Source organism: Callospermophilus lateralis, chromosome 14 (assembly GCF_048772815.1).
Source record: "Callospermophilus lateralis isolate mCalLat2 chromosome 14, mCalLat2.hap1, whole genome shotgun sequence".
Lineage (NCBI taxonomy): Eukaryota > Metazoa > Chordata > Mammalia > Rodentia > Sciuridae > Callospermophilus > Callospermophilus lateralis.
The window spans coordinates 104311607-104383695 of record NC_135318.1 but is presented as its reverse complement, the minus strand read 5'-3'; positions in this window follow the sequence as shown (position 1 = coordinate 104383695).

Below are 72089 nucleotides of genomic sequence, written 5' to 3'. Positions count from 1 at the left end.
ATCCATCTCTCGTTACCTTGCTCCCCAGCCAACCATTCTTCAGCAAATTCGAAGGAGCAACTCATGCAAGCACACAGACAGAGATATTCAATACACAAATCAATGTGTGAAAAAGACAACTGGTATTTCTTGTTTGGGCTATTTCAAATGAACTCCCTTCTGCATGACCTCCACAAACCAAAGGAAAATATTTGTGAAATTCCCAAGTACAAGACAAGATACACTTGCCAAGGAGACAGCGCCATGAATTTTGACACTGCAAATGTAGTGTGTGTGTTTAGGAGGCAGTCACAGTTCCCATGAGAGAGTCCCATGAAATCAATTAGGAAGATCCATGCTCTAGCCCGATTATACAAGTGATGTGACCTTGAAAGAGTCACTTGGTCTTAGCAACCATCATCACTAACCACTACGTCAATGAATAAAGGTCCTCAGGTGTCAAGCCAGACGATGCAGGATGAGCATGGATGAGGATGGGTGGGAGAAGTCTCCCCCTCTAACACAATTGGGGAAGGCTGTGCCTGCCCTCAGGTGGTGGGGGGCCTGGGATCCTGCCACAGAGGGGGATTCCAAACGTCACATCCCCTGACCCAGGCCAGAAGACCAAGTAGAGTCCCAGGACACTGGGGAGGCCGAATGGCAAAAAAGGTCCAAAGGAACTAAGGATCTGCCTGGACCCTCAATCCCCTACTCTGAGCAGGGCTGCATGACAAGGCCAGAGGCCATCCACAGCAATCTGCCTTTACAGGAAAACGAAGGCACTGCAGGCTGCCTCTGGCTCCCTGAATCAGGGTGGTGTTTTCACAAAGCAAGACCACTTCCTCACATTTGAGCAGCAGCTCATGCGCTGACAGCATCATGGCTGGCTTGACTCAGGCCCTGAGAAATGACATAGAAAATTCATAGCAAACCCATCTTTAGCTCTTCCACATCATCAGGGGCTCTGATTCATTTCCGTCAACAAAGATGTCTCAAATGGTGTCTACAGATGCTGGGGACTCACCTATGTGTGGAACTTTTCAGGAAAAAGGGGATCAAATCTCATGAAGCAACTCTTCTTCTTCTAGCCCAAGAGCAATGCAAGGAACCTGCAGAATACCAGAGGCTCACTTCTCATGTCTTCTGGAAATGAATCATTAATGCTTTCTTCAAGGTGAAGCAGAAGCCTGGATTCCCAGCTGCACAGAAGTGTTTGAGGGCACTGTCTCCCTTAAAACCCAAGAAGAAAAAACAGGTCATTAAAGAGGCATATGGATTAGAGTACATGATCAATGATCCGTCCTCCCTGGAGCCTTCCACATGACCATCTTCCACATTCACAGTGCAATGCTTAGCCATTCTCAAAGACCAGGAGACCATGATGCTCATCACCAGGAAGTCAATAAGGAACATGAACAGAGCAGCATGGATTGCAGAAGGTGGCACACCAAGGATCTGCAGCACAGCTGCTAGAACACAAGAGCTTAACTTCAGTATTGACTTTCTGCCACCTACCAAGTACGATATTAGTGTCAAGCACAACATGCAGACATGCGAGTAGCAGGTGACACCCCACATCCATTCACAGAAGTAGGCAACTTCTGCATCGGAACAAGGAAGTATCTTACCCTTACTCATAAAAAATCATCAGAAAGAAAGAATAAAATGAATGTAAGATTTCTCATTTCACTGTTACGTAGCTGTTGGAATTCCCTATTAAATAATACCTCCAAAATAAAAAGCACCTCAGACTTGTGTCAACTATTCAATGGATGACATTTTAAAAACTACGGCCTTTATTTAATATTTATGCATGCTATATCCCTGCCTAATAATCTTTTGGAAAGGAGCACATAAAACTGAATTTTGGAAAATCTCACAATTGCTGATAAATGTTACTATGTCAGGCATGGCGAAGTGAAAAGTGGGACTTTGGATACTCAAAGAACACAATGTGTGGGATTGGTGTCCCTGATTCATACATAGCATATGGTTTCTATGAAAGCCAGTGAGGGAGCAGGAGTAACAAAGCTGAACAGGTGACCTGAGGGGATACTGGCAGATAGACCAAACTGAAGAACATGTTCCAGCTAACATTGGTATTTGGGCTCCTGAGCCCAGACCTGTGTTTTAAAAAGGTGCAGACAGGCAGTGTTCATGTACTGTCTACCATTTAAGAGTGGGTAATTTCAATGGCATGTAGTTACACATCTGATAGAATGAAATTCATAAACTGGCAGACCATTTTAACAAAAAAAACAGATGATACATATAAAGATAAAACCTTGTCTTTACCAGGAAGCCTAGAAATGTGTTTTATTTGGCTTAGATGCAAATATCTTTCAATAGAATTTCTGATATCTGAATGACTTTATTCAATATTATACTGCACAGATCACAAGGCTTTCTTTGTAGAATATTCTCTTCTTCTTAAAGTCTCACAGAGAAAATGTCTCAAAGGACATATAAGGGAAATGACTCAAAGGATGAGAGAATGGCTGGAACCATTCTCAAATGAGCACATATAGCCTGAAGTTTGAAGGTATCTAAAATACAATTATGAACCTATTTGATCCATTAATTAATAAAAATCACCACTTTACCACTTGAACCAAATCACAGAAAATTGGAAACAGATGATCATTGGCTTTGATACCTTTACTTCCATTTCATAACCCAGAGATGATCAACTCTATACTTCAAGTGATGTAGATTTATTACAGAATGCCCAAGATCCTGAGGATCTATTTTGGCTCAGACCATGGTACTCCTTCAATATTTTACTATTTTCTAAGTAATAAAATGTAACTTCATGTTGGATGATATATTCAAGGCATGAAATTATCATCCAACATTGTTCTTGCCAAAACATTAGCCCAATTTACTCTTTAGGAATTTTACTAATTGTTTGAATGTTCTAGAGGACCTGTTAGACTTGTAATTGGCAAACGATCCAACATACTCCAGAGAACATATGAGTGCCATAAGAACAAAATAAGGTCAGCCTATAGCAATGGGCAGCTGGGAGAAGCACTGGGAGAAGTGCTGGGAGAAGCACTGGCCATGGCACCAGGGCTGCTGGGCAGCAGAAGCCTCCACAGCCCTGCAGGGAGCCTGGAGCACAGCTCTGCATAACCATGCTCAGCCCTGGACAGATGCACATGAGTTCCCATCACAGGCTACAGTGTGACAGTCCAGGGGCATGCCTGTCATGCCAACCACCAGGGAGGTTGGAACGTTTGAGGCAAGAGGAATGTCTGAGGTCAGCCTTGGCAACTTAGACCCCATGGCCAAGGGGATAAACGTTTACAGGGGTCTCTGAGGGTGTAGCACAGGTAGGTCACTTGCCTAACAGGCTCAGGGCCCTAGGATCAATCTCCAGAACCACACATACACCAAAAAGTGACCTTGGAACATGGTTTAAAATGATGGGTCAGGTACACAGAAGGAAAGAGGAAAGGGTTTTTAAAGCAAGAACTTAAAAAACAACAACAACAACAACAAAAAAAAAAAAAAAACCTCACAGGTGCAGCAGGAAAACCAGGCACAGAGTGAGAAGTGAAATACCTGGGCGGGTCTGTCTTTTAAACCGGCCTCCTGCTCCCCAGGTCACACTGGGCTCCTCTGTCGTCCTCCCCTCTCCAGGGGCCTGCGGGTCAGGCCGCCTCTTCTCCTCTGAGGTCCGCGGCCCAGGCCACACTGCTGAGGCCACCGCATCCTGAACAGGACCCTGCAAATCAAAACCCACCAGCTGTGACCAGCAGCTCCGCTGAGGAGAGCCCTCAGGTGAGGACCCGGACAGCGGGGTCGGGGGTGGGCGCTGTGGGGACAGGCAGCCGGGACTGAGGCTCCAAGACGACGGCAGAGACCTCCCGGGTCGCACCCTCGTGTGGGCGCCTAGACGGGGCCGCTCAGGCCAGCTCACCTTCTCCCGTCATGGACCCGGGAGCCAGACCCCACAACCGGGATGCGCAGCCCCGCTGCCCCGCCGCCCTGTGCTACTTCCGGGCTCCGGGGCTCTGAGCTCCAGGGGACCAGGCTCAAAGTTCCCGCCCTGGCTTAGGCCCCGCCCCCGTCTCCCTGGCCACGGCCCCACCCCTCTTCCGCGACCCACTCAGCGTGCTGTGGGCGGTGCTGTGGGCGGGGCTCTGGGCGCCCAGCCTGCTGCTGTCAGCTCACCTGGTGACCTAGGGTGGAACAGCAACTAACTAGCCTCCTCACCTGTCCCCAACTTCCTGGGTGTGAGGCCTGCAGCTACCCCTCGTGGCCGTGGGACCCTGTGGACGCGGCCCTGGATGCTGGGCTTTTCCATGGGAAATGGCTCCTCAGCCAGGGACAGGGGACAACTGCCTAGGAGGACAGGGCCCCTGAAAAGGCGCCTGCCACTCTCCTTGCTTGCAAGGGGACACTGTGACATAAGGCCAGGCAGGGAGAGTGGTGGCCAAGAGCAAGGCCCAGACAGAGCGCTGGATGGACATTGCTTGTAAAATGACTGCTGTGGGTCAGGACACCAACAACCAATTGCCATCTGCCTTAATAGTCATTAGGAAAAAGTCGCTCAACCTATTTGATCCATTAATTGATAAATATCACCACTTTACCACTTGAACCAAATCACAGAAAATTGGAAACAGATGATCATTGGCTTTGATATCTTTACTTCCATTTCATTACCCAGAGATGATCAACGCTATACTTCAAGTGATGCAGATTTATTACAGAATGCCCAAGATCCTGAGGATCTATTTTGGCTCAGACCATGGTACTGCTTCAATATTTTACTATTTTCTAAGTAATAAAATGTAACTTCATGTTGGATGATATATTCAAGGCATGAAATTATCATCCAACATTGTTCTTGCCAAAACATTAGCCCAATTTACTCTTTAGGAATTTTACTAATTGTTTGAATGTTCTAGAGGACCTGTTAGACTTGTAATTGGCAAACGATCCAACATACTCCAGAGAACATATGAGTGCCATAAGAACAAAATAAGGTCAGCCTATAGCAATGGGCAGCTGGGAGAAGCACTGGGAGAAGTGCTGGGAGAAGCACTGGCCATGGCACCAGGGCTGCTGGGCAGCAGAAGCCTCCACAGCCCTGCAGAGAGCCTGGAGCACAGCTCTGCATAACCATGCTCAGCCCTGGACAGATGCACATGAGTTCCCATCACAGGCTACAGTGTGACAGTCCCAGGTGCATGCCTGTCATGCCAACCACCAGGGAGGTTGGAACGTTTGAGGCAAGAGGAATGTCTGAGGTCAGCCTTGGCAACTTAGACCCCATGGCCAAGGGGATAAACGTTTACAGGGGTCTCTGAGGGTGTAGCACAGGTAGGTCACTTGCCTAACATGCCCGACAGATGGTGGATTCTATTGTGGACAGGCTGGGATGGTGGAGGCTAGGAGTGTCTGGCTCACAAGAAAGGAAAGAGCACTTTCATTGTGGACAGCTCGGCATTGTGGCCTATGTTCTTCAGATGCCCTTCTTTATTGCTGGAAGGAATCATAACCTGGCCATTCTGGTGTCTTCAGGAGATGGGCACCCAGGCACAGAGGACTTGGAATTATTCCAAAAAGAACCCAAACAGGCTGTCCCCTGGCCTTGACTTCCTCTTCACTGAGTCCTGTTCCCAGCTGCCGCCATCCTGACATTCTTGTGAGTAGGCAGGACTTCTCATATCCTGGCCATGGATTGGGACCTGTGCTGCTTCCGTCCATAGCAATGCTGATCCAATCAGGACCGATGTTCTCCTCCTCTTCATTTGAAGTCATCCTTATCAGTGAGCCATAAACCAAACTGACGATTGATTAAGCCTCTCTCTTCCTTGCCCCTCATCCATATTAGCTTTGCATTGCCTGACCAGGTCCAGGGGAGAACACATTTAGGGAGGTCCAGCAGCCCCCTGGGGCCTCATTGAGCACCTCCAAATTGGACACGCCCATCACTGCAGTTGGTTTCCTGCACCAGGCCCACCACACTCTGGTTTTTTTAGGGCCAAGGCCCACTTTCTCTAGTGAGTTATCCTGAGCCCACTGTGGATCATTTCTCCCTACTGTCTGATTGTCCTACTTACTCTCCTGCAGAGACATCATTCGCAGCAGCTCATAGTTGTCCACATCCTCATGCTGCAACCTATTTTGGTCCAAGGCCCTGCGGATGAGGCTAGTCACCCTCTCCTGGCAGGTCACCTGGATCAGGGTGGGACAAATGTCATCAGGGAATGGCTTTTAGAGGAGCTACCCAGAAGACTGTGGTCAAACATTCAGGACAAATCTCAGCTACATAGACAAGGGCACAATCTTGTTATCCTGCTACCTGAGTGTGGCCTCCATATACCCCCTGGGTTCTTGCAATGTGCTACTAGAACAATCCTGATACAAATGTCTGGCTGTACCTGCCATCCCCCCTCCCCCTGGGGAGCCACATTCCACTCAGCTCAAAGGACCAAACTGCCTATGCACAGACACACTCTCAACTCACTGAGATGAGAGCAATGGACCAGGGACCTACGTGCCAAGTGTGCTCTGGGATGCAGGCTGCCTTTGTGGGTGGAAGAGGCAGATACACTAAAAATTTTGGTCCTGACTGCCACTACACAAAACAGACTCAGATACAAGAGTGTGCACTTGAGTGCTTCATGATAGCCTCGAGAGGCCCTGGCCTCTGGAAGCTCGGTGCGGGTCTGGTTGTAATGAGGTACTTGACTCAGCACTGGCAGGCACTGGACATGTCTCCTCTGCAGCTGGACACCTGCAGCATTAGCGTGTCTACTGCACATCCATAGAAATTCTGCCAAGAACCCCTTTAGCTCCCTATTCACATGCATGCAAAGGCTGACATTCCGAAGCTTTGGCATGACCCCCCAGGTGATCCCGACCCCAAATTCCCACACCTAGTCATGCTAAGGAGGTTCTCTTCGCAGCCACCAGCAACACATCCCCTCCTACCCATGTGACAAGTCACTGTCACCTCCTCTGCTCCAACCTCACTCATTGAGAATACCAAGTTCTAGGCACTGCAGCCTGCACCCTGGACATTTCTCTGACCTCATCTGCCCACAGCACTTCCGTCTGCACTTCTGGCCTGCAAAACCCACAATACACAGGCCCACTCACCACTGGAGCTGGGCATGCTGAGGCTCTCCCTCCTCAGGGCAAGTCCTTAAGATGGACCTCTCTCTTCTTTATTTCCCACCACAGCCCCGGGGTTGGCTGTGTCTCCTGCCTTCTACTGTGTGGACACCAGGAGGCAGCCCTGCTGTCAGGCTTACCAGGATGCGCTTTGTCTCCCTCTGGCTCTGTCCCTCTAGGAGGATGTGAACAAAGCGGCTGTCTTCCACCTGCTCGCTGGAGTGAAGCAGTGAGGAGCTGCTACTGGTGACTTTTCTCTTGCACCACTCATTGCTTTGGGTGGCCTGGGGCGATGGTCCTGCAGCCACTGCAGAGCTGCTGCTCCCAGCTGCTGGGATCCTGGATGCCACTGCCACGGAAGGCTCCGAGAACTGTGGGGGATGACAACATCAGCAAAGCCCAGCACCTGCACCCCACCCAGCCTGGCAGTTGGCTCCGTGGGCATTCTACAACATCCATTCAGAACCTGAGGTTCTTGTCCCCTTGGAGGATGTGGAGTGGCCCCAGGAGTAAAGACTGAAGAAGGTGGCTGATTACCTCCTTTGGCTTGACCTTGAACCACTTTCTGGCAGCTGTTTCCCGAAGAACGAAGTTATAATCCACTCTGCCATCCAGGGCGTAATATACGTTCCCATCAGCAGGGAACCTCAGCTCTGGAGAGGAAGGGGCAGAGGCGTGGTAGGTGACACTCAAGGAATACACTACCCAACATCCCCCACAACTGAGAGCCTCTGCCAGCGCTATTCTCACATACAGACCTGAGAGCCCGCAAATCCAGCTACTGTTCCACCAAAGACTCCCCACTGATTCCTCCCTGAGGACCCTCTATGCACAGGAGGTCCACTACAGGATCACTTTCAAGGAAATAGCCCCTTGCACCCCAGAACCTCTCAGTTCATGTTGAACCCGCCAAAGAGAAACACCTAGACTTTGCATCTGGATTGTCCCCCAAAGACTCATGTGTTGAAGGTTTCCACCCCACTGCAGCAATGATCACAGGTGGGTTTGGGGAAAAACACTTGATGGTGGGTGCCTCCACCTTGCCAGTGCATTCATCCACTCAGACGGGGCTACGCTAACTTGAGGGGTATGGTTTGGAGGTGTGTTGAGCGTGGGTGGAGGATGTCCACAGCAGGGCTGTGCCATTCAGAGCAATATATTTCTCTTGAGTTCCCCACTTCTGCATTTCCTCCTCATGAGTATAATTCTCATTCACATTTTTAATCAATTTATTGTTATACTTCTTGTTCTGCTTGTGTTTCTCCTTCTTGTTCTTGTCCTTCTTTATCTTCTCCTCATGCTTCTTCTTATAGTCATCTTGACCTTCTAATTCATTGTCCTCTCCTTCAACTCATTTTCACTTTTCTCCTCCTCCTCCTCCTCCTCCTACTCCTCCTCCTCCTCCTCCTCCTCCTTCTTTCTCCTCTCTCTCTCTCTTTCTCTCTCTCTCTCTCACTCCAACAAGAGTTTACAAGCTGTGAAGGGTTCTATTCTACCACACACTTCTCTCTAGAAATGGCCTCTGGTCCTAAGTGAACTCAGTTTGCAATGAATAGAAAGATTGGAAGCCAGAAATGATTCTTCATTGAACTGCTTTTCTCATGTACTTGTCTCAGTCAGGAAAGGCTGCCAAAGTAGGCACCCTGTGGTTGTCTGTCTTCTTTGACACAAGACAAAGAAGCCTCTCTTCTTGGTCCCTCATGGATAATAGCTTTGCAATGCCTCCTCAGGCCAAGGAAAGAATACATGGTAGGCAGGTCCACAGTCCCTGGGGAATATGAAGAACCTACAGATTTATGCCCCATCACTACACTTTGTCTTGTGCACAAGTGCCACCATACTCTTCCTGGGCATTTGGTGGACACACACTGTGTTTTGGCTCCCAGTTTTCTTGAGCCCACTGTGACTCACTGCTCCCTACGCTCTGATGGTTTCACTTACTCTGATGGTTCGAGACAATTTGCAGAAGCTCAAAGTTTTCTGGATCCTCCTGCTGGAGCAAGTGTGCATCTAAGGCCCTGCGGATGATGACTGGAGCCCTGTCCTGGCAGGTCACCTGAGCAGGGTTGGAGAAAGCTCATCAGAGAGGGAATTTGGGAGTAGCTACCCAGAGGACAGTGCTCAAGGACAATCAGAGACAACTGAGCTCTCAACACAAGGGCACCATCTTGTTACCCTGCTACCTGAGGCCTTCATGTGATCATGTGGGGTCTTCCTATGTGCTTCTAGCCCAATCCCAATCTTGGTACAAGAGTTTGCTTCAACCTGCTATGCCCTGCAGGGAGAAGGGAATAAGGACCAAAAGGCTTTGCACAGACACACTCTAGTCCCATCAAGATGGAAGGTATGGTCCAGTGGACTTCCATATCCCTGCTCTGGTCTGAGATGCAGCTGCATTTTTGTGTGGACCAGGCACAAACCCTAGGTGCTTTGGTCCTGACAGCCAGGGCACAACACACACTTAGGACTCTTTAATGATAGGCATGGAAGCTGCTGGGCTCGAGAGTGTCAGTGCTTGCTGGGGTGTCAGGAGGTACAGACCCAGCAGCTGTGGTGGTTCAGCATGGCTCCCCTGCAGCTGGACACCAGAGTGTCATGATGGATACTCCACACCCAGGAAAATTCTGCAGAGAGAGCCGCTCACTCTCTATTCACATACATGCAAACTAGGACACTAATGGGCTCCTCCAAGGCCCCCAGTTGTCTGTGACCCACACCTACCCACCTTAATCATCCCACAATGGCTCCCTTTCCTTCAACCAGCAACATGTCCCCTCCCACACATAAGAAAATGATGCCAACTCCTCTGCTTCAAACTCCATGGTTCAATATGCTCCTCCTCAATACCAAGGTCAGTAGAGGATGGCCTGTACCCTCGATATTTCTCTGACCTCCTCTGAACCCAGCACTCACTCCTGCACTTCTGACCTGCGCACCCCAAAACACACAGGCCCACTTTCACCCAGACCTGGCATGCTGCTGCTCCCCGCCTCTCAGGTCAAGCTCTTAACACCAAAGTCTCTCTTCCTCATTTTCTGCTCTCCTTCCTGACCTTCCAGAAGCTCCAATTCAAGAAGACAGGCCTAGTCCAAGGTGTTTGCTGTGGACTTGGTCTTCCCCAGTGTGGGCTCCCAGGAGACTCCCCCGCTCGAAGACTCACCAGGATGCTCTTATACTTTGTCCTTTCATTTTCCATGTACACGTGAATGAGGCATCTGCCTCCCACCCGCTTGCTGAATTGGGGCCGTGAAGAGTTCCTAGTGGAGACCCCTGATGTCCTGGACTCCGGCTCTGCCCCTTCCCAGGGAGAAGGCTCTGGCTCTGGGGTTGGCTTAGGAGCCGTGACAGGAACTGAGCTGGTAGCTAGAGGAGAAAAGATGCCAACATGACTGCCTTGCCCTGACCTTGGCACAGACAGACAATGCCCCTGCTCCCAAGAAGACCTCAGGCCCTTAGCCCACACAGGACCTCTTTGCACACTGGGGTCACTTCCTGAGTGGACAAAGGCTTATCCTAATTTCCAGCCCAACACCGGACATACAGACATCCCGCAGTGGGACAACACTCGGACCTTTCCTCATGTACCCTTAGGTACTCACCCCAGTCCGCCTGGCTCTCAGGCTCTGCCTGGCTTGATTTGCCATCTTCAATTGCGGCCAGGAGGTGGTGTGCCTGGTGCTCCAGGTTCAAGCCACCCAGCAGGAGCCACATGGATCGCAGCAGCAGCTGCAGACTCAGCGAGCCTGGAGGCTGATGGGAAGCCTCAGTGTGGAAGTTCACCCAGGTCCCCGGGAAGAAAGGTAAGGCACTGTGGGGAGGCAGGTATGGAGTCAGCAAAATCCTGGCCTCGCCTTCGCCACGGCCTCCAGAGCAAAACTCGGACCCTATACTCCTGAACCTTCCCTGGCTCTGAACACACCAGTCCACCCCAGACAAGACACAGTGACTGTACAGGCAGGGACAGGACAGGTCGCTAGGCAAAGAACCTTCAACAAAGGAGCGTTAGATCCATGGCATGACCAGCTCTCCCCTCCTCTGGGCAGGCCTGACACTCTTCTTCCTCTTGGCTACGTGCTCTCCAACCTGGAATGCACCTTCCAGGAGTGTCTGTCCTCCTGCCCACTCTTCTCAGGGCTCAAGAGACACCTCCTCCCCTGGCGTGGGCTGCAATGCTACCTCATTCTCTGTGAGCTCTCACTGAGTCCCCCTGAGTAGCAGTGGACCTTTCTTTTCCCATGAGTGCAGGCCACATCTCTGTGGCCCTGGGGGAGGACAGGGAGGTGTAGTGTGGGGGGATCCATTGTCCCAGGGGCTTCCCCAGAGGACCATGACTCCACCTACAACTCCCTGCCTTACCCGTCCTACTGTTGAAGCCCCACACCTTACACTGCAGGCAGAAAACAGAATTGGGGAGAGCAGTCTTTCCTCAGCCTTCCCAAGTCAAATCACCCTGCAGGTCCCTATTCTGGAAACAGGAGCCCACCCTCTTGACCCCAAGCCCATTCCATGTTGAAGTTGGTCCAGGGGTCTACCATGTTCACTGAAGAGGACAACGTGCAGTTATGCCTCATGGAGTCAGGGATGCTGTCACATGTAGGATATGTACTCATGGAACCTGCGGTTTCGGGCTGACCCTCATGACAAGGGACACAGTGGCAGTCATTTGTACCCCATTTTTCACTGAATTATGAAACGTGACTGAAAACGTGTCTTCACACAGTGGGTGCTTTCTCCATGTTCATCAGTGAATGAGCCCAAACTGCTGATTCCCACATATCTCTCTGGGTGTGGGAGCTGCCATCTCCAAAGCCCCTGTCCAGCTATATCCCAGCTAGGAAGCTCTGTCCCACTATGTAAACTCACATGTCTTTTATGAACCCAAAAGTGCTTTGCCCAAGGCCTGAGTTATGAGACGCCTCTGGCACAGAACTATTTCTTCACGAAGCCAACATCACACCAGAATGGCCACCTAGCCTCACTGAGTCCACCTGGGAATGAGCTCAGCGAACACCATTGAGCTGTGGTGCCCAGTGTGTGGGGGCTGCTCCACGGACCTCTGTGGACCACCTGGAGTCAGGATGGTTCTCTGCCTGAGAGGGGGAGTTCATTCCCCTTGCAAGGCTGTGGCAGGCACCTCCAGGATTCATCCCACTCGGGACTGACATTCCACTATGAGCGTGGTCCTCTATCTCACTAGGTATCACAAAACTTTGGGTCCCTGAGAGGTACATGGCAGCCCCAAGACCCAGGCATGTGGGGGCTACACACTTGGGCTTGGTGGTCTGGTGCTTACCTTGGGAACAGCAGGTCCAGCACCTGCTGGGTGGGGATGAAATCCCAGTAGATGAACCCCATGTTGCTGCTGAAATCTAGGTTCCTCCCACAAATGACAGGCAGGAGCCGATTCCTAAGCTGGTCTTGCCTGTAAGGTACAAGGCTCTGTACCCTGCAGGGCTCATCCGTGTTCTGATCATTTTCACCCTGGGTTGGGACCAAGAATGGTGGGTTCAAAATGGAAAAGGTGACAAACAGAAAAATGACTTCAGTCAAAGCACAATGGGACAGTTCCCATCAGTACAAACACACACACACACACACACACACACACACACACACACACAGTCAGAATAGGAGTCCTGGGCCATTCATCAGGGATCAGACTAGAAGGCCTGCTGGGCTCACCTGCCCTGTGCTACACAGGGTTACTCTTGAGCTCCTCTGCGACATTCGCCAGAGGCTCTGGCATCTAAGATGAAGCCTCCAATGTTTCCCCAAAAGGGCTACTTGGCCCCCCTGAGATTCCTGGGGGCCTGAGGCTCGGCATTGTTTGCAACCACAGGAGAACATCCTTCTCACTCCAGTGACTCCAACCAAATGAGCTCGGATGGCTTGGTCAGTGAAGTGGGTGCCTGGATACCAGGGTTCCATGTTCTGTTTGATCCATTGTCAAGACAATGATGTCATTTCCTGTGCTCCCCATACCTGAGACTCTTTTCACATAAGTCTACTTTGAAAAGCTCTATGGGCTGCTGATTTCTCCCCCGTGCCTACCAACATCAACTGCACATGAGTTCACCAACAAATACCCAAATACCCCCACCAGTGCCTGCCCAGCTTGGTTTCAATAGAATTCCAGCTTGGAGCCTTCACAAATGCATTCACAACAAGTCCATCCCTCTCACCAGCTTTGGGACTCTGATCTCATCATTGTGCCACTCATGGAGTGCCCAGTCTTTTCTGGAAAGTAGGGTAGCATCTAATTTCTAGGAATTATTGTGTCTATTGGCCCATAAAACCCTGTATTCTCTCGGAGACCAGAGATGGGACTCATAGGTGGCTAAAGCACAAACGTAGAGATGGGACAATCACAAGAAGGGGAGAGACAGAGAATGCACCCTAACTCAATCAGGCCTGTGTCCCACACAGGGACGTGGCCAATGTCCGTCCCATCGTGGCTGCAGTTCCCACTCTACACCATGGCAAGTTGGAGGTGACTGAGATGCAGAGGCTGCTCCCCTCTGCCATACAACTTCCCAAGGCTTCTCCTAAGATTTCAAAAGGGCCAAGTGTGTCTAGTGTTGGGGTCCCACAGAGACTCCGAGGTACCACAGCATCCTGCTGCCCAGAACCAGTTCACCCCTCACCTCAAGGGGGCTCAGACTCTGTCTCTGGATTCATGGGAACAGAACAAATCCATTTAGCAAGTGTGTCCTGGGATAAAGACATGACAATCACCTATCCTCTCATCACAAAAGCCCTGAGGCTAGCCAACATGGATCCCACCAGGAACACAGGCATGAACTCAGACTCTGATCCTCCCAGCCGAGCATCGGTAGGGCCTGGACTCCCAGCCTCCTGAGACAAGGAAATAGAGGTGCCTACCCGAACCATCTTAAATGAGCTGCACACAAACTGAACTTATCAATGCCTCTTGCTCTCAGTTGTGAATAAGAGGGGAGGTGGACTTTCACAACCCTGGACATCAAGTGCAGTCTCTAGGCTTTGGGGTGTGCCCTGGCCTCTCTCTATCTGCCCAGGCCCTCCAACCCACACTGGCCTTTTATCCAGCCTCCTTCTAAGGCCAAACTCAATCCTGCCTCTCAATTTCTGCTGCCTTCCCCAACACACTGGTCCCAAAATAGAGCAGGGCTGGCTCTCTGTTTTCATGCTGGTGCCAGCAGCAATGCCACCCAACTGACATAATTCTGAGTCCCAACCTAGGCACTCAGGCTGTCCTTGCCACAACTGGCCTGTTTGGGCGCTGGCTCTTGCTCTTTTCTTTCAAGTGCATATGTTTTGAGATTTTGTGTCTCTACAGCCACAGATCTGTAGCTACAGCAGGGTAGAGCTCATGAGGTTCCATTCTGAGCCATGTTCAAGCCTGTCAGGACTGTTAACTGGGGTGACTGTTGGAACACGGTGATGAGTGAACACATGAGACGTGGTTGGACCCACCTTGCCTCTCAGGGGCTTCCTTTCAGGACAGGAGTGCTAGGGATGGGAGCCCCTGGTGTGGGATGCTTTAGACAAGGCGTGACCATGGGCTCTCTTCCCTGGAAACACTGGCTCCACTGAGCATGGAGAGCACTGTCATTCCTGGTGACTAACAACAGCCCTGGACCCCAGTAAGGACCCCAAACTCAAGACCTACCCCTGAGTGTGGGTGTCCTTGAGGAAATGAGGTCTCCTGATCCCAGGTGCAAAGGGGTAAGTCCTCTCAAGTCCAGGGACAATGAAGGGACATCTGAGTTTCCCTTGTCCTTCTTTCCCTCTGCTGAACCCAGGGTGTCCTCACACTAACCACAGGTAGGACCCTGGCCTCAACCTCAATGAGGATCATTAGGCTCCATAAAGGACAGTCTCTAAGGTGTTCAGTGGACAAACACCCTCTGCACAACCCATAACCCTATTCACCCATGCAAAAGAATTTCTATTCAGGAAAACCAGGAAAGGGAGAGCATTTCTCAAGGACACAAGGACATTAGTGGGTGAGGGAGTATTTAATTGATGGAGAACTATGGCCACCACCAACCTCCAGGAGCATATGGCCCTTTGGGCACAGGTCCATACCCTTTTTTTCCCATCAATTTTTTCAGAGAAGTGAGGCTGTCTCTTAGATGGCACCTCCACACTAGGAGGGTCTCCTACTTCTTCCACAAGAAAATAGTGGGCAACAGGCTTCCTACTATGTGCATCTGAATCATTCAGGGGGCATCTACCAGACAGAATCCTCTTACTGATCCCTGACTGAGTCATAGGAACTGGCTAGAAAAGCCTTCACATCCTAAATACATTCTTCACCTCAGAATACTGGACAAGCTTTGATATCCATCTCTCGTTACCTTGCTCCCCAGCCAACCATTCTTCAACAAATTCGAAGGAGCAACTCATGCAAGCACACAGACAGAGATATTCAATACACAAATCAATGTGTGAAAAAGACAACTGGTATTTCTTGTTTGGGCTATTTCAAATGAACTCCCTTCTGCATGACCTCCACAAACCAAAGGAAAATATTTGTGAAATTCCCAAGTACAAGACAAGATACACTTGCCAAGGAGACAGCGCCATGAATTTTGACACTGCAAATGTAGTGTGTGTGTTTAGGAGGCAGTCACAGTTCCCATGAGAGAGTCCCATGAAATCAATTAGGAAGATCCATGCTCTAGCCCGATTATACAAGTGATGTGACCTTGAAAGAGTCACTTGGTCTTAGCAACCATCATCACTAACCACTAAGTCAATGAATAAAGGTCCTCAGGTGTCAAGCCAGACGATGCAGGATGAGCATGGATGAGGATGGGTGGGAGAAGTCTCCCCCTCTAACACAATTGGGGAAGGCTGTGCCTGCCCTCAGGTGGTGGGGAGGCCTGGGATCCTGCAACAGAGGGGGATTCCAAACCTCACATCCCCTGACCCAGGCCAGAAGACCAAGTAGAGTCCCAGGACACTGGGGAGGCCGAAAGGCAAAAAAGGTCCAAAGGAACTAAGGATCTGCCTGGACCCTCAATCCCCTACTCTGAGCAGGGCTGCATGACAAGGCCAGAGGCCATCCACAGCAATCTGCCTTTACAGGAAAACGAAGGCACTGCAGGCTGCCTCTGGCTCCCTGAATCAGGGTGGTGTTTTCACAAAGCAAGACCACTTCCTCACATTTGAGCAGCAGCTCATGCGCTGACAGCATCATGGCTGGCTTGACTCAGGCCCTGAGAAATGACATAGAAAATTCATAGCAAACCCATCTTTAGCTCTTCCACATCATCAGGGGCTCTGATTCATTTCCGTCAACAAAGATGTCTCAAATGGTGTCTACAGATGCTGGGGACTCACCTATGTGTGGAACTTTTCAGGAAAAAGGGGATCAAATCTCATGAAGCAACTCTTCTTCTTCTAGCCCAAGAGCAATGCAAGGAACCTGCAGAATACCAGAGGCTCACTTCTCATGTCTTCTGGAAATGAATCATTAATGCTTTCTTCAAGGTGAAGCAGAAGCCTGGATTCCCAGCTGCACAGAAGTGTTTGAGGGCACTGTCTCCCTTAAATCCCAAGAAGAAAAAACAGGTCATTAAAGAGGCATATGGATTAGAGTACATGATCAATGATCCGTCCTCCCTGGAGCCTTCCACATGACCATCTTCCACATTCACAGTGCAATGCTTAGCCATTCTCAAAGACTAGGAGACCATGATGCTCATCACCAGGAAGTCAATAAGGAACATGAACAGAGCAGCATGGATTGCAGAAGGTGGCACACCAAGGATCTGCAGCACAGCTGGTAGAACACAAGAGCTTAACTTCAGTATTGACTTTCTGCCACCTACCAAGTACGATATTAGTGTCAAGCACAACATGCAGACATGCGAGTAGCAGGTGACACCCCGCATCCATTCACAGAAGTAGGCAACTTCTGCATCGCAACAAGGAAGTATCTTACCCTTACTCATAAAAAATCATCAGAAAGAAAGAATAAAATGAATGTAAGATTTCTCATTTCACTATTACGTAGCTGTTGGAATTCCCTATTAAATAATACCTCCAAAATAAAAAGCACCTCAGACTTGTGTCAACTATTCAATGGATGACATTTTAAAAACTACGGCCTTTATTTAATATTTATGCATGCTATATCCCTGCCTAATGCTCTTTGGGAAAGGAGCACATAAAACTGAATTTTGGAAAATCTCACAATTGCTGATAAATGTTACTATGTCAGGCATGGCGAAGTGAAAAGTGGGACTTTGGATACTCAAAGAACACAATGTGTGGGATTGGTGTCCCTGATTCATACATAGCATATGGTTTCTATGAAAGCCAGTGAGGGAGCAGGAGTAACAAAGCTGAACAGGTGACCTGAGGGGATACTGGCAGATAGACCAAACTGAAGAACATGTTCCAGCTAACATTGGTATTTGGGCTCCTGAGCCCAGACCTGTGTATTAAAAAGGTGCAGACAGGCAGTGTTCATGTACTGTCTACCATTTAAGAGTGGGTAATTCAATGGCATCTAGTTACACATCTGATAGAATGAAATTCATAAACTGGCAGACCATTTTAACAAAAAAAAACAGATGATACATATAAAGATAAAACCTTGTCTTTACCAGGAAGCCTAGAAATGTGTTTTATTTGGCTTAGATGCAAATATCTTTCAATAGAATTTCTGATATCTGAATGACTTTATTCAATATTATACTGCACAGATCACAAGGCTTTCTTTGTAGAATATTCTCTTCTTCTTAAAGTCTCACATAGAAAATGTCTCACAGGACATATAAGGGAAATGACTCAAAGGATGAGAGAATGGCTGGAACCATTCTCAAATGAGCACATATAGCCTGAAGTTTGAAGGCATCTAATTGTAGTCTAAAATATAAATATGAACCTATTTGATCCATTAATTGATAAATATCACCACTTTACCACTTGAACCAAATCACAGAAAATTGGAAACAGATGATCATTGGCTTTGATATCTTTACTTCCATTTCATTACCCAGAGATGATCAACGCTATACTTCAAGTGATGCAGATTTGTTACAGAATGCCCAAGATTCTGAGGATCTATTTTGGCTCAGACCATGGTACTCCTTCAATATTTTATTATTTTCTAAGTAATAAAATGTAACTTCATGTTGGATGATATATTCAAGGCATGAAATTATCATCCAACATTGTTCTTGCCAAAACATTAGCCCAATTTACTCTTTAGGAATTTTACTAATTGTTTGAATGTTCTAGAGGACCTGTTAGACTTGTAATTGGCAAACGATCCAACATACTCCAGAGAACATATGAGTGCCATAAGAACAAAATAAGGTCAGCCTATAGCAATGGGCAGCTGGGAGAAGCACTGGGAGAAGTGCTGGGAGAAGCACTGGCCATGGCACCAGGGCTGCTGGGCAGCAGAAGCCTCCACAGCCCTGCAGGGAGCCTGGAGCACAGCTCTGCATAACCATGCTCAGCCCTGGACAGATGCACATGAGTTCCCATCACAGGCTACAGTGTGACAGTCCCAGGTGCATGCCTGTCATGCCAACCACCAGGGAGGTTGGAACGTTTGAGGCAAGAGGAATGTCTGAGGTCAGCCTTGGCAACTTAGACCCCATGGCCAAGGGGATAAACGTTTACAGGGGTCTCTGAGGGTGTAGCACAGGTAGGTCACTTGCCTAACAGGCTCAGGGCCCTAGGATCAATCTCCAGAACCACACATACACCAAAAAGTGACCTTGGAACATGGTTTAAAATGATGGGTCAGGTACACAGAAGGAAAGAGGAAAGGGTTTTTAAAGCAAGAACTTAAAAAACAACAACAACAACAACAACAAAAAAAAAAAAACCTCACAGGTGCAGCAGGAAAACCAGGCACAGAGTGAGAAGTGAAATACCTGGGCGGGTCTGTCTTTTAAACCGGCCTCCTGCTCCCCAGGTCACACTGGGCTCCTCTGTCGTCCTCCCCTCTCCAGGGGCCTGCGGGTCAGGCCGCCTCTTCTCCTCTGAGGTCCGCGGCCCAGGCCACACTGCTGAGGCCACCGCATCCTGAACAGGACCCTGCAAATCAAAACCCACCAGCTGTGACCAGCAGCTCCGCTGAGGAGAGCCCTCAGGTGAGGACCCGGACAGCGGGGTCGGGGGTGGGCGCTGTGGGGACAGGCAGCCGGGACCGAGGCTCCAAGACGACGGCAGAGACCTCCCGGGTCGCACCCTCGTGTGGGCGCCTAGACCGGGGCCGCTCAGGCCAGCTCACCTTCTCCCGTCATGGACCCGGGAGCCAGACCCCACAACCGGGACGCGCAGCCCCGCTGCCCCGCCGCCCTGTGCTACTTCCGGGCTCCGGGGCTCTGAGCTCCAGGGGACCAGGCTCAAAGTTCCCGCCCTGGCTTAGGCCCCGCCCCCGTCTCCCTGGCGACGGCCCCACCCCTCTTCCGCGACCCACTCAGCGTGCTGTGGGCGGTGCTGTGGGCGGGGCTCTGGGCGCCCAGCCTGCTGCTGTCAGCTCACCTGGTGACCTAGGGTGGAACAGCAACTAACTAGCCTCCTCACCTGTCCCCAACTTCCTGGGTGTGAGGCCTGCAGCTACCCCTCGTGGCCGTGGGACCCTGTGGACGCGGCCCTGGATGCTGGGCTTTCCCATGGGAAATGGCTCCTCAGCCAGGGACAGGGGACTACTGCCTAGGAGGACAGGGCCCCTGAAAAGGCGCCTGCCACTCTCCTTGCTTGCAAGGGGACACTGTGACATAAGGCCAGGCAGGGAGAGTGGTGGCCCAGAGCAAGGCCCAGACAGAGCGCTGGATGGACATTGCTTGTAAAATGACTGCTGTGGGTCAGGACACCAACAACCAATTGCCATCTGCCTTAATAGTCATTAGGAAAAAGTCGCTCAACCTATTTGATCCATTAATTGATAAATATCACCACTTTACCACTTGAACCAAATCACAGAAAATTGGAAACAGATGATCATTGGCTTTGATATCTTTACTTCCATTTCATTACCCAGAGATGATCAACGCTATACTTCAAGTGATGCAGATTTATTACAGAATGCCCAAGATCCTGAGGATCTATTTTGGCTCAGACCATGGTACTGCTTCAATATTTTACTATTTTCTAAGTAATAAAATGTAACTTCATGTTGGATGATATATTCAAGGCATGAAATTATCATCCAACATTGTTCTTCCCAAAACATTAGCCCAATTTACTCTTTAGGAATTTTACTAATTGTTTGAATGTTCTAGAGGACCTGTTAGACTTGTAATTGGCAAACGATCCAACATACTCCAGAGAACATATGAGTGCCATAAGAACAAAATAAGGTCAGCCTATAGCAATGGGCAGCTGGGAGAAGCACTGGGAGAAGTGCTGGGAGAAGCACTGGCCATGGCACCAGGGCTGCTGGGCAGCAGAAGCCTCCACAGCCCTGCAGAGAGCCTGGAGCACAGCTCTGCATAACCATGCTCAGCCCTGGACAGATGCACATGAGTTCCCATCACAGGCTACAGTGTGACAGTCCCAGGGGCATGCCTGTCATGCCAACCACCAGGGAGGTTGGAACGTTTGAGGCAAGAGGAATGTCTGAGGTCAGCCTTGGCAACTTAGACCCCATGGCCAAGGGGATAAACGTTTACAGGGGTCTCTGAGGGTGTAGCACAGGTAGGTCACTTGCCTAACAGGCTCAGGGCCCTAGGATCAATCTCCAGAACCACACATACACCAAAAAGTGACCTTGGAACATGGTTTAAAATGATGGGTCAGGTACACAGAAGGAAAGAGGAACGGATTTTTAAAGCAAGAACTTAAAAAACAACAACAACAACAACAACAAAAAAAAAAAAAAAAAAAAAAAAAAAAAAAACCTCACAGGTGCAGCAGGAAAACCAGGCACAGAGTGAGAAGTGAAATACCTGGGCGGGTCTGTCTTTTAAACCGGCCTCCTGCTCCCCAGGTCACACTGGGCTCCTCTGTCGTCCTCCCCTCTCCAGGGGCCTGCGGGTCAGGCCGCCTCTTCTCCTCTGAGGTCCGCGGCCCAGGCCACACTGCTGAGGCCACCGCATCCGGAACAGGACCCTGCAAATCAAAACCCACCAGCTGTGACCAGCAGCTCCGCTGAGGAGAGCCCTCAGGTGAGGACCCGGACAGCGGGGTCGGGGGTGGGCGCTGTGGGGACAGGCAGCCGGGACCGAGGCTCCAAGACGACGGCAGAGACCTCCCGGGTCGCACCCTCGTGTGGGCGCCTAGACCGGGGCCGCTCAGGCCAGCTCACCTTCTCCCGTCATGGACCCGGGAGCCAGACCCCACAACCGGGACGCGCAGCCCCGCTGCCCCGCCGCCCTGTGCTACTTCCGGGCTCCGGGGCTCTGAACTCCAGGGGACCAGGCTCAAAGTTCCCGCCCTGGCTTAGGCCCCGCCCCCGTCTCCCTGGCGACGGCCCCACCCCTCTTCCGCGACCCACTCAGCGTGCTGTGGGCGGTGCTGTGGGCGGGGCTCTGGGCGCCCAGCCTGCTGCTGTCAGCTCACCTGGTGACCTAGGGTGGAACAGCAACTAACTAGCCTCCTCACCTGTCCCCAACTTCCTGGGTGTGAGGCCTGCAGCTACCCCTCGTGGCCGTGGGACCCTGTGGACGGGGCCCTGGATGCTGGGCTTTTCCATGGGAAATGGCTCCTCAGCCAGGGACAGGGGACAACTGCCTAGGAGGACAGGGCCCCTGAAAAGGCGCCTGCCACTCTCCTTGCTTGCAAGGGGACACTGTGACATAAGGCCAGGCAGGGAGAGTGGTGGCCCAGAGCAAGGCCCAGACAGAGCGCTGGATGGACATTGCTTGTAAAATGACTGCTGTGGGTCAGGACACCAACAACCAATTGCCATCTGCCTTAATAGTCATTAGGAAAATATCGCTCACAACTATTTTTCTACCTCTAATATGTGACTGTATTCCATTCCCCATGACTAAGGTCACCGGCATGTGTTGTTCTGTTTTCCTTCTGTCTCTTATCCCAGAGGCCCCTGGTACTCTTTGTGCCCCAGGACTGAAACTCTGTTACCATAGGGGTTTTTTGTTAATTGATTTTTTAAAATTCAGTGTATGTGACACCAGAATGTATTTGGATTCATTGTACACTACTGCAACACAACTTTTCATTTACCTAATTGGACACGAGGTAGCATTGCACCCTAGGTTACTCATCCATGTACCTGGGGGAATAATGTCCATCTCATTCCACCATCTATCCTACCCCATACGTCCTCCCCTCCCCTCCCTCCCATTTGGTCAAAATTTCTCCATTTCTCACACTCCCCCCATTTGGGATCAGCATTCAGTTCTTAGAGAGAACATTCATCTTCTGGGTTTATGAGATTGGTTTACTTCACTTAGCATGATAGTCTCCAATTCCAACCATTTACCTGCAAATGCCATCATTATATTTTCTTTTAATGCTGAGTAGTAGTCCATTGTGTTTATATAGGACAATTTTTTTTGTATCCACAGCAGAACATCTAGGTGCTTCCACAGTTTACCTATTGTGAATTGAGTTGCTATAAACATTGGTGTGGCTGCTTACTACAGTATGCTGATATTAAGTCCTTTGGGTATAGACCGAGGAGTGGGGTAGCTGGGCCAAATGGTGGTTCCATTCCAAGTTTTCTAAGGAACAATAAAGTTTTGAACTGGCTGTTGGTCACCTGATGGTACTCCATGGGTTTGTCCAAGCCTGACTTTCATCTGCCTCCCTCCATCCTCTGGGATGAGCTAGATGCTCAGTTGTGTCATCTGCAGTAAAGATGGCTTTCCTATGTCCTCTCCCTCATCAGATTGCAGAGCTGGGTCTGCCCCCAAGATGGAACTGAGCAGTGCATGCACAGGCATTGCTCCAAAGTCCTGCTACCTCCTGACATGAAAGGAACATCTCTGAAGTTTGTTGTATATCCACCCCCACCCCTGCTTTTGTTGTCTCTCCTTGAAGTCTTAAGAGACCTCATTCCACTCATTCTAACAAGAACTTAAGATATTCCCCTTCTCCAAAACAATGGCTTTTCTCCTCTGATCCATACCCCTCATTCAACACCCACATTTGCAAGTTGCTGCAAAATAAAAAAAAATTAGGTGCTATACTAAAATTCTCAGAACAGATGCTCTAGCATTGAAAATGCTGCAGAGACACTTGGCTACATCACAAACAAGCTCTGCCATTGACTTCAGGTCCTTCCCTGCTAAGAAAGGAGGCCAAGTGCTATCCAGATGCACCTAATAGAATTATCTCTGTTCTCTGGCTTTGATTCTTCAGAATTAAACACACACACACACACACACACACACACACACACACACACTCTCTCTCTCAATGAAATAAAATTTGGACCATGGCACACGTTTCAATATGTTAAATAATAATTATTTACAGAAGAAAGTTCTAGACCATGTGTTTGCTTGATGTTATTGTTTTTATTATTTTCTCAAGAGGCTAGGAGCAAAGGGGATCCTGTAGCTGTTCTCATTAAAGTCTTCCATGGCTCTTCCTTTCTGGCAAATATCATGGGTTGTACAGCCAGGAAGGGGAAAGAATTTGGAGGCCAGAGCTAAGGACACCCCAGCCTGTGAAATCAGATTTGGGGTTTTCTGGCACAGTTTGGAACACTGACCACCTGAGCCCAAAGATCTGTCCAGAGAGTCAACTTTGAAAACACTTGTCTTTACACATGGAAGGCACATCTTCAGGAAAAGATTAAAGGAAGGAAATGTGCCTTGTAATTACTGTGAAGCATGTGTTAGTAGTTCTATATACTAACATGGCCCATGAAGAATGCCAGATTTATGCCCTGTTTCCAAACCACACACACACACACAGACACACACACACAAATTCTAACAATTAAAACATCCATGACATCCTATCAAATAGTTGTCAAAAATGGGTAAAATTATCTGTATAGCAAAGGAATTTCAGAATAAGCTTCTGAATTTGTAAAATGAGTCAATTTTTAAAACCCATCAATATGATGTCTCGGGGTAAGCTACATCAAATATATGTTTATTCAGTGCAAAGTGTTGGTTTCCTTCAAGAAAATGTTTCATGATACAAATAGGCCAGGAGCCAAAACCTGGAGAATTTCTCAGTTGAGGGAAGCCAGGAACTTTGTGTTTCATTGGACAGTTTCTGCCTAAATCTCAGAAGCTGGACGTCAATCACATGAACTGATAGTGGGTTTATTGGAGAATGTCCCCCATTCCTACCATGATAGTATGGACCATAGCGCGCTAGGCCAGGGGTAGTTTTGGCTTCTGCCTTCTATTTGATGCCATTTTCCCCTCTCTGCTGGCCCCCAGCTCACTCTTGAAAGGCCTTCTGTTCTGCCAGCCATAGTGACATCTGCTGGCGGACATAGGAAGTCACAAATTGGTGGGGACCTTCTCAACCAAACCTTGTTAATGCTGCCATTTATCACAGGGGCAGGGGTGCGGGCTCTGGAGGGCTGGGCATCATGTCATTTCTCCCATACCCTCTCCCAAGAGAGCAACCATGTCTCAAGCAGCAGTTCCCACCTTCCATTCCCAGAACTGAAAGGCAGGCAGATGCAAACCCCAATGTTAGTGAGGGCCCTGGAAAAGAAGCCACCATTACAGGTGACAATAGACTTGACTGGATGCTTGGGGACTGAAGCAAGGTAGTTCTTACCCACCTCTGCGCCCTCCTCATTTTCAGCAGGCCTCTGCCTGCAGCTAGCAGAGGAGTGGAGCTTTCTCCCCCACCAGGCCCCGCTGTCTCAGCGCTGCTTTAGGGGCAAACTTGCAACTAGGTGATTCGAAAGGGGATTATTCCAACTCAGAGTTTCTTATCTTCTGAACTAACACAGGAGATGTCTACTTTGCGATTCTGAGAAGTTCATGGTGTCCTAAGAACTCCACGTCACTTTGGCTACTCAAAATGGAGTCGCTTGGTCAGCAGCACCAGCATCCCTGCTCAGAGATTGTTAGAAACTCTGCCACTGAGAGGTGCTACAGTTTTGCACTGACAGAAGCCACGTTTGAAACAAGCCCCAAGGCCATACCTGCACACACTCAAGTTCATGTGCTTGTACTCCACACTGGGTTCCTCACCTTGGCGCCCCTGGCCCATCAGCCCAGATCCTTCTTGGTCTGCAGAGGTCTTCCCGTGCAGTGTAGGCATTCAGCAGCACCCATGGCCTCTACCTGAGTTGTGCACCAGCACCCCTGACTTGTGATAAGTCAAAAGGTCTCCAGGCACTGTCAAATGACCCCAGGGGAGGGGGAAAGTCAGTCACCTGTGTGACCCATCACCTTTAGGGTCACCTGAGACCTTGTTACAAACACACATTCTCAGACCCCACCCCAGATTGGCAAAACCAGGAGCTCCAGTGGGGCCCGGGAAACTGGGTAACTCTCTGCGAGACACAGGCACTCTGAGGTGGAAGAGGACTCGGGAAAGGCCCTGCAGTGAATCACTATTTGGTGACAAAGAAGTCACAGGGGCCCAGCATGACCAAGAGGTTGCAGGCCATGGGTGATAAAGAGCCCAAATCTGGAGCCACATGGGAGGGTTTGCAGCCACACTTCGCCCTGTGCTATCTCCATGACCTTGCCTATGTGACCTGAACTGTCAGTGCCTCAGTTGCCACCTGTGGATAACAAAAGCACTGTTTCTCCTGCAACTATCAAGGGATGAGGAAGCCTTTATGGTAAGTTGCTTAGAAGAGTGCTTCGCACCAAGAGCTTCGGACACGTCACTACTGGTCTCATCTTCACCATCACTTGCCTGTCTTGCCCCCGATCGTTGAGTCCCCTACAAGTCAGCCAGGCAGGTGCTTCATTCTCTGCCACATCCTCAGCAGGGAGCCCTGGCCTGGCCTGCATCAGGCTCTCAATGAACATCGGTGGAGAAAGGCATTGCAGTGCCCACGAGGACATGAGGACACCAGCAGAAGCCCTCTGCCTCAGGGGCTTGAACTTTGCTGTGGATCCTGTATGTTCTGAAAAGGGACCCCAGCTTCCTAGATCCAATTCTATTACAAAGTGTCCTTGCAAATGTGGCAACTGGGCAAAAGTGAGCTTCTCTATCTGTGTGGATTAGACGGGACCTCAGGTAGATCTACAGGCATGCTGTAACCAACAGTCAATCAACACACGCTTAGAAAATCATGGAAAGTCTAATGATGGGGGCGGGGTACTTCATAGATGCCAGGTGTTTTCTTCCTCTACTTCTAGGAGTCTTTCTACCCAACTCCTGAAGTCAGTCGTACAACTATCCCCATTTCAAATATGCAAACACTGAGGCCCCAAGAGGTTACAGAACATGCCCAAGGTCATTGTCCAGTAAGCAGTGAAAGTGTTCTTCTCATGCTGGTCTCTGATTCCAAACCCACACCTGCCTTTCTTCCCAGGGCACTTCCTGGTCTGCACACAGGGATTACATGCCTTAAGATTGGGAGGGCAATCCAAATTTCAAACCTTCTACCTCACCTTATGCTGAAGACAATCCTAAGCAGCAGAGCACGTGTCTTATTTGGTTTAAAAACTCCATCTCTGGCAGTAATGAGATCTCTATGCCACAGCCCCGCCAGATAGCCACCTGGGAAGAAGGCAGAGTGACCACACGAGTGTGGAGAGAGAGGACAAAATTGGGAAGCAAGAGCTGAATACACTAGAACAGACAGGACCAGCAGAGAGATCGCAGCTGAGAGGCCTGGAGCAGGGCTGGGGCGAGCCAGCACATTCCACGGGGATTGATGAAGGTCTGCTGTGTGCCTGGCACTATGCTGAGAAGTAGACGCTGCATTGGGCACAGTCTCTGTCCTTGCCCTGCTCAAGATCCCAGTCTGGGAATTCAAAGCTAGATGACATTGTCCAGCACTATGCCATTTCTTCACACCCCAGCTGACCTCCAGCCCCCAGCACCATGGCCCATTTGCCTACAGTGAAGGCCAGCAGCAGCTTCCTGCCATGGCTGGCAGGAGTGGGTGGAGAACACCTCAGCTCTCTCACCCTGTAAGAGGGCTTCTATTCGTAGCATGATCTACATGGAACCCCAGCACTCCTTAGCAGGCCTGTGCTTGGTCGCTCAGTGACTAATCACTTCCTGTTCCCACCTGGAGTTTTCTAGTATTGCCTCCCAAGAAAACTACTTGCTAACAAATCTGGATCACAGGTCCCCACATTTTAACCTCAGGGAAGCCAGAGCATGAAAGAAGGTTCTAGAAAGGTGTGCAGTGATCCCAGTCTATTTGGCCATTTTACACTTGTATTTAGTTCTCCTTGGCTGCTCTGACTGCCCTGATACGTTTAGGAGAAAAGACAAGCCATATTTTGGCATGGAAAAGGCATTCAGGCCAAGTCTCTTTAAAAACACAACCTACCAAGTAGGTGTAGAATCTCATGAAATTTTAAGGACAATAGAATGCCAAATGTCTACTCATTCCAGTGAAGACATGCTGCCAATAAGACTTAGAAGATGTGCGGCAAACAAGACTTAGAAATGGGTCCTCAGAGCAGATTCTATCATTCTGCATTTGCTTCTGAAAGTAGAGGACACCTGTTGGTACACAGTTCTAATAAGCCCAGGAAGACAAGGTTGATACACAGTTGAGTTGGCATATGATGTACCAGAGCTCAGGACTTCAAGGCAGCTGTCAGGTGGTTCCCGGGCTCTTCTGGTCCTCACCTTCACTCAATGTCTTTTTGTTGGGGATGTAGTTCAGCAATGGATTACTGGGCCAGAGACTTGTTCAGTATTGCTCAGCAATAGCAAAACACGGTCACCAGTTGTAGGTAGCCAACTCCAGGTGAGAAACACGATAGATGTTAATGCTCATGGCTCCACACCCCCAACCTTCCCTTCAGTGAAAATGCTCTCTAAAATGTACATCATGCTTAATTGTGTGGAAGAATTCTACATCTAGCCAAACCCCATGAGCTTTCAAAAGCCAGTCCAATAACATTGAGAAGATTCACTCTCCAAAGCAAGCTTGCCAATGCCTGAGTGCCCACAGGCACCTCCTTGTAGAATGGAATGCACACAAGATATCACTGCCTGTGTTGGTTGAGCTGGCCTTTGCAATGGACGAGGTGGATGTGATGTAACATGTGAATGAATTAGCATTTACCAACAACAGGAAGAAAAAAATTCACTCTAAGATATGATGATGGAGCAGCTCTATGATCTAGACCATCCCCGTCTCCTGCGTCCTCTCTGTGTTCCTCTGCCTGGCTGGACCTCCAACTCAGCCCACAAGGATGTGTCCTTTCTAGTCAGAAGCCCTGTCATTGCTTCCAATTCCAGGCCCTGATTCCTGGTTAATGCAGCCAGATCTCGCTTTCAAGGTAGTCTCTTCAATCCCTTCCCTACCCTAACCACAGTGTGGGCTCTGGCCCCACCCTTACTCTCTACACCACCATTCCACATTATGATCTTCCTGTCCCTCTCTGTGACCCAGGACTGCCCGTGACCGACCCCACCCAACAACAAGCTGTTGAACCAGATGCCATCAGAGGGTAGAAATGACCAGAGATTGCTAACTTGAAAATTTCACAGAATAGTTAATAAGACAAAGAATATCCTGAACCAGTCAAATGACATAAGAGGATGTCAATGAATTCTAACCTCAAGGGCAATCCTACGGAACACTGGCTCGCAAATTCAGCTGCACACGGGAACCACCTGGGAACTGTACATAGTACTGACCGCTGGACCACCCACTGGCCCTGGGCTGATGGAATGGCTCTGGGCTAAGATGGGACACTGGGGTTTGTAAATTACCAGTTGAGTATAATATAAAGCAAACTTTGAGAACATTGCTTTTTTTCCCCCCACATGAAGAACTAGGTGCATACAGATGCAGAAGTACACCATTATGCAGCATAAGGCTCCTTCAGGTCCATAGATTAAATGCACTGCAGTGACCAGCACCCTGGCTAGGAACACCACAGCCCCCTGGAAGCCTCCTATTTCCACCTTCCCAGGTGATCACAGCCCTGCCATCCAAGCATGGAGGAGTCCTCCCTGCTGAGAGACATCAATGTGGAGAATGGAGAGCTCCTCTCTCCTGGGAGTCCCTGCTTTGACAACAAGTGCACTGGAGAAGTTTGAATCAAGTGAGAGGCACATGGGCAGGCTTCCTGGATGAGGCCCTATTGAAGGGAGGATGGGATCTGAGGAGTGGACCAGAGAGAGGAAAGATGGGAAAGGGAGGGAAGCTGGCGAGGGCAGGGCAGCAGATCACTGGAAAAGAGGCCCCAGGAGGAAATTCTACAGACTCACAGCTGAAGACACCCGAGCGGGCCTGAGGAGTTTTCAAGCACAGCCTTCCTTGCCAACGTGTGAGCTTCGTGTGCAATAGACATTTCAGATTTTTTTTTTTTTATGACAACCACTACCATGCTGGACTTGGGTGAGTTTAGTGGTAAATGACATTCAGGGATCTGCATGCAACAAACAAGTTTCCTGATGGCACAAAGGCTTCAAAGTGAAAAGGTGTCTGCCAGTTATTATATGTCATTCTGCGGCACTCTAGTTCAAACAAGGACAGCCACAAATTGCTCACTGGGAATCCACTTTGTTCCCGGAAGTGAAAGCTGCTTGGATGAAGGGCTTCACTTCTGACCTTCTGAACTCTCCTGACCAAGCACATTCAGACCCCCCTTCTCGACCAATAGGAAAAGTGTACCTGTAAGAGAGCCCTTGTAGCTCCAATCACCAACTTTAAAGAGGAAAGCTGCCCTTTGAAGAAAATACATTTGCCAATGTTTCATTGAAGTCAACGGTTCCCACTCACTCAGAAAACAAACTGGAATTGCAGGAGCCTTCATGCAGGGAACCTGCATTTCCAATAGAACAGATGCTTCAGAGAGAAACCGAGAGTGCCAGCTCTGAGAAGCAGTTCTGCTTCATGCAGCTTCAACCAGACACAAAACCCAATGTGCTTACAGAGAACAAGACTGTTCCTTCAACTGGAAGCTGCCTGCACAAAATGCTTCCATTCTGCACTTTCAATCTTTTCTCAGCCAGCACTTTCAGACAACACTTTACATCCAAAGTGCAAATTGTGCTACCCAGAGAGCCCTTGGACCTAACATCACCAATATTCACATGGAAAGTTGGGCAGTTGACAAGATCAATGACCCAGAGTTTCATTGAAATCCTTTTCCTCAAAATTTTTGAAAAGTCACTGGAAATGAAGGTGCCCACGAGCAACAAACTGTGCTTTATACAAGACACAGAAACTTCTAAGTAAAGCCCGTGACTGCTGGCTCTAAGAAGGGGTTCCAATTCCTACTAGTTCAACCAAGCCCAAATCCCAATGTGCTCTCCAGAAACACTTTTACATCCTGCAGTTGAAGCTGTTTGCACACCCTGCTTCTCTTCTGCACTTCACACGCTTCTCATTGAGCACATTCAGAGAACAGTTCAGGCTCAATATCCAAAGTGTGCTAGCAGGAGAGCCCTTGTACCTCCGAGCACTTGCTCAGATAGGAAGCGATAGGTCTGATGGATGGTTCAATTCCTCGATGATTCTGTGGAATCCATTCCTCAAACGGATTCTGAAAACTATCGTGAAATTGCATGAGCCTGTCTGCAATGACCTGTGCTTTATTGAGTGCATAGATGGTTCCAAGTGAAATGGTGCCATCAGCTCTGACAACAGGTTCTGCTTCCTGCATGTTCAACCAGGGAAAAACCGCCACTGAGAACAAAGCTACTTTGTGCACAAACTTTTTCTGTTTGCCCCCTTCAAATGCATCTCAGGATGCACATTCAGAACACGTTTCCTGCAAAAAACATGAGAAAGTATCATTGCAAAAGTCCACTCTGGTGTAGCATCACAAAGTTTATTAGGAAATGAATTGCACAAGGTTTCGTTGTATTCCCATGGTCTCCTTCTTCTAAAAACTCATTGAAACTTTCATGACTGACAGCAACCAACTTACCATTGACCAAGAGCTCAGTTGTTTCCAATGGAAACTGTGCCTGCTAGCTCTCAGAAGCCATTGGATTGAAGGCTACTTCAGCCAGGTACAAAGCTCAATGGGCACGATGAGAAAAAAGTCATTTCCTAATATGAAAGCTGTTTGCCAAAATTCTTCTGTGCTGCACTTCCAAAATATTTTCAGGAAGCACACTCAGAGCACAGTTTCAGCCCATATGCAAAGAGTGCTAGCAAGAGAGCCCTTGGACCTAGGTTCAGCAACTTGGAGGAGAACTGTGGGCCCACTGGGAAGAGCAATTCCCCAAGGTTGATTGAAATCCATTGCTCAATTGTTGGTCACAGAATTCACTTGAAATGCAAATGCCTGCCTGCATTGAACTCCCACTGACCAATTGTACCAATGCTTCAAAGGGAAAGTGCCACCTCTGAGAAGCAGTGGTTCTTCAGGCTAGTTTAAGTAGTGACAAACCCCAATGTGCTCACTGAGAACAGAATGAGCTCCTGAATGTTGAAGCTGCTGAGAGACTGCTTTACTTTTGCACTCCCAAACTACTCTCAGCAAGCACATTCAGAGCCGAGGTCAGGCCCAAAATACAATGTTGGCTGACAAGAGAGTCCTTGCACCCAGGATCACCAATTTTGAGAAGGCCACAGAGACTGCTGAAAAGATCAATTCCACAAAATTCCATGGAAACCCACTCATCAGACCTTTCTGAGAACACTTGAAATGCAGGTTTCTGCATGCAAGGAACTCTGGGTGACAGATGGCAACATTTGCCAAATGCAAACATTCCTACCAGCTCTGAGAAACCGTTCTCATTCACACTGCTTCAACCAGGGAAAAATTCCCATATGCTCACTGAGAACAAGTTAGCTTCTGCTACTTGAAGCGGCTTCCACAAACAGCTTCACTTCTGCACTTCTAAGCTGTTCTCCTCAAGCACATTCAGAGCACAGTTCAGGCATGAAACACAAAGGGTGCCAGAAAGACATCTCTTGAATCTAGCATCACCCACTTGCAGGAGGAAAGAGGCCCAGCTGAGAAGATCAGTTCTCCAAAGTCTCATTGACATCCATATGTCACACTTGTTTACAACTGACACTTGAAGTGCAGGTGCCCACATGAGTGAACTGTTCTGGATCAATGGCACAGAGTCTTCAATGGGAAAGCATGCCTGTCACCTGTAAGAAGCAGTTTTGCTTTCTTCTAGCTCACCAGGAAAAAAAAAAAAAAAAAAACCATGTGCCCACTTACAACAAAGTTAGTCCTGCAAGTTGAAACTGCTTGCAGCAAATGGCTTCCATTCCCCACTTGCAGCCATCAGTGGTTGACAGATGGCACAAAGGCTTCAATGTGAAACCGTGAATGCCAATCATTACAAGTGCTTCTGACACACTCTAGTTCAACCAGAGACAGCCCAAAGTGCTCAACGAGAACACACTTTGTTCCTGCAAGTGGAAGCAGCTTGCACGAACTGCTTCAACTAGAAAATCCCAAGCTCTTCTCAGAAAGCACATTCAGAGCACAGTTCTGGCCCAATAAAAAAAGGGTTCTAGCAAGAGGATCCCGTACCTATGATCACCTTCATAAGGTAGCTTCCCAACTTCTGTATGGAAGTGTGTTTCTCCTTGGCCATGACGCTGTTGTAGAGACCACTAGGAGCTCAGCTTTGTGCAGGATCATCTGACCAGGACTTTTTGCAAGACCTATACAGCCCTCACACATGCTCAGATGCTACAGGACTTTGCAGACCAGTCCAGGCAACAGTAGGCATCTATTCATTGGCAACAGTCTAAAGATTCCTAGATGCATGGCATTCATTATCATCAAAGGCAGAATTTTGATCAAAAACCATATATATGCGTGTGTGTGTGTGTGTGTGTGTGTGTGTGTGTGTGTGTGTGTGTATATATATTTCTTTCCAACTGAATCAAGAAAATAGAAAAAATCCCCAAATCCAAAGAGTGGATCCCTATTGTGATGCTACCAGTGGAAAATTCCATAGCTGACCTCATGGGATGATTCACAGTCAAAATACAGCTGCATGAAAAAGATTACATGACATGACCTTGGGGTTATGTGGAAAGTGGCATGTGAAGTACACATTCATGTCTTCTTCAGACATGGGATTCATTTGCAGGACACCTTATGCAACTGAAAATACTCCAAAATGAGAGAAATCAGAACCATGTCTCCAAAGTATTTCAGCACAGACCAACTCCATCTATCTATCTCTCATTGAGTGTTGTGCTCTAGTGTGTGTGTGTGTGTGTGTGTGTGTGGTGTGTGTGTCTTTGCTCTAGTGTGTGTTTGTACCATGATGACTAGTCGATACTTCATTGCCCCCATTGGAAAACTGACTCAGATAATGCCATCTGCAAAACTCCTAAAAACCAAAGTTCTTGCTGATAGAAAGAAACATTCCTTCCTGTTGGTTTGGATGTGTCCTTTAGGAATCACTGCTACATTTAGTACACTCAAATCATCACAGTAGATCAGGTAACAAAAACATATACATTTTAAAATAATAATATATTAATGGAAACAACAAATACAGGATAGAGTAACAACTGTGTTACTTGACAAGGTCAAGGACAATGGCAAACTATAGGTTCAAACTTTCCAAGCAAATAGTAATCAATGTAAATATTCCTGGGCTGCCTCAGCCCCGCCCAGGCACACAGCAGCAGAATGGTTTTGCGAGCATCCTCAGGAGGGCTGGAGCCTTCTTTGCAGGACGAGAGGGAGGTTGAGGCTGGATCCACTCATCATTCTTTTGGGAGAGGCTCCTTTTCCTCAGCACGAAGTTGGATTTTGTGTGAGGGTTCTTTGCATAAAATACGTTGGCCTGCGCTGGAATCCTCAGCTCTGGGGAGAGAGGCAAGTACAAAAAGAAGGTGGCACTCAGGAGGTGCTCCCTAGGACACCCCAACATCTGAGAGCCTGTGCGTGCCAGGAAGGACCTGAGCCACACACCTGAGAGCTCTCCAACTCAGCACCAATACCAACAAAGACAGCCTCCACAGTCCTCCCTGAGCAAAAACTAGGCAGAGCACTTCAACAGACCTAATGTCTGTTCCTTCCAAAGGCTTTGGACTCCAGAACATCCCAGGTCCTCTTGCATCTGCCAAAGCACACCACTAGGGTTTGCATCTGAAATCTCCCACAAAGGCTCCTGTGCCGAAGATTCAGACCCCACATGGGCCGTCTTCATAGGTGGCTTTGGAGGGAAGCATTGGATGGTGAGTGCTCTGATGTCATCATGAAATTCTCATTCAAGATGAACATATTACTGGGAGGTGGGAAGGACTGGAAGAAAGGGTGGGTATGGTTGGAGGAAGACCTAAACAGGGGTGCGCACTGGACAATAGTACCTTGGCCCTGTTGGCTCCACTGAATCCTCATCCTCCAAGTAGAGGTCCTCCTCTCCTCTCTGTCTTCTCTCTCTCCCTGTCTATGCCTGTTTGGCAAGGGCTGAGGAGCTCTCCACTGCTACATACTAGAGCTTTATGGACAGCCTCAGTGCACAACCAGAGAGAAGGCTAGGAAACCCGGAGAAAAGGCCTAGGATTCCTCTTCTGAGTTATTTTCCTCAAGTATGGCCACCGTGAGGACAGGCTGACCAGAACAGATACCATATTTGAGCCATGCTTCTGTCATTGTTGGTGCCCACCTCCATGTGGACCAGGCTTCCGAGAATGGAGGCCACACTCCAAATGCTGCCCTACTGAGAACAAAGTAGGGTTCCAAAGATTAGCAAAGGGAATGCTTCCCTCCAACATGGTGTATGGTCCAGTGGTGCCATGACCCCGAGTGGGGGAATACAACAGCCCGCTTCTCCTTCCTCTGAACACCTGTTTCCTTTCAGCCTCGTCTAACCTAGAACCTGTTCTCCATCCCTTATGGGTTGGATGTGTGGATCTCTGCTATGAATTTCTTAGGCTACCAAGGCCCCAGACAGACTTCCTCTTCCATAGATTCTACTAACCTAACAGTATGTTAAGATAGGAGAAAAATGATCCTAGAACTCATAGGGGTGGTGGTCTTCAGCATACATAGGCTGGGATCATGGCTGCTGTGGGTGTTGGGCTCACAAAAACAAACCAACCCACCAAAAAGTGCTGGCATTATTAACAGATGAGCTTTGTGGCCGACGTGCTCAGGAAGCCCTCATGTGACTTCAGTTAGGGGTCATAACCTGGCTATTGTGATCTCTCCTTGGCAAGTGGACTCAGGTGCGGAAGACCATGGACTTTATCCAAACACAGATGATTCAGGCTGTCTCCCAGGCTGTGTATTCTTCCCAATTTCATCCTGTTACTGCTTGCTAGAATCCTGGCCATGCTCTGCCCAGGCAGTGGTTTTCTGGTCACACAGAAGCTTTCAATATTGCTGATTCAGTCCACAAAAGTGCCAGTTCCATCTTTAGCCCATGCATTCCCATGTTCCTCTGAAACCACTCCTATCCCAGACCACAGCCTGTAAGCAGGCTTTCCTCCTCACTCCTCACTGATGTCAGCTTTAGATGCCTGTTCATGTCCAGGGGAGGGCACCTGGTGGGGAGCCGCAATAGCCACTGGGGTATACCTTAGAACCTCGAGAATTACACCAGCAGAAGTGCAGTTGTCTTTGTACACGAGCCCCAATACACCCTGCTGGAGTGTTCTTGGGGGTCAGAGACTACTCTTTGGTGCTAAGAGTTGACCTGAGTCCACATCCTGACCCTTGCTCCCTGCCACCTGATTGTTCCACTTACTCTGACGGTGAGAGATGATTTGGCCCAGCTCATATTCCTCCGGCTTCTCCTGATCAAGCAAGTGTAGCTCGAGGGCCCTGCGGATGACGACAGGAGCCCTATCGTGGCAGGTCACCTGGAGCAGCATGAGAGACAGGCCTTCAGGAAATGGGCCTTGAAGTGACTACTCAAGGACAGTGGGCAGGGGAATTTTGGAGGCAACTCCACTCTAAATACAAGGACAACATCCATGACCTTACTACCTGAGGCTGGCTTCCTGCTCATCATGTGTGCTCTTCCCATAGGCTACTGGCCCAATCCTTGTACATAGGATTTCCTGGACCTGCCATTGCTCTTTGTGGAGCCCCACTCCACTCGAGGTGAAAGGACTCCACTCCCTGTATACAGATGCCATCTCATCTCACAAGTTGGGAGGAATGGGACAGTGGCCTCCAAGATCCCAGGTTTGCCTGAGGATGCAGGCGGCATTTGGGTGGCCTAGACAAAAAACCTAGAGGGCTTTGGTCTGGATTGCCAGGGCCCAAAACAGACCCAAAAACATGACCACATACAGGAGTGCTGAAAGACAGCCACGAGAGCTCCTGGCCTCCAGAGCCTCAGTGCTGGCTGGGGTGTGGGAGGGCACCTCATCCGACAAGGGTGGTCATTGGAAAGGGCTCCTGTCCTGCAGATTACCTGGACATTTAGTGTGCTTGCTCTACACATCCATATCGACTCTGCAGAGGGACCCTCTCAGCTCCTTGTTCAAGGAACATGCAGAACCTCACACTGCTGTCCTCCTCCATGGATGACAGCATCCCATACAGGGGAACCTGCCACCTAGGTCCCATCCTATTCTCATCTGTCACCCATACCTGCCTCTGCCCTTCTGGACTGCATGCTGCCACCTGACACACAGACTCCCTCAGACGTGGCGGTGGACAGCTGCTGCTCTCCCTCATCTCAGCTCCAGCCCTTCACACTGACCTCTCCCTTCTTGATTCCCATCTATCCTCCTGATCATCCAGAAACTCCAATGCAAGAGGGCATGAGTAGTCCATGGTATTGGACCAGTGTCTGCTCCCCACCCAGGTGTAAGCACCAGGGGACACCCCTGCTCCCAGGCTTACCAGGACAGTCTTGGCCAGCTTTGGACTTTGTGTTTCTAGGTGGACACGAATTAAGCAGGTGTCTCCCACTTGCTTGTGGGAAAGTGGCCTGGAGGACTTGCAGGATGATTCTGAGAACTGTGGGGGATGGAACATCAGCAAACCCAGAAACAGAAAGCCACCCCAGCCTGTCAGTTAGCTCTATGGGCTTCTAGCACATATGTCCAGGTGATGAGGCTTCTTGTTACAAGAAGTGGAATGGCAGCACAAGTACAGCTTGAATAAGGTAGGTGTTTACCTCCTTTCCCTTGACCTGGGGGCGTTTCCTCACGATGAAATGGTATTTTATTCGCGGATTCATGGACAGATAGATGAGTGAGTGGTCAGGGACCTTGATTTCTGCAGAGAGAAGTGGAGAGAATTGTTAGGGGGCACTCAAGGATTATACCACAAAACACCCCCAACCTCTGAGAGTCTCCGCCAGGGCAGGCCAGCACCAGACTTGAGAGCCCTCCAATCCAGCTACAGTGCCACCAAAGACTCCCTCAATGATTCTTCCCTGGAGAAGATGATGCACAGGATTTTAACCAAAAGAGCACCTGACAATGGAAATAGCACCTTTGAACTGGCACCCCCTTTCTCCACAGAAAAGCCTTCTACACACATGGCTGATTTAAAGACTGTCAGCAAGAGAGTCCATCGTAGATAAACTTCCTATATTCATGTCACCCTGTTTACTTGGCCACTGGCTAAGAAGATACCAACACTCCAGGTGTTGGACACCTTCTTACTAGTTTTTCACAAACGTATCCAGTATAGTACTTTGAAGAAATGTGCAAACAAGGCCTCTGGCTTTGAGCTGAGCTGCACAGAGATGTCTACATTTTTTTTTTTTTAAGATGTTACAAATGGGCTCCATGGTAACAGCTGGCAGGGGGAGGAAAGAAAGCGGAGAAGAAGCTCTCCCCTTCTCAGGTGTTGTCCTTGAAGAGTTAACTTGCCCACAAAAGTGAAAGAAAAGCTGCTTTTATGTGAACTTCTGCAGACTGTGAACTTCTGAGCCCCTCCCCTTACATGCTGGGTATAAAACCCTGAAACTCCCTGAACTCGGGGTTCAGGGGATTGATTGATTACAGCGAAAGCTGTACCCTCTGAACCTGGCTGCAGCCAAATTAAACTGTTTCCTGCTATCTTCAGTGCCTTGCCTCTTTGGCCCTACAACACCTTGGGCCCCAGAACTTCTCAGTGCAGGTTGCACCTGCCAAAGAGACACTGCTAGACTTTGCATCAGGATTGGCACCCCAAAGGCTCCTGCATGCTTACACATGGGCATTCAGGGAAGCGTTGGATGGTGGGTCAATTCATCCTCTTGCCTGGATGAATTCACTCATGGATGAATACACGGAGGGGACGTGGTATCCATCAGAGGTGTGTTGGGCATGGACATGGGAGGACTTCAGCAGGGTGGTGCCCTGGAGAACTCTATTGTTTTCTAGGTTCGCTCTCCTTCCCCTTGTTTCTCATCATGACTGTCTGCTTGGTGCTTGTATTCTGGTTCTTGTTCTACTTGTGGCTCTTCTTTCTGTCCTGCATCTTCTTGTAGTTCTTTCTGGGTCTTTTTCTTGTTCTTACATGATTCCTTCTTGTTCTTCTTCTTGTGTATCTCCCTCCACACTTCCTTCCGTTTCACCTCCTTTTTTCCTTCTTCTCCTCCTGCTCTTCATCGTGTGATCCTCTCCCCACTCAGGAGTGTCCTCTTTCTCCTCCTCCTCCTCCTCCTTCTCCTTCTTTCTCTGGCAATGGCTGGGCATCCTGAGGAGTTCAAATCTATCACACTCTTCTGCCCAGATGCAGCCCCTCTTCAGAACCCCAAGATGAAATCAGTTCTCAATCAATGGCCGGGAGTGAAACCAAGACCAAAGACATGTGACTTCCTTTCTTTGTCATACTCATAGTCAGGAAAGATTGAATAACAGACACCGCATTCTGGATAGGCTTCTACCTGTGGTAGTCAGCACCTCATCTGGACCAGGATTGCTAAACTAGATTCCACCTCCAAAAAGCTTCCCCAATGAAAACAAGATTTTCAAAATCTAGGAAAGGGCCAGCATCACTGCCACCCTCCTGCCATAAGACATAGATGCCATCACACCTAGTGGGTTCCAGGCCCCCTGCTAGTCCTCCCTTTTGACGTTTGTTACACACAAACTTCCCCTGGTCTGGAGCCTGCTCTCAACTGATGCTTGGGTTGAAAGTGTGTTTCTGAAATCACCTTCGTAGATTCTCAGTTTGGTAATTCCTTATTCACTGGCTTATTTTTGTACCAGGGATAAAACCAGAGGCACTTAAGCACTGAGACCATTCCCAGGCCTTTTGACTTGGGTACAGGGTCTCCCTAAGTTTCTGAGGCTGTTGGGAACTTCTGGTCCTCCTGCACAGCCTCCCAAGTCCCTGAGATTCGCAGACACTGCCCCCTTGCCCAGCTCCTTGCACCTCAGTCTTCCTCATGTGTAAGACAGAGCCAACCCAAATGAGGTGGTGTGTGAAAATGGGAAAACTCACTTACATGCCCGACAGATGGTGGATTCTATTGTGGACAGGCTGGGATGGTGGAGGCTAGGAGTGTCTGGCTCACAAGAAAGGAAAGAGCACTTTCATTGTGGACAGCTCGGCATTGTGGCCTATGTTCTTCAGATGCCCTTCTTTATTGCTGGAAGGAATCATAACCTGGCCATTCTGGTGTCTTCAGGAGATGGGCACCCAGGCACAGAGGACTTGGAATTATTCCAAAAAGAACCCAAACAGGCTGTCCCCTGGCCTTGACTTCCTCTTCACTGAGTCCTGTTCCCAGCTGCCGCCATCCTGACATTCTTGTGAGTAGGCAGGACTTCTCATATCCTGGCCATGGATTGGGACCTGTGCTGCTTCCGTCCATAGCAATGCTGATCCAATCAGGACCGATGTTCTCCTCCTCTTCATTTGAAGTCATCCTTATCAGTGAGCCATAAACCAAACTGACGATTGATTAAGCCTCTCTCTTCCTTGCCCCTCATCCATATTAGCTTTGCATTGCCTGACCAGGTCCAGGGGAGAACACATTTAGGGAGGTCCAGCAGCCCCCTGGGGCCTCATTGAGCACCTCCAAATTGGACACGCCCATCACTGCAGTTGGTTTCCTGCACCAGGCCCACCACACTCTGGTTTTTTTAGGGCCAAGGCCCACTTTCTCTAGTGAGTTATCCTGAGCCCACTGTGGATCATTTCTCCCTACTGTCTGATTGTCCTACTTACTCTCCTGCAGAGACATCATTCGCAGCAGCTCATAGTTGTCCACATCCTCATGCTGCAACCTATTTTGGTCCAAGGCCCTGCGGATGAGGCTAGTCACCCTCTCCTGGCAGGTCACCTGGATCAGGGTGGGACAAATGTCATCAGGGAATGGCTTTTAGAGGAGCTACCCAGAAGACTGTGGTCAAACATTCAGGACAAATCTCAGCTACATAGACAAGGGCACAATCTTGTTATCCTGCTACCTGAGTGTGGCCTCCATATACCCCCTGGGTTCTTGCAATGTGCTACTAGAACAATCCTGATACAAATGTCTGCCTGTACCTGCCATCCCCCCTCCCCCTGGGGAGCCACATTCCACTCAGGTCAAAGGACCAAACTGCCTATGCACAGACACACTCTCAACTCACTGAGATGAGAGCAATGGACCAGGGACCTGCGTGCCAAGTGTGCTCTGGGATGCAGGCTGCCTTTGTGGGTGGAAGAGGCAGATACACTAAAAATTTTGGTCCTGACTGCCACTACACAAAACAGACTCAGATACAAGAGTGTGCACTTGAGTGCTTCATGATAGCCTCGAGAGGCCCTGGCCTCTGGAAGCTCGGTGCGGGTCTGGTTGTAATGAGGTACTTGACTCAGCACTGGCAGGCACTGGACATGTCTCCTCTGCAGCTGGACACCTGCAGCATTAGCGTGTCTACTGCACATCCATAGAAATTCTGCCAAGAACCCCTTTAGCTCCCTATTCACATACATGCAAAGGCTGACATTCCGAAGCTTTGGCATGACCCCCCAGGTGATCCCGACCCCAAATTCCCACACCTAGTCATGCTAAGGAGGTTCTCTTCGCAGCCACCAGCAACACATCCCCTCCTTCCCATGTGACAAGTCACTGTCACCTCCTATGCTCCAACTTCACTCATTGAGAATACCAAGTTCTAGGCACTGCAGCCTGCACCCTGGACATTTCTCTGACCTCATCTGCCCACAGCACTTCCGTCTGCACTTCTGGCCTGCAAAACCCACAATACACAGGCCCACTCACCGCTGGAGCTGGGCATGATGAGGCTCTCCCTCCTCAGGGCAAGCCCTTAAGATGGACCTCTCTCTTCTTTATTTCCCACCACAGCCCCGGGGTTGGCTGTGTCTCCTGCCTTCCACTGTGTGGACACCCAGAAGGCAGCCCTGCTGTCAGGCTTACCAGGATGCGCTTTGTCTCCCTCCGGCTCTGTCCCTCTAGGAGGACGTGAACAAAGCGGCTGTCTTCCACCTGCTCGCTGGAGTGAAGCAGTGAGGAGCTGCTACTGGTGACTTTTCTCTTGCACCACTCATTGCTTTGGGTGGCCTGGGGCGATGGTCCTGCAGCCACTGCAGAGCTGCTGCTCCCAGCTGCTGGGATCCTGGATGCCACTGCCACAGAAGGCTCTTGAGGTTCTTGTCCCCTTGGAGGATGTGGAGTGGCCCCAGGATAAAGACTGAAGAAGGTGGCTGATTACCTCCTTTGGCTTGACCTTGAACCACTTTCTGGCAGCTGTTTCCCGAAGAACGAAGTTATAATCCACTCTGCCATCCAGGGCGTAATATACGTTCCCATCAGCAGGGATCCTCAGCTCTGGATAGGAAGGGGCAGAGGCGTGGTAGGTGACACTCAAGGAATACAATACCCAACATCCCCCACAACTGAGAGCCTCTGCCAGCGCAGGTCTCACACACAGACCTGAGAGCCCGCAAATCCAGCTACTGTTCCACCAAAGACTCCCCACTGATTCCTCCCTGAGGACCCTCTATGCACAGGAGGTCCACTACAGGATCACTTTCAAGGAAATAGCCCCTTGCACCCCAGAACCTCTCAGTTCATGTTGAACCCGCCAAAGAGAAACAGCTAGACTTTGCATCTGGATTGTCCCCCAAAGACTCATGTGTTGAAGGTTTTCTCCCCACTGCAGCAATGATCACAGGTGGGTTTGGGGAAAAACACTTGATGGTGGGTGCCTCCACCTTGCCAGTGCATTCATCCACTCAGACGGGGCTACGCTAACTTGAGGGGTATGGTTTGGAGGTGTGTTGAGCGTGGGTGGAGGATGTCCACAGCAGGGCTGTGCCATTCAGAGCAATATATTTCTCTTGAGTTCCCCACTTCTGCATTTCCTCCTCATGAGTATAATTCTCATTCACATTTTTAATCAATTTATTGTTTTACTTCTTGTTCTGCTTGTGTTTCTCCTTCTTGTTCTTGTCCTTCTTTATCTTCTCCTCATGCTTCTTCTTATAGTCATCTTGACCTTCTAATTCATTGTCCTCTCCTTCAACTCATTTTCACTTTTCTCCTCCTCCTCCTCCTCCTCCTCCTCCTTCTTTCTCCTCTCTCTCTCTCTTTCTCTCTCTCTCTCTCGCTCCAACAAGAGTTTACAAGCTGTGAATGGTTCTATTCTACCACACACTTCTCTCTAGAAATGGCCTCTGGTCCTAAGTGAACTCAGTTTGCAATGAATAGAAAGATTGGAAGCCAGAAATGATTCTTCATTGAACTGCTTTTCTCATGTACTTGTCTCAGTCAGGAAAGGCTGCCAAAGTAGGCACCCTGTGGTTGTCTGTCTTCTTTGACACAAGACAAAGAAGCCTCTCTTCTTGGTCCCTCATGGATAATAGCTTTGCAATGCCTCCTCAGGCCAAGGAAAGAATACATGGTAGGCAGGTCCACAGTCCCTGGGGAATATGAAGAACCTACAGATTTATGCCCCATCACTACACTTTGTCTTGTGCACAAGTGCCACCATACTCTTCCTGGGCATTTGGTGGACGCACACTGTGTTTTGGCTCCCAGTTTTCTTGAGCCCACTGTGACTCACTGCTCCCTACCCTCTGATGCTACCACTTACTCTGATGGTTCGAGACAATTTGCAGAAGCTCAAAGTTTTCTGGATCCTCCTGCTGGAGCAAGTGTGCATCTAAGGCCCTGCGGATGATGACTGGAGCCCTGTCCTGGCAGGTCACCTGAGCAGGGTTGGAGAAAGCTCATCAGAGAGGGAATTTGGGAGTAGCTACCCAGAGGACAGTGCTCAAGGACAATCAGAGAAAACTGAGCTCTCAACACAAGGGCACCATCTTGTTACCCTGCTACCTGAGGCCTTCATGTGATCATGTGGGGTCTTCCTATGTGCTTCTAGCCCAATCCCAATCTTGGTACAAGAGTTTGCTTCAACCTGCTATGCCCTGCAGGGAGAAGGGAATAAGGACCAAAAGGCTTTGCACAGACACACTCTAGTCCCATCAAGATGGGAGGTATGGTCCAGTGGACTTCCATATCCCTGCTCTGGTCTGGGATGCAGCTGCATTTTTGTGTGGACCAGGCACAAACCCTAGGTGCTTTGGTCCTGACAGCCAGGCCACAACACACACTTAGGACTCTTTAATGATAGGCATGGAAGCTGCTGGGCTCGAGAGTGTCAGTGCTTGCTGGGGTGTCAGGAGGTACAGACCCAGCAGGTGTGGTGGTTCAGCATGGCTCCCCTGCAGCTGGACACCAGAGTCTCATGATGGATACTCCACACCCAGGAAAATTCTGCAGAGAGAGCCGCTCACTCTCTATTCACATACATGCAAACTAGGACACTAATGGGCTCCTCCAAGGCCCCCAGTTGTCTGTGACCCACACCTACCCACCTTAATCATCCCACAATGGCTCCCTTCCCTTCAACCAGCAACATGTCCCCTCCCACACATAAGAAAATGATGCCAACTCCTCTGCTTCAAACTCCATGGTTCAATATGCTCCTCCTCAATACCAAGGTCAGTAGAGGATGGCCTGTACCCTCGATATTTCTCTGACCTCCTCTGAACCCAGCACTCACTCCTGCACTTCTGACCTGCGCACCCCAAAACACACAGGCCCACTTTCACCCAGACCTGGCATGCTGCTGCTCCCCGCCTCTCAGGTCAAGCTCTTAACACCAAAGTCTCTCTTCCTCATTTTCTGCTCTCCTTCCTGACCTTCCAGAAGCTCCAATTCAAGAAGACAGGCCTAGTCCAAGGTGTTTGCTGTGGACTTGGTCTTCCCCAGTGTGGGCTCCCAGGAGACTCCCCCGCTCGAAGACTCACCAGGATGCTCTTATACTTTGTCCTTTCATTTTCCATGTACACGTGAATGAGGCATCTGCCTCCCACCCGCTTGCTGAATTGGGGCCGTGAAGAGTTCCTAGTGGAGACCCCTGATGTCCTGGACTCCGGCTCTGCCCCTTCCCAGGGAGAAGGCTCTGGCTCTGGGGTTGGCTTAGGAGCCGTGACAGGAACTGAGCTGGTAGCTAGAGGAGAAAAGATGCCAACATGACTGCCTTGCCCTGACCTTGGCACAGACAGACAATGCCCCTGCTGCCAAGAAGACCTCAGGCCCTTAGCCCACACAGGACCTCTTTGCACACTGGGGTCACTTCCTGAGTGGACAAAGGCTTATCCTAATTTCCAGCCCAACACCGGACATACAGACATCCCGCAGTGGGACAACACTCGGACCTTTCCTCATGTACCCTTAGGTACTCACCCCAGTCCGCCTGGCTCTCAGGCTCTGCCTGGCTTGATTTGCCATCTTCAATTGCGGCAAGGAGGTGGTGTGCCTGGTGCTCCAGGTTCAAGCCACCCAGCAGGAGCCACATGGATCGCAGCAGCAGCTGCAGACTCAGCGAGCCTGGAGGCTGATGGGAAGCCTCACTGTGGAAGTTCACCCAGGTCCCCGGGAAGGAAGGTGAGGCACTGTGGGGAGGCAGGTATGGAGTCAGCAAAATCCTGGCCTCGCCTTCGTCACGGCCTCCAGAGCAAAACTCGGACCCTATACTCCTGAAACTTCCCTGGCTCTGCACACACCAGTCTACCCCAGACAAGACACAGTGACTGTACAGGCAGGGACAGGACAGGTCGCTAGGCAAAGAACCTTCAACCAAGGAGCGTTAGATCCATGGCATGACCAGCTCTCCCCTCCTCTGGGCAGGCCTGACACTCTTCTTCCTCTTGGCTACGTGCTCTCCAACCTGGAATGCACCTTCCAGGAGTGTCTGTCCTCCTGCCCACTCTTCTCAGGGCTCAAGAGACACCTCCTCCCCTGGCGTGGGCTGCAATGCTACCTCATTCTCTGTGAGCTCTCACTGAGTCCCCCTGAGTAGCAGTGGACCTTTCTTTTCCCATGAGTGCAGGCCACATCTCTGTGGCCCTGGGGGAGGACAGGGAGGTGTAGTGTGGGGGGATCCATTGTCCCAGGGGCTTCCCCAGAGGACCATGACTCCACCTACAACTCCCTGCCTTACCCGTCCTACTGTTGAAGCCCCACACCTTACACTGCAGGCAGAAAACAGAATTGGGGAGAGCAGTCTTTCCTCAGCCTTCCCAAGTCAAATCACCTTGCAGGTCCCTATTCTGGAAACAGGAGCCCACCCTCTTGACCCCAAGCCCATTCCATGTTGAAGTTGGTCCAGGGGTCTACCATGTTCACTGAAGAGGACAACGTGCAGTTATGCCTCATGGAGTCAGGGATGCTGTCACATGTAGGATATGTACTCATGGCACCTGCGGTTTCGGGCTGACCCTCATGACAAGGGACACAGTGGCAGTCATTTGTACCCCATTTTTCACTGAATTATGAAACGTGACTGAAAACGTGTCTTCACACAGTGGGTGCTTTCTCCATGTTCATCAGTGAATGAGCCCAAACTGCTGATTCCCACATATCTCTCTGGGTGTGGGAGCTGCCATCTCCAAAGCCCCTGTCCAGCTATATCCCAGCTAGGAAGCTCTGTCCCACTATGTAAACTCACATGTCTTTTATGAACCCAAAAGTGCTTTGCCCAAGGCCTGAGTTATGAGACGCCTCTGGCACAGAACTATTTCTTCACGAAGCCAACATCACACCAGAACGGCCACCTAGCCTCACTGAGTCCACCTGGGAATGAGCTCAGCGTACACCATTGAGCTGTGGTGCCCAGTGTGTGGGGGCTGCTCCACGGACCTCTGTGGACCACCTGGAGTCAGGATGGTTCTCTGCCTGAGAGGGGGAGTTCATTCCCCTTGCAAGGCTGTGGCAGGCACCTCCAGGATTCATCCCACTCGGGACTGACATTCCACTATGAGCGTGGTCCTCTATCTCACTAGGTATCACAAAACTTTGGGTCCCTGAGAGGTACATGGCAGCCCCAAGACCCAGGCATGAGGGGGCTACACACTTGGGCTTGGTGGTCTGGTGCTTACCTTGGGAACAGCAGGTCCAGCACCTGCTGGGTGGGGATGAAATCCCAGTAGATGAACCCCATGTTGCTGCTGAAATCTAGGTTCCTCCCACAAATGACAGGCAGGAGCCGATTCCTAAGCTGGTCTTGCCTGTAAGGTACAAGGCTCTGTACCCTGCAGGGCTCATCCGTGTTCTGATCATTTTCACCCTGGGTTGGGACCAAGAATGGTGGGTTCAAAATGGAAAAGGTGACAAACAGAAAAATGACTTGAGTCAAAGCACAATGGGACAGTTCCCATCAGTACAAACACACACACACACACACACACAGTCAGAATAGGAGTCCTGGGCCATTCATCAGGGATCAGACTAGAAGGCCTGCTGGGCTCACCTGCCCTGTGCTACACAGGGTTACTCTTGAGCTCCTCTGCGACATTCGCCAGAGGCTCTGGCATCTAAGATGAAGCCTCCAATGTTTCCCCAAAAGGGCTACTTGGCCCCCCTGAGATTCCTGGGGGCCTGAGGCTCGGCATTGTTTGCAACCACAGGAGAACATCCTTCTCACTCCAGTGACTCCAACCAAATGAGCTCGGATGGCTTGGTCAGTGAAGTGGGTGCCTGGATACCAGGGTTCCATGTTCTGTTTGATCCATTGTCAAGACAATGATGTCATTTCCTGTGCTCCCCATACCTGAGACTCTTTTCACATAAGTCCACTTTCAAAAGCTCTATGGGCTGCTGATTTCTCCCCCGTGCCTACCAACATCAACTGCACATGAGTTCACCAACAAATACCCAAATACCCCCACCAGTGCCTGCCCAGCTTGGTTTCAATAGAATTCCAGCTTGGAGCCTTCACAAATGCATTCACAACAAGTCCATCCCTCTCACCAGGTTTGGGACTCTGATCCCATCATTGTGCCACTCATGGAGTGCCCAGTCTTTTCTGGAAAGTAGGGTAGCATCTAATTTCTAGGAATTATTGTGTCTATTGGCCCATAAAACCCTGTATTCTCTCGGAGACCAGAGATGGGACTCATAGGTAGCTAAAGCACAAATGTAGAGATGGGACAATCACAAGAAGGGGAGAGACAGAGAATGCACCCTAACTCAATCAGGCCTGTGTCCCACACAGGGACGTGGCCAATGTCCGTCCCATCGTGGCTGCAGTTCCCACTCTACACCATGGCAAGTTGGAGGTGACTGAGATGCAGAGGCTGCTCCCCTCTGCCATACAACTTCCCAAGGCTTCTCCTAAGATTTCAAAAGGGCCAAGTGTGTCTAGTGTTGGGTCTCACAGAGACTCCGAGGTACCACAGCATCCTGCTGCCCAGAACCAGTTCACCCCTCACCTCAAGGGGGCTCAGACTCTTTCTCTGGATTCATGGGAACAGACCAAATCCATTTAGCAAGTGTGTCCTGGGATAAAGACATGACAATCACCTATCCTCTCATCACAAAAGCCCTGAGGCTAGCCAACATGGATCCCACCAGGAACACAGGCATGAACTCAGACTCTGATCCTCCCAGCCGAGCCTCGGTAGAGCCTGGACTCCCAGCCTCCTGAGACAAGGAAATAGAGGTGCCTACCCGAGCCATCTTGGATGAGCTGCACACAAACTGAACTTATCAATGCCTCTTGCTCTCTGTTGTGAATAAGAGGGGAGGTGGCCTTTCACAACCCTAAAGATCAAGTGCAGTCTCTAGGCTTTGGGGTGTGCCCTGGCCTCTCTCTATCTGCCCAGGCCCTCCAACCCACACTGGCCTTTTATCCAGCCTCCTTCTAGGGCCAAACTCAATCCTGCCTCTCAATTTCTGCTGCCTTCCCCAACACACTGGTCCCAAAATTGAGCAGGGCTGGCTCTCTGTTATCATGCTGGTGCCAGCACAATGCCACCCCACTGACATAATTCTGAGTCCCAACCTAGGCACTCAGGCTGTCCTTGCCACACCTGGCCTGTTTGGGCTCTGGCTCTTGCTCTTTTCTTTCAAGTGCATATGTTTTGAGATTTTGTGTCTCTAAAGCCACAGATCTGCAGCTACAGCAGGGTAGAGCTCATGAGGTTCCATTCTGAGCCATGTTCAAGCCTGTCAGGACAGTTAACTGGGGTTACTGCTGGAACTCGGTGATGAGTGAACACATGAGAGGTGGTTGGACCCACCTTGCCTCTCAGGGGCTTCCTTTCAGGACAGGAGTGCTAGGGATGGGAGCCCCTGGTGTGGGATGCTTTAGACAAGGCGTGACCATGGGCTCTCTTCCCTGGAAACACTGGCTCCACTGAGCATGGAGAGCACTGTCATTCCTGGTGGCTCACAACAGTCCTGGACCCCAGTAAGGACCCCACACTCAAGACCTACCCCTGAGTGTGGGTGTCCTTGAGGAAATGAGGTCTCCTGATCCCAGGTGCAAAGGGGTAAGTCCTCTAACTCCAGGGGCAATGAAGTGACATCTGAGTTTCCCTTGTCCTTCTTTCCCTCTGCTGAACCCAGGGTGTCCTCACACTAACCACAGGTAGGACCCTGGCCTCAACCTCAATGAGGATCATTAGGCTCCATAAAGGACAGTCTCTAAGGTGTTCAGTGGACAAACACCCTCTGCACAACCCATAACCCTATTCACCCAAGATGCAAGAGGATTTCTATTCAGGAAAACCAGGAAAGGGAGAGCATTTCTCAAGGACACAAGGACATTAGTGGGTGAGGGAGTACTTAATGGATGGAGAACTATGGCCACCACCAACCTCCAGGAGCATATGGCCCTTTGGGCACAGGTCCATACCCTTTTTTTCCCATCAATTTTTTCAGAGAAGTGTGGCTGTCTCTTAGATGGCACCTCCACACTAGGAGGGTCTCCTACTTCTTCCACAAGAAAATAGTGGGCAACGGGCTTCCTACTATGTGCATCTGAATCATTCAGGGGGCATTTGTAGCCTTTCAAGACCCTGGGAACCATGGGGCACCCAGCACCAGCAGAGCATTTCTGCACATCAAAACAATCACCCCAGGTGGGAACTCTCCATTCCACTCTGTACTATGCCCTGTCATCTGACCTGATCAGTCGGACCACTCTCCTTTCTGTTTCTTGATTGTACTGCTATGGTTCCAGATATGGATGCCAGGGTGCTTGTGGCCCACCACAACCATCTGAGTGCCAGGAACAAATGACACAGTGGAATGTGTCTGGGAACTTCAGGATGATGGAAATCCCACCCTCCAGGTTTTCATCTTCAACGCAATGAGGGCAGAGGGAGCCAGGAGGGCTCTGTCAGGTAGAGAGAGGTGGGAGCTCACTGAGCCTCAACTAAGTGCCCAGGACTCTGGGTTCAGAGTTGGTGTTATGTGGAATTCTTGAGAGACGTGAAGAAAACCCAGCTCACTGTATGCAGAGACAGCAGATGCCCTCATTGTGGTCGGGCAGCTCTGCTTCTCAGAGCCCTGAGATGTCCCATGGGTGTGGAGGTGGGGAACCCAAGTGCCATCCCAGCCTGCTCTTCAGCACCTCGACCTGGATTCGAAGTACGTGACTCTGCATCAGAGTCATCACATCAATATATCCCGGTCTCCCACCCCAAAAGTTCAATCAGAGACACTGAGATTCCGCTGGCTCTGGACTTGCCCTTTCCTCGGGGATCCTGAGGGCCTATTAATTAGGAGGTCACACCAATTCTCAGCACACGGGCTGGGCCCCCTCACATCCCAGGAGTATCCAGGCTTTAGTTCTATTTATAGTCCATCATGACCTACAACACAATGGACACATCCTGCAATCAGCTAAAGAAACCACCAGGCACAGAGCCTTCATGCACACTGGCCTGTAGAGACCTGGAGGAGGAGGGGACTTAAAGGCTGCATGGAACCCAAGACCCTAGATCCTGGGATCTGAGCTGGACAGACGACAGCTCATGTGAACACACCCACCACTGTCACTGAGAATGCAATTGAGACACCCGCAGATTTGGCAGTGGACCTGGTATGCCCACGAGTGGGGGTGAACTGCATCCCTTGAAAATGATGATGTCCAGAGAAAAACAAATTTTGTAGGATCTCACTCATCTCAGGTTCCCAATTATCAGGTTCATCAAAAGATAAAGTACAATGTTTTTTGCCTGGGCCTTGGAGGGCACTAGAATTCAGTACTGATGGCAAGAGTATGTCCATGTGAGTTCTAGAGATGCATGGTGGTGATGCCTATGCACCAATATGAACATGCTTAATGCCACTCAACTGTGCACTCCAAAGTGGTTCAATTACAAAATGGATGTTTGGTGTTGATTACCACAATGTAAACACTTGGGAGACTACTGATTGACTCATCTTAGCATAGTTTGTGTTGTGATGGCAGAATACAAGACACTGTTAATTCATAGCTCAGATTTTATTTCTCAAATTTGGGAGGCTGGAAGACCAAGACCGGGGGCTAACTTGTAAGAATGTTCTTGTTGTGTCCTCCTGGGGAAGGAGGTGAAACAGGGACAAGGGCTGCTTTGAGAACCCCCTTCCCAGGAAAGAAGAATCCATGGCCTAAGCACATCTTCAAGTTCCCACCCTCTAACACATCATAATGCAGAGACAGAATAGAATGACAGCCCATGCTCCCCAGAACATCCCAACTTCTTGGCATGAGTCCATTTCTGCAACATTTCACACGTCATGATTTTGGATAAGACAAGAGCTAAGCTAAACACATGGGGAGAGGGCTCCCTTCTCATCTGCTGCTTGCAGTGTTGCATGTGGCCTTACAAGCCATCACTGAGGTTCTGCACAACAGCTCCGACTGCCCCCCTATCACATCCCCATGGGGCTGACTCACACTCAAGTCCTGAACACTCCCAAGCCCAGAAACCAGAAATGTCACAGGAAATCCAAGGGAGATTTGTTCAAAGTCCTCCAAAAACACCAGCCACACAGGCTCAAGTCTCTTACAAAAATGCCAGAGTATTTGCATCTAAATGCTGCATATCTTCTTCCTGGAGCACTTCCATTATCTCCACATGACTTCTGACACCTAATACAATGAAAGGGCAGTGTCATTCTCTGTAACACTGTAAGATCCAGGAAACAAGGAGGAGAGAAGTATCTGTCCAGAGAGACACAACTCCTTTCCTGATAGTTTGGATTTCCAGCTGGTGGGGACCATGGATGCAGAAAAATGGGTGCAGGGCCAACTGCACTTTCTTGCTTTGCATTGAGGGGAGGAAACACTGCAGCCAGGATGAGGGCTTCTAGGAGCTGATATCCTTCAAGTCAACATCTGGACACATCTGACCTTCAGGCCAGAAGACTTTCTTGCAGGGGATCCAAGGACTTGCCTACTGTGGGAGGAATCCAAAAGAATAACTTACTTCAAAGGGCATCAAAGAGGTTCAGGAGGGAGGGAGCCAACCCAATTGTCTAGACTCTTCTAGAGGTCAGGGGGTGGGTTCCAATGCAAACACCTCAGTCCCATGGAGAATTCTGCAGTATGTTGGTGATTAAAGAGAATGTATGAATCTAGGGGTCACTAGGTCCTCTCAGCCATAAGGAGAAAACCTGCCATAAAGGAATTAGAACAAGGGTGCAGGGAAGGCTCAGTGGGGAGAGATCTGAAGGAAGGAAAGTTTACTCATTAGAAAAGTGTCCCCTGAAAATTCTTAGCCACCCAAAATTCGTGCGAACTTGTGTAGAAAAAGAGTCTTTGCACAGTGATGAAGCTAAGAGCTCACATGATGGAATACAGCATCAACTGGGCCCAAATCCAATATCTGATATTCTTGTAGGAAGAGGAGAGTCTGGACCCAGAGACCAGGGACACTTGGGGACACTGCCTACGTGAGGTTGGAGTCAGGAGGGGATGCCCATATGGGAATCACAGATCGTGGGCAGCCGTAGGAGAGTGGGCAAGGGCTGACAGAGTTGGGGGGACACTCCCCTAGAATCCTGGGAGGGGTTTTGGCACTGGGACAGCCCAACACCTACTGTGTTGAGCCTCTGGATTTCAACGGAAGGCCCTTCCTCTGCTGTAGGCCACCCAGGTATAGGGTTTGGTTGCAGTACTTAGGACCCAGCTGAAGGTCTGAGCATGTTGGCCATGCAGGATGGATCTTGGCCACAGACAGACTCTAATGACTGTAGGGTCTCAGCCCTGAAGCAAGAAAAGCACCAAGTCAGGCCAGGTGGGGAAAGGGCTAGGAACACACTGTGGGGGCTGGTGCCTGTGTTACTGGGAGCACTTCTGATCCCAATTCCCTAATCTGCTGCCAACACAGGCTACGAGGAGGGTACAGGGACACAGAGCAAAGATCTGCCCCACTCAGTGGGCCCAGGCATATACCACATCCAGCAGCCTCGTGCCATACCCAGTGAGTCCCAAAGTGGCCCCCTCTTCCTATCCTGAGTGCTCTTCCCTTCCTCATGTGCCGCTACCTCCCCACTGTCTCTGGCAATATCTACTCGGTGAGATGACAACATCCCTGGGTACTGCTCTCTCATCCCAGGACAGTGTGGTTCCACACACCCTGATGAAATGGTCCACCTGGACGCTGGACCTGGAGGTTTTTGAGGCTGAATGGCAGGTGTGGTCCTCTGGCACTTTATTATTTAAGTAAAAAAAAAAAAAAAAAAACAAAGAAACAAAAAAATACAGGTCTTGGTGCTCAGAAATATTTGATTTGTACAGTCTCATCCCCCAAACCCAATATTTTCATTATTTCTTCAACATATGAAATTTGACTAGCAGAAAGTTAATTTTGTATAATACAAAGTTGATTGAAATGACATTGGTATAAATAATCAATCACCATACTTTCAATTTTTGTTCTCCTTTCCTGTTAGAAACCGCTTGGATACAAGAGAACAGAGGACAGACTCATGGAAATGCTTGAAATGACAAGAAGCTCCCATTCAAGCTCAGCATTCAGTCCTGGACAGGGTAAGACCAGGCCACTTTGATGTCTGCTCCAAAGAGTCTACCAGACAGAATCCTCTGACTGATCCCTGACTGAGTCTTAGGAACTGGCTAGAAAAGCCTTCACATCCTAAATACATTCTTCACCTCAGAATACTGGACAAGCTTTGATATCCGTCTCTCGTTACCTTGCTCCCCAGCCAACCATTCTTCAACAAATTCGAAGGAGCAACTCATGCAAGCACACAGACAGAGATATTCAATACACAAATCAATGTGTGAAAAAGACAACTGGTATTTCTTGTTTGGGCTATTTCAAATGAAATCCCTTCTGCGTGACCTCCATAAACCAAAGGAAAATATTTGTGAAATTCCCAAGTACAAGACAAGATACACTTGCCAAGGAGACAGCGCCATGAATTTTGACACTGCAAATGTAGTGTGTGTGTTTAGGAGGCAGTCACAGTTCCCATGAGATAGTCCCATGAAATCAATTAGGAAGATCCATGCTCTAGCCCTATTATACAAGTGATGTGACCTTGAAAGAGTCACTTGGTCTTAGCAACCATCATCACTAACCACTAAGTCAATGAATAAAGGTCCTCAGGTGTCAAGCCACACGATGCGGGATAAGCATAGATGAGGATGGGTGGGAGAAGTCTCCCCCTCTAACACAATTGGGGAAGGCTGTGCCTGCCCTCAAGTGGTGGGGGGCCTGAGATCCTGCCACAGAGGGGGATTCCAGACCTCACATCCCCTGACCCAGGCCAGAAGACCAAGTAGAGTCCAAGGACCCTGGGGCAGCCCAATGGCAATAAAGGTCAAAAGGAACTAGGGATCTGCCTGGACCCTCAAACCCAAGACGAGGCCAGAGGCCATCCACAGCAATCTGCCTTTACAGGAAAACGAAGGGACTGCAGGCTGCCTCTGGCTCCCTGAATCAGGGTGGTGTTTTCACAAAGCAAGACCACTTTCTCACATTTGAGCAGCAGCTCATGCGTTGACAGCATCATGGCTGGCTTGACTCAGTCCCTGAGAAATGACATAGAAAATTCATAGCAAACCCATCTTTAGCTCTTCCACATCATCAGGGGCTCTGATTCATTTCCGTCACACAAAGATGTCTGAAATGGTATCTAAACATGCTGGGGACTCACCTCTGTGTGGAACTCTTCAGGAAAAAGGAGATCAAATCTCATGCAGCAACTCTTCTCTCTTCTAGCCCATGGGCAATGCAAGGAACCTGCATGATACCAGAGGCTCACTTCTCATGTCTTCTGGAAATGAATCATTAATGCTTCCTTCAAGGTGAAGCAGAAGCCTGGATTCCCAGCTGCACAGAAGTGTTTGAGGGCACTGTCTCCCTTAAAACCCAAGAAGAAAAAACAGGTCATTAAAGAGGCATACAGATTAGAGTACATGTTCAATGATCCGTCCTCCCTGGAGTCTTCCACATGACCATCTTCCGCATTCACAAAGCAATGCTTGGCCGTTCTAAAGACCAGGAGACCATGATGCTCATCACCAGAAAGTCATTAAAAGACTCGAACAGAGCAGCATGGATTGCAGAAGGTGGCACACCAAGGATCTTCAGCACAGCTGCTAGAACACAAGAGCTTAACTTCAGTATTGACTTTCTGCCACCTACCAAGTACGATGTTAGTGTCAAGCACAAGAAGCAGACATCCAAGTAGCAGGTGACTCTCTGCATACATTCACAGAAGTGGGCATCATCTGCATTGGAACAAGGAAGTATCTTATCCTTACTCATAAAAATCATCATACACAAAGAAAAAAATGGATGCAAGATTTCTCATTTCAGTATTACGTAGCTGTTGAAATTCCCCATTAAATAATACCTCCTCCAAAATAAAAAGTATCTCAGACATATGTCAACTGCACAATGAATGACATTTTAAAAATTACGGTCTTTACTTAATAATTCCGTATGCGATATGCCTAGTAAGACTCTTTGGGAGAGGAGCACATAGAATTGCATCTTGGAAAAGCTAACATTTGCTGATAAATATTACTGCTGATGTCAGGCATGGTGATGTGAAAACTGGATTACTTTAAATACTCAAAGAATGCAATGTTGTAGGACTGGAATCCCTGATTCATAGACAGCATGTGGTTTCTATGAAAGCCAGTGACGGAGCTGGAGGAATGAAGCTGATTGAACAGATGACGTCGGGGCGATACTGAGGGATAGGCCAAACTGAAGAACCTGTTCCAGCTAACTACTGGCATGTGGGCTCGTGAGCCCAAGCCTGTGTTTGAAAAAGCACTCATGTAAAAAGGTCTACCATTTAAAAGTGTGTCATTTAAATGGGATCTAGTTGCACATCTGATAAAATGGCCTGTAAATTGATGAACTTCATGCAAGTGAAAAAAAACAGATGATGGTAGATATAAAGATAAATCCTTGTCTGCACCAGGATGCCTAGAAATAGGTTTTATTTGGCTGAGATGCAAATATCTTTAAACAGAATTTGTGATTTCTCAATGACCTTATTCAATATTATACTACACAGATCACAAGGTTTTCTTTACAGAATAGTCTCTTCTTCAAGCCTCACATAGAAAAGGTCTCACAGGACATATGAGGGGAATGATCTAAGGGATGAGAAAATGGCTGGAACCATTCTCAAATGTGCACATGGAGCCTGAAGGGGGGGAAATGGGACCAGACACATTGCCTCTTCAAGACTGCAGTAGGGTTGCAAGTGTATCAACAACTGTCATGGCTCCATGTCACTAACTATGCAGAGGACAGCCAACAACCTCAGTTTGAAGGCACCTAAGATAACCTAAAAGAACTATCACCCTATTGGATCCATGAATTAATACATATCACAACATGATCACTTAAACCAAATCCCAGAAAATTGGAAACAGATGATTATTTCCTCAGATACCCTGACTTCCATTTCATTGCCCAGAGATATTTTGCAAAGAATAAAATAGAACCTCATGCTTTGAATATATCATCCAACACTTTTCTTCCCAAAATGCTAGCACAATTTCTGGGCTCACTTTCTCTTTAGGAATTTTCTAATTGTTTGAAAGTTCTAGACGGCCTGTGTTGGTCTCATAATGGACAAACAATCCAACATCTCCAGAGAACTTACATGTGTGATAAGAAAAAAACAAGGTCAAGCAGAGGAATGGGTAGGGGGATCCAGAGGAAGCTCATTTTCACGGGAGAGAATCCCCCAATGAAAAGCATCAGAATAGACACTAAGAAAAATACCAACAAAAACAGTGTGCTAGCTACTCAACATGCACAAGTCAGAAACCTAGAGAAGAGAATGCTGGCCATATGTGGACAGGTTGAGCTCTTCAGAAGAGCCACCTGGCACTGCTTAGTCAAAGATGTAAACAGACATTCTTTGACCCAGAAATTCCACCTGTCCGTGCTTTACCTACATATTGCTTAAGCAAGGGGACATGCATAGGGATATTTATCCTCATGTTCCTTATAGACTTGTCTGTGTTGACAGCGAGTTGAGGGCCATCAGGATGCCCACAGCTGGGAAAGTCAAAAGCTAAAACTGTGACGGCTGCCAATCTGGATCTATTCAAAGAAATCAATGAAAAACAACAGATGGACACATGACAGTCAAATCCCTGAATTCAAGTTCTTGCTATCCTGCCTACCAACAATCATGCTTGGCCAACACACTGGCATACCTCAAGGCAAAATAAAAACTTTTTTTAAAAAAAGAAAATATTATGTCATGATTACTTTTCTTCAATGCAACAAAGGAAATGGCAATATTTCCCCATCCGAGATCTGTTACTCAGTTAAGCACACTATATGAGATTATTGTGGACATGCTTACAAATAATCATCTACTCAGATACTTTCTGTGACTCACCAAATGCAAAGATCTAGGAAGAATTAAAGTCTCCACACGTGAGTTCATCATCAAAAGCCTTGAGTCAACAGGTGCTTCACAAAATGGCTTCTCGGCCAACTTGATGACCTCCTCCTCGGGCAATGTTTCCACCTGAAAGATGTCACCAACTTGTTCTCATTCACATCTCCACAGTGCCAGTAAAAAGAAACAGTCTGATATTCCATTGAATAAATCCTCAAGTGGACCAAACTCCATACTTGCTTCTATATTTTAAAATTAACAAATGCAACTTCAACTCAATAACTTGTATTAGGGAACATGCAACCGTCACCTCGTACACTGTGCTCTTTTACAGACTCACATGTCCTAGGTTCTGACTTAACATACATTGAGCAGTCAGAACACGTGCTAGTTCACGTTCCTTACAGGTGTCCAATTCATTCTCTGCCAAGCTGAATAGAAACCCCTGGTCACAAGAGAAGGGAAGCACATCTCCCACAACAACATGCATCAGGAAACACTGAGGTTTTCAATAAAACATCCAGCACCGCCCTTTTGAAAATCACTTAACCCTGCCAGCTCACTTTCCTCACCTCTAAAACAGAAGGTCCCCAGGACTGTCCACCTCGTGGTTCCATGGAGTTTCCTAGAGGAATCAGGGCTTAGGCTGGTCTGAAACCAAGCAAGCAGACAACACGTTTCAGCACTCAACCGCCATCGCTGGGATCATCCCGTGGCACAGACTGCAGAACCGTCCTCAGGCGACTCTCTCACAGTGGAGACCCTGGAGCCAGGACGCACTCCCTTGATTCCCACCCTAAGTCGCTGCTCTCTCCGAGGCACTTCCATGAAATACACAATTAAAACCCTGCAGGGTCTCTCCCCAGTGCTCACCAGGAGCAGGAGGACACAGGAAAGGGTTTTTAAAGCGAGGACTTAAGACAAGACCCACAGGTGGACAGGAAAACAAAAGGACACAGAGTCAGTGAGACCGAAGTACCTGGGCGGGTCCCTCTGTAAACCGCCTCCTGTTCCCAGGTCACCTGGCTCCTCGGTCGCCCTCCCCTCTCCAGGGGCCTGCGGGTCAGGCCACCTCTTCTCCTCTGAGGTCCCCGGCGCAGGCCACACTGCTGAGGCCACCGCATCCTGAACAGGACCCTGCAGATCAGAACCCACCAGCTGTGGCCAGCAGCTCCGCTGAGGAGAGCCCTCAGGTGAGGACCGGGACAGCGGGGTCGGGGTTGTCGCTGTGGGGGCCGCCCCGGCGGATCCGGGGGACAGGCACCCGGGACCGAGGCTCCAAGGCGGCGGCAGAGTCCTCCCGGGTCGCACCCTCGTGTGGGCGCCTAGACTGGGGCCGCTCCCGGCAGCTCACCTTCTCCTGTCACGGCCCCGCGAGCCAACCCGCCAGGACCTGCAGCCCCGCCGCCGGGCGCTACTTCCGGGCTCCTTCCACACGGAGCTCCGCGAGACCGCGGTTTCAAGTTCGCGCCCTGAATAGGCCCCGCCCCCGTCTCCCTGGCGACGGCTCCGCTTCCCCTTAGGGTTGGCCCCCTGGGGGCGGTGCCCTCCACGCGACCACGGCTCCAAGTTCGCGCCCTGGATAGGCCCCGCCCCCGTCTCCCTGGCGACGGCCCCGCTTCCCCTTAGGGTTGGCCTGCTGGGGGCGGTGCCCTCCGCGCGCTCCGCCTGCTGGCCTGTCACCTCAGCTGGTGACCTAGGTTGCCACAAGATCCTCACCTAGATACAAACTCCCTAGTGTGAGGCCTGCGGCTGCCCCCTAGTGGCCGTGGGGCCCTGTGCACTGGCCCGGATGCTGGGCTTTCTGGTCTGAAACAGCTAGACAGGGTGACAGGTGACAGTTAGACAGGGTGACAGGACTGCTGCACAGGAGGACAGGGGCGCTGGGAAGGCACAGCAGGACCATGCTATATCATTGTGTTTTGTCTCTACTTAGTGGTTTTATACTTTCAACGTGTGTCTCCTGAATATGATGTGTTAACAGGTGGGGACATTAAGAGTTCATTAGGCCATGGAGACTCCTTCCTTGAGAATGGCATTAAGGTCCTTACAAAGGAGGCTTCTCAAAGCCGCCCTTGTCCCACCCTGTTTTACCTTCTGACACAGGAGGTCACAGCAAGAATGTTCTCAGAACGTGGCACCTGATATTGGATTTCCAACCTCCAGAACTTTGAGAAATAAAATCTCTTCTATAAATTACACGGTCTCTGCCATCACAACACAAACAACCCCAAGGAGTAAATCAACAATTTCTCTAATTTTGTAATTGTGTAAAATACATGAAACATCCATTTTGTAATTTTAGCCATTTTTACGTGCACAGTTCAGTGGCATTAAGTACATTCATGTTGCTGCACAGCCGTCACCACCATCTATCCCCAGGACTCTCATCTTGCTGTCAATACTGAATTCTAGTGCCCTCCCCAGGCCCAAGAAAAGAAAATTCTACTTTATATTTTTATGAACCTGATTACTGGGAATGTGAGATAAGTGAAATTCTAAAACATTTATGTTTTTGTGAAAACCATCATTGTAATTGGATGCAGTTTACCCCCACTCCTGGGAATACCAGGTCAACTTCAACTCTGCAGGTGTCTCCATTGAATTCTCAGTGACAGGTAGTGGTGACTATGTGCTATGACCTGTTTGTTCATGTCAGTGGACTGCTCTGATCATAGGATCTAGGGTCTTGGGTCCCAGCCTGTGGGTTCCCTCCTCTCCAGGTCTCTACAGGCCAATGTACAGACGTGAGCATGCTAAGAAGTGGGCTGGGGCCATCCCCATGGTGAAGAGGAATCTGATTTTGTCCATCCACACACTGTCTTGTGGGTCATGAAGGCTAGAGGTAGAAAAAACACTACCTGGATTCTCCTGGGATCTGAATGCGCCCAGTCTGTGGGCTAAGAATTGGTGTTGTCTCCTAAAGAACAGGGACTAGGGAGTCCAGAGGGCAGGGCTATTTCAGACCTGAGTGTCTTTAAGCCCACTTTCAGAGGGGGTGACATTGTTCTGATGATCCCTGAGGCAGATACACATGCTTCAAATCCAGATAGAGGTGCCCAGGTGCAGACTGGGATGTTATGTGGACTCCCACCTCCACACACCTGGGATGTCCCAGGGTTCTGAAAAGCACAGCAGCATGACCAGACTGAGGGAGTCCACTGTCTCATTGCATTAAGGTAAATAGGTTTTCTTCAGGGTCCCCAGCAATTCCACATAAAACTAACTCTGCACCCAAGACCTGGGCACCTTTTGAGGCTCAGTCAGTTCTCACACCTGTCTCTATCTGGCAGAACCTTTCTGGCTTCCTTTCTACACATTACCTTGAAGATGAAAACCTGGAGGGTGGTACTTTCCATCATACACAGGTTCCCAGACATATTCCACAGTGTCACTACTTTCTCTATAGATCTCAACAGTTGATCCCAGCAGGGTAGGGTGGGCCACAAGCCCCTGGGTTCCATGAACTAACCGTAGAAGGACAATCAAGGAACTATGACAGGAAAGAGGAAGGACTGTTCAAGGCACATGACAGGGGCAGAGTCCAGAGTGGAATGTAGGGCTCTCACCTGGGATCTTTGCATTGAAGTGGAGAAATGCTATTCTGTTTGTGGGATGTCCCCAAGGTTCCCTAGGGTCAGGATGGGCTGGGGATGCCCCAGCATGCTCTTGAAAGACATGGTATGAGGTCCATTGCCCACCATTGTTCCCATGGAAGAAGTAAGAGATGCCTTAGTGTGGGGGTGCCACATGAGAAGCCTCACTTCCTCTAAAAAATCAATGTGGGAAGAAAATCCAGGTGCATGAGCCAGGGATGCAAGGTCCATGTATGCTCCCAGTAGTTTCTGGTGGCGACAGTTCACCATCTATGAATCACTTGCCTAACATGATCCTTGGAAAATTATCTTCCTTTCCCAGGATTTCTCAAGAGCAAGAAACTTGGGGTTAGGGGGAACAGGGACTTGGATTATGCAGAGGGTTGTTAGATTGGGCCACTCCTCCTGGTATCGTGGGGCAGGTCACTCAGAAAACACACACGTCCCAGTTTTGTCCAAATTGAAGAGTCTTTATTTAGCCAGACAGCCAGTGACTGCTCCCCGCACTCCCATAACTGTCTCTGCAAGGAACAGCCCCAAGCCTGAACATTTTAGAATATTTAAAGGCAACAAACCATTGGGGGTGACGTAGCTCCAAGCAAGCAGGTACAGAAACTGAATTAGGCAGTTAGCAAGACAATGCAATGGGTACGTTGGTATTTCCCATGGGACTTTCCAGGTTGGCATAGCAGCAAGTAAACAAGAAGGGAAGTGGGTCAAAATGACCCTAGTTCAGTACAAGTTAGAAAATGGATACTAACGTCTAGACAATCAATCTCTGAGAAGGTACATTGCCCAAGAAAAATGGAAACCAAAAAGAACAATTTTACATTGTATAAGAATTGCTATTTTGTGTTGCCAAGTATGTTATGCCAGGTAACTATTAATAGGTACAGAGGAGGGGCTTTCCCATGGGAGAAGCATTTGTTACATGATATGGAGTCTCACTGTAAAATGGGATGTGTTTGGTCATTGCCCAGATAGCCTGGCCCATAACACTGGGTCCAATGAAAGGACTGTCCTTTTAAAATCTAATGATCCTCATTTGGGTATGGGGCCAGGGTCATAACCCTGGCTGAAGTGAGGACAACACTCTGGGTCCTGCAGAGGGAAAAAAGAAACAAGGGAGACTCTGATTTCCCTTCATTCCCCTGGAATTTAGAGGATTTACTGCTTTGCACCAGGGACTCTGAGACCTCATTGCCTTGGGAATACCCACACTCAGGTCAAGGTTTTGATTTGGGGTTTCCTCCCTGGGGCATAGTGCTGATGCTGACCACCAGGGGTTGCAGTATTATCCATGCTCAGAGGGCCCTAGTCATGGTATGTCCAAAGTGTCCCATGCCATGGGACCTCCCATCATTAGCATTCCTGTGCATAGTAGGAGCAACTAAGAGGCAGGGGGTTTCTGAATTCATTTCTTCACTCATCACTGTATTCCAGCACTCACCCTACCTAAAGGTCATGCTGGGCCTGCACAGGCTCTGAAAATCACCACCATGAGCCCTACCCTCTGGTAGCTGCACATCTGCAGCTGGAGGTGCACAAAATTCACAAAGCAGATGCACGTGAAAGAATAGAACAAGATCCAGAGGCAAAATAGGGCCCAGTGTGAAGGAAAGCTGGAGTCACTAGGTGGGGACTGAGAACCATCTCTGTGATGTGGCATTGCTGCAGGAACTAGAATGACAAAAGGAAGCCAGTCCTGCTCATTTTGGGAACAGTGTGTTGGGGAAGGTATGGCCACATAGAAATTGGAAGTCCTGATTCAGTGTGGCCACAAGAGGAGGATGGATAAAAGACCAATACGGTTGGAGGGCCTGGGCAGATAAGGATAGGTTAGGCCACACCGCACAGCCTGGAGACTGCACTCAATGTCCACAGTTGTGGATCATCACCCGCAAACTCACAACTGAAAGCCATGGGCATTTATAAGGTCAAGTTTCTGTGCAACTGGGTCCAAGGTGGCTCAGCTGGATGCCTCTGTCTCCATGTCCCTGGAGGCTTTGACTGCAGACCCCACTGAGGCTTAGTTGGGAGAATCTGCCTCTGAGCTCACGCCTCTGATCCTGGTAAAAAACCAGTTTGGCTGAGACTCAACACTTTTCTGATGGGAGGACTGGTCTTTATCACAAAGTTGTATACAAAGACAGCATATCATTTCATTCCTTGGATCAAGATTGAAAGGGAGACAGAGTTTGTGAAGTAACACCAGCGAGCCATTAAGTGTGGAGATTCCTTATTGGTTGACTGCTGTATCTATTTTATGTTAATTAGATAAGCTGTGTGGAATGTATAAATACCACTCCTGTCCTACAATAAACGGCTCCCATTCCTGCTGTGTCAATGTACACAAGTTGTTCATCACCCCCCTGGTTATTTTGCTGTAGCTGGACTGCGGCAAGAGTTGGGGAAAATGCTGGAGAGGGAGCCAGACACAAGTCAGACTTCCCATAACTCAATCTTGGAGATGACATCCCATCACTTTTGCCCAATTCTATTCCTTAGACACAAGAGGGAACCAGGAAGCTATGGTATCTTAGAGTCTCTGTGGGTTACCTATCTCCTAGACTGAGAAGAGGCACTTGGGCCAATGTGAAATCTCACAAGAAGTCTTGGGAAGTTCTATGCTAGAGGATTGACAGTCTGAATCCCAATAGCTTCAAACTGACTATAGATCAGAGTGGGAACTGCAAACAAGAGGGGAAAGTGGCATTGCCCAGGTCCCTGCGTGGGACACAGGCCTGAATGGGTTATGTTTCATTCTTTCCTTCTTGTAATTGTGAATCCTGTCTTTGAGTTTCACAGACAATACAGACATTTATGGGCACATATGCCCAATGACATCCTAGGAAGTGGTGTGACAGTAATTCCCAGGGAAGAGCTGAGGACACTGGAGCACCAATGAGGCACAAAGGTAGGTCTACCATCACAAAGCTCGTGAGGAGGCGGGGACTGGTTATGAATCCCTGTGACAGTAATTCCCAGGGAAGAGCTGGGGACACTGGAGCACCCATGAGGCACAAAGGTAGGTCTAGCATCACAAAGCTGGTGAGGAGGGGGGACTGGTTATGAATCCAGTTTTTGAATCCTCAAAGCTGGAGCTCTAGCTGAAGCCAAGCCGGGCAAGGGATGATGGGGATCGTTAGTGAAAATCTGTTCAGTTGTGTACTTGATGTGGGTGGGTGTGGGGACAGTCAGCAGTCCATGGGGCTTTGGAGTGGTCTTGTGTGAATAAAAGGCTCAGATACAGGGACAACAGGAAGTGCTTTCACTTGGTGGATGGTTAAAAAATAAAAAAGGTACCCACTTTCCTCACAAAGCTGTCCCAGCTCTCTTGCTTGGGGAGGCTGGAGTAAGAGGGGTGTTCTGTTCCACAGCATGCTGAGGCTCAGGCCTCAGGAAATCTCGGGGGTGCCCCACTGCCCAAGAGTGGGAACACTGGTTGAGCCTTTGCCCTAGTTGCCAGAGCCTCTGGTGATTTTTCCAGAGAAGCCCAAGACTAACACTGAGTAGCAAAGGGAAGGTTAGCTGAGGCAGGCCTTCATGTCTGATCACTCATTCATGGCCCAGAATTCCAACTCTCTCCCCCCAACCACCGTGTGTGTGTGTGTGTGTGTACATTGAGGACAACTGTTCTGCAATGGTTTTACTTTACTTTATTGGAAGGAGTCATTTTTCTTTTTGCTGCTATTTCCATCTTTAAACCCACCATTCTTGGTCCCACCCCAGTGTGAAAATTAGCCCACTCAGAACATGGATGGTATCTGTAGAGATCATTGAGTCAAATAGGGAGGAAGAGTTCATGAAGCAGTTCATGCCTGTCTTGTATGCAGGAACCCAGACTTAGGTACCACCTTTGTGTGCAACTACTCAAGGTTCATCACTACTCAGCAGGTGCTGCACCTGTGGAGCTCCCAAGCTAAACACCCAACCTCTAACCCAAAGATACCACCACCTAGCTGAACTTGAGAATGGCCTGTAACTTTCTAAGTCCCAATTTGCTGTGTGAAAACTGAGGAGTTTAGAGGACCATCCTCACAGTGTATTGTCAGGACCAATGGGATGAGTCCTGGAAGTGTCTGCCACTGCCTTGCATTAGAAAGTGGATTCACCTTGTCACCCAGACTAAAACACCCTGTCTCCAGCCGGGCCACAGAAGTATGTGGAGCAGCCTACTCACACTGGGGGGCCTCACTCCTTGATATTGTGTTCCCAGCTCATTTCCAAGTGGACTCAGTGAGGGCTGTGGGTTTCTCTAGTGTGACATTGAAGAAGGTGTCTGCCAGGGGCCTCACTTAACTTGGGCAAAGCAATTTTGCATTCATAAAGCATGTTCCAGATTCCATAGAGAGAAATTCCCATCCTAGTTATAGCCAGAGAAGGGCCGGGGGGCTGGCAGCTCCCATGCCCGGTGAGATATGTGGTAAACAACTGGTTGGGCTCATTCTTTGATGAGCATATATAAGAAGCACCTATTGTGTGAAGACGTTTCTCAGCACATCACATAATTTAGTGAAAAATGGGGGGAATCCGTGCCATCTTTCTTCAGAAAGTTATCCCAGCTCTCTTGCTTGGGGAGGCCAAGCAAGATAAAATTGCCATATAATTATATCAGAATCAGAAACCTCGGGTGTCATAAGTACATATTCTAATTATCACATCAACCTGTCCTCTAGAAGACATGGCTGCATCTTGTCCTACTCCAGTGAAGATGGTGGACCACTGGATCAACTAAAAATGGAGTTGACTTGGGGTCAAGATGGAGGGCTCCTATCTCCAGTGTGGGGATATATAAGGTTTTGTGGCTTGGGAAGACTGAGAAAACACTGGTTCTCACAATTTTTTTTAACATTTTTTATTATTGTTTTTTAGTTGTAAGTGGACACAATACCCTCATTTTATTTTTATGTGGTGCTGAGGGTCGAACCCAGTGCCTCACACATGCTAGGTGAGCGCTCTACCTCTGAGCTACAACTCCAGCTCTGGTTCCCACACTTTTGAGTCCTGCTTGCAGTATAAGGCCTGGAGCCTCAATTGTAGAAGAAGGTAGGAGATGTAGGTGGAATCTTGGTCATTTGGGGAATAAGGAGACTTTGGCCTCAGAGCCAGCTCATGTGCAAATCGACCCCACCACACCCATCCCATTCTGAATGCACCACCCCCTGTCCTCTCCCCTAGGGCCACCGAAATTTCTAGAATAGTAGCACTCATCCAAGGCCTCACTTTTTGGAAATGAGAGCTAGAGTCTTAAAGAATAGTGTCAGTGGGGAGCAAGATACACAGAGAGATCACAGAGAATGAGGTAGCATGGCAGAAACCTGGGTATGAGGTGCAGTGGAGCCAAGACAATGATGGACAGGAGGACAGACCCTCCTGGAGATTGCATTCCAGTTTGGAAAGCATATGGCAAACCAAAACAAGAGTGTCAGGCCTCTCCCACGGTACGGGAGAGCTGGTCACACCATGGATCTAGAGTTTGGTTTTTTTTGGAAGGAGAGAGACCTGTCCTGTCACTGCCTGTATAGCCACTGTGTCTTGGCTGGTGTGGACTGGCCTGTGGAGACAGGGGAGTTACAGAAGTCAAGGTCCATAGGGGTGCTATAGAAGGCTGTGGGAAGGAAAGGCCAGGCTTCTGCTGACTGCACACCTGCCTGCCCAGAGTGCCATGCCTTTCATTCTGAGCACTGGGATAGAGAGATTTCCATCAGCCTCCAGGCCTTCTGTGCCTTCAGCTGCTGTTGCCTTTCATGCAGCTCAACATGGGTGGCTTGAACCTGGAGCACGGTGCCCACTACCTGCAGGCCCAGCTTGAGGACATGAAGGGCACGCTATGAGGCAGAGCCTGAGGGCAAGGAGGCCTAGGGTGGGGACATAAGGGTAAATGAAGAAACAGTTATATTTTAGCCCACTGGATGGAATCTCTTAAGTCTGCTGTTGGACTGGGAACAATTATAAGGCTTTGACCACTCAGGCAATGGCCCCAGTCTGGGGAAAGGTCCTGAGTGGGCTCTGGGGCTAAGGTCTTCCTGGCAGATAGATAGAGGTATAGGCAAGGCAGTCATGCTGGAATCTTTTCTCCTATAGCTACAGCCTCAGGTCCAGTGCAAACTCTAGAATCACCTGCAGAGAGAGAGCCTTCTCCAGGAGCTACACTGCTGCCCAGTCAAGTGGCAGCACTAACACAGATCCAGAGCTCAAGTCAGCTCCAGCATCTCTTTGAAAGCAAGAGGCGGTTCCAGTGTTAGATTTAGTGTCAGCTCCAGAGCTAAAGGTAGCTTCAGCTCTTGCTCCACTGTTGGATCCAAGTCTGTCCCCACCTCTAGATCTGGAATCCACCCTAGTTCCAGTTCTATCAGTAGAGCTTGCCAGTCTTATCCTGTGGCCACAGAGAAAGTGCTGAGGGAGGAAAAGCCACAGGTGTTAACATTCCCTCCAGACCTGGGGGCAGAGCTTTGTGCTGATGGATGAGGTGTATTGGCATGGCTGATCAGTGCGGTTGAACTTCCTTCTGGTCTCTGCTGCCTAGATCTGCTGTTCCATGCTCCAGAGCCTGTGTTCCTGTCCCAACCCCAGGTCACCATTGCAGCCAGGGGTGCTGACTCCTGGGAGGTGACGAGGTTCCAAAGGAAATGATATGTCCATGAACTCTGAGCAGGGCAGGTGAATCAGGACAGCATCAATGGCAGCAAAGTGACAGTCCTCCCAATGTCAGTGGGGTAGGTGTGCCTTTGTACTTTCCAGAAGGAGCAGCATGCAGAGAGAAGCAAGGTAACCAAAAGTACAAGCGGCATTTTGGGGGATAAAGAACCTTTAGAAGCAGACCCTGTGCAAAGTTCAGCTTCCCTGTTTGGTGGCAGAATGTGAGGACAATGCTGTCTCTGACTGCATCCTCAATCTTTGTCCAACCCAAGGAGCCAAGATGGCTCATGCATGGGTATAATTTCCAGAACCCCCCAAACAGAACTGTGAACCTGACGTATCCCGCAGTTTCTAAGATTCTACTGATGTTGCCATCCCCATGGTTCCTGGAGTCAAATTCAGAGTCCTCGGCAATGATGTCCAGCATCACTGCATCTTTGAGCAGCACCTCTTTATGTCATCCAGGACCTTTCCCGTGGCCATCAAAAGCAACATTGAGTCCAGTATGTCAGGGGTATCCACTAGCAGTTCCTCACTGCCACATATCCAGCTAGAGGAGCAGAGCATGGAGTGCAAGAGCTTCCTAGTGTGGCTGACAGCAGGGGTGTCACCTGGGTGCCCACACTGGAAAAGGCAGAAAACATAGCAAACACCATGACGAGTCCTGTCCTCTTGAACAGGAGCATCTGGATGGTCAGGAATGATAAGATGGGAATCAAAGAGAAGGCTTTGACCTGAGAGGAGAGAGAGCACCAGTATGCCCAGATCCAGGTGTGAGTGGGCCTGCATGCTGTGGGGTTTGCAGGCCACAAGTGCAACAGCAAGGGCTGGAGGAAGATAAAGTTAGAGACGTATCTAGGGTGGAGTCAAGGACCTTGGTGTTCCTGAGACAGACTCTGGGGTTTGCAAAGAGGAGGTGGCAGGGATTTCTCCAATGTATGGGAGGGGATTTGTTGCTGGTGGGGAGGGGCTGAGAGCCTCCTTGGCATGCTATAGGTCTGTTATTTGGGGTCTACAATTACCTAGGAGCCATGAAAGAGGCCAGGAATGTCAGAGTCTGCATATCCCTTGAACGGAGAATTGGAGGGTCTCTTTGTAGAAAAATTTGTATGGATGTGCAGTATATTCCCAATATTCCAGATGTCCAGCTGCAGAGGAGCCATGTTCAATCCTCCCCCTGCTGACTAAGGGGTTTGTTCGGTGTCTTGGCTGTCAGGACCAAAGCCTTTAGAGTTTCTACCTGAGATAAGCAGATTCATCCTGCATCCCAGAGCAAATCTGGCATATAGGGTGCCACTGGCCCATTCCTCTGATCTCAGTGGAAGTGGAAAGTAGAATAGAACTTCTACTCGAGTGAAATGTGGCTCCACATAGGACAATGGCAGGTACAGACAGTCTTTTGTATGAAGATTAGGCTAGTAGCCTGTCAGAAGACCCCATATAATAACATGGAGGCCAGACACTAGTAGCAGGATAACAAGATGGTGCCCTTGTATTCATAGCTAAGGTATCTCCTGAATGTCCCAGACCACTATCCAGTGGGTATCGCCTCCGGGGCACATACCCTGATGACCTGTCTCCCACCCTGATCCAGGTGACCTGCCAGGGTAGAGGGCTTTGGACCAACACTTGCTTAAGGAGGAGGGAGGATCAGAATAAATTTGAGCTGCTGAAAATCATCTCCAAGCATTAGAGTAAGTGGGACAATCAGACAGTGGGGAGAAATGATCAATGAGCAGGCTCAGGACAACTCAACCCAATGGAAGAGTGCCTTAGCCTAAAAAAACAGGCAGAATATGTAGTGGGCCTTGTGCACCAAGGAAACTGCACTGAACTGGGCCTAAAATCTGTAGTAGATTCTCTGTGCGGCCCCAGGGCCTGTTGGACCTCCCTAACATGTATCCTCCCCTGCACCTGATCAGCCATTGAAAAGCTAACATCCATAGGGGCAAAGGAGAAAAGCTCCTTCAAGCAGCAGTATAACATGGGTCACTGATAGGGATGATTTAACACTAACATGGGAAAAAATGGGCTACAAGTGAATCAGCACTGATGTGGACTGAAGCAGCACATGTTAAAAACCAGGTGTAGGACCTGAGAAGCCCTGCCTATGGGGAGAAATGTCAGTATTGTAGCAACTGGGAACAGGACACAATAACACATAAAGGCCAGGAGACCGCCTGTTTGGGCTGTCTTTTGAAAATTCCAAGTCCTTTGTGCCATGTGCCCATCTCCAAATGAGATGAGAACAGCCAGGTTATTATCCCTTCCTGTGTCAGCTAAGGGCATCCTAAACACATAGGCCAAAAAGCTGATCTGTAAATAATTTCATTGCTGTTTTCTTTCCTGTGGGCCAGGCACTCATAGCAGCCAGGATCCCAGTCTGTCCACAGTGAAACATACCATCCCTACGGCTCATACGATCAGTTCTCTTACATTTTCATAAATAAGCAAGTCTGAGGTTGGAGTGTCTTACATGCAAGGAAGGCTCAGGCCAAGATTGGCTAAGTTGCAGGCATGGTGTCTCATGCCTGTAATCTAGCCTCTTGGGAGGGTGAGGCAGAATGATCACAAGTTTCAAGCCAGCCTCAGCAACTTAGCAAGACCCTGTCTAAAATGAAAAAAGCTGGGAATATGGACCAGTCGTTAAGGGCCTCTGGGTTCAACCCCTGTTACCACCTCCCCCCCCCAAAAAAAAAGAATAGCCTAAGAAAGTGGAATCAACAGTAGACACATCTAATCCATCATTGATTGAGAGCAAGCTCTGGGCCAGTGAGGATTGTGGGTAACAGATGTCCAAAGAAAGGACAAGCTGGATGCATGAAACCCACTTTGTGTTATGACATATGAATTACGGCAGGAGGGTTGCAGTGATGCCAGACCTCTCCTAGTCGTTGGAACTCTTGTTTGCATTAGGGAACTCTGGAGATGTGACCTCTACTTTAGAAAGCCTAATCCAGTTGGAGGTGGTTACCACCAAAAAAGGAAGCATGGTCACAGTGGGGTGCCTGGTTAGGCATCCTTTTTTCATGACTGTGAAAAGTACCTGAAAAAAATACTTAAATGAAGAAGCATTTCTTTTGGCTTCTGGGTTCACTACTTTCCATTCTTTGTGAACTCACTCCATTTTGGGGTCCTTAACAGAGGCCATACATAGGCAGAAGTGTGTGGGAGAGGCAAGCTACTCAGAGCAGGCCAATAGGCCATAGAGAGAAAAAGAAGAAGGATAAGGGGAAGCAAGATGTGAAGGGGAGGAGGAGGAGGAGGAATATAAAAAGCACATGAAGATATAAAATAGCCAGAATAAGATTACAAATCAGAAGGTTAATGATGAGGAGGAAGAGGAAGTGGAGCTGATCTAAAAAATATATAGTTCCTGAAGTCATCCTTCATCCATGCACAAAAGACTTCCAATTGATACCACGTCCCAGGACTGTATTCATTTATGAATGGATCAATCCACTAAGAAGGTCAAAGCACTCACCATCAAAAGCTTCCCTGAAAAACCCGTGTGTGGACATGGCTTCACTGAGAGAAGAGCTTCAGCACAGGAGCCACTGGGGCAGATCCTGATGCAGACTCTAGCAGTGTCTCTTCAGCAGGTCCAACCTCAACTGAGACATTCTGGAGTCCAAGGTGCTTTTTCATTGAAAGGTGGTAGTTTGGTTTAGTTCCTGTGCACAGTCTTTCCTCAGGAAAGAATCACTGAGAAAGCCTTTGGTAGAACTGTAGCTGGATCAGAGGGCTCTCAGGTCTGTGGCTCAGGCCTGACCCTGGCAGAGACTCTCAGGTGCTGCACGTGTCCTGTGGTGTACCCCTTGAGAGTCACCTACTACCTATTGGCCCTCTCTCTTCAGAGCTGAAGATCCCTGACAAAGGAAATGTCTTTTATTCCATGAATACTCGAGTCAAATATGACTTCAGAGAAACCATACACCAGCAAGTGAGACAAGGTAAAGGAAGGAAGATAAACACCCTCCTTATTCACTCTTTCCTCCTGGTGCCACTGCACATCCACACGAGGAGGTAAAAACCCTCAGATCCTGGATATATGTTCTAGAAACAGGCTGGGGTGGGTTATATTTTCTGGGCTTTGCTGATGTTGCCATACCCCACAGTTTTTCAGATCAACTTTGGAGTCCTCTGCAATGATGTCCGGCATCACTCCAACCTTGAACGGCACCTCTTTTCCAAAAGCAAGACCTAGGTTCATGGCCACCAAATGGATCAAGAAGTCCAGTGTCACTGGAGGCATTATTTGCAGATCCTCAAGGACCTTCTACAATAAGCGGGTGGGAGACAGCTGTTTGGTTCATTTCAGCTCAGAGGAGCAGAGCAGAAAAAAGTACAAGAATGTCCTGATAAGCCTGGCAGCAGGGGTGTCTCCTGGTGCTTAGACCAGGGAGGGAACTAACACATAACAAAGGCCACTTAGAATAGGAGCTTTGTCACAGTCTGCTGGCACAATTCAGGAGCCACTTGACAAAAGAAATGAACTTTATTTTTAGAACACACACACCAAACCACACAGCTCCTCAGGAAAAACCTTCAGAGCCCAACTGCCACCACTGGCTTCCCACAAGCCTCTCAACCTCCCCCACTCCTCCTGCTCTTGAGGCTGATTGGCTGGGTCGGTGGGCAGAGTCAAAAAAAGTCCCCCAATGAGCAGCTCCGTGGTCTGAAAGGGCGGGG